At 33.4% G+C, this 72089-nt stretch overlaps 2 protein-coding genes and 3 non-coding genes across 14 annotated transcripts in view; 2 read left to right on the forward strand and 3 right to left on the reverse strand.

Annotated features, from left to right (window-relative positions):
* Positions 1 to 3664, forward strand: part of LOC132744870 (melatonin receptor type 1B-B-like) — a 5281-nt gene extending 1617 nt beyond the window's left edge. Inside the window, exon 2 of the mRNA XM_060733659.1 lies at positions 2015 to 3664. Coding sequence (XP_060589642.1) covers positions 2015 to 2868 — 854 coding nt within the window. The 3' untranslated portion in view covers positions 2869 to 3664. The remainder of the gene's footprint in view (positions 1 to 2014) is intronic.
* A 3235-nt stretch (positions 3665 to 6899) lies between these two features.
* LOC132744871 (uncharacterized) lies at positions 6900 to 51462 on the reverse strand. 10 transcript variants are annotated; one of them, XM_060733662.1, is made up of 3 exons: positions 51339 to 51462; positions 48328 to 48446; positions 6900 to 13172 (listed from the first exon to the last, which is right to left on the reverse strand). In XM_060733662.1, the coding sequence occupies exon 3, from the start codon at positions 10091 to 10093 to the stop codon at positions 8534 to 8536; it is 1560 nt and encodes a 519-aa protein (XP_060589645.1). In that variant the 5' UTR covers positions 10094 to 13172; positions 48328 to 48446; positions 51339 to 51462; the 3' UTR covers positions 6900 to 8533. The 10 variants fall into 10 exon arrangements, with proteins under 10 accessions (XP_060589645.1, XP_060589643.1, XP_060589652.1 ...); XM_060733660.1 differs by lacking the exon at positions 51339 to 51462 and adding an exon at positions 51144 to 51279; XM_060733669.1 differs by lacking the exons at positions 48328 to 48446; positions 51339 to 51462 and adding an exon at positions 41026 to 41045.
* A 5757-nt stretch (positions 51463 to 57219) lies between these two features.
* On the reverse strand, positions 57220 to 57291 carry Trnaa-ugc (transfer RNA alanine (anticodon UGC)). The gene has a single exon. It is a non-coding gene; the product is annotated as a tRNA-Ala (tRNA).
* A 3982-nt stretch (positions 57292 to 61273) lies between these two features.
* On the reverse strand, positions 61274 to 61345 carry Trnaa-ugc (transfer RNA alanine (anticodon UGC)). Its single transcript has one exon. It is a non-coding gene; the product is annotated as a tRNA-Ala (tRNA).
* Positions 61346 to 64507: 3162 nt separating this feature from the next.
* Trnaa-ugc (transfer RNA alanine (anticodon UGC)) lies at positions 64508 to 64579 on the forward strand. Its single transcript has one exon. It is a non-coding gene; the product is annotated as a tRNA-Ala (tRNA).
* The last annotated feature ends 7510 nt before the right edge of the window (positions 64580 to 72089 follow it).

A 72089-nucleotide genomic window follows, 5' to 3' on the forward strand; every position in this document is an offset into this window, starting at 1 on the left:
TTAATTTGATTGGCCCCTTTAGGGGCCGCTAAAGCTAAAAATAAAAATACCTTTAAACATCTACTCGTAACTTATTGATGGATGATCACCAAACTTTGTCTGTAGCATTCTTAGGTACTCTCTTATCAAGTTTGCTCATATTAATTTGATTGGCCCCTTTTAGGGGCCACTTAAGCTAAAAATAGAAAAACATTTGAACATCATTTCCTACTGAAATAATTGATAGATGATCACCAAACTTCGTAGCATTCTTATGTAGTCTTTTATCAAGTTTGCTCATATTAATTTGATTGGCCCCGTTTAAGCTAAAGCTTAAATGTCCCAGGTCATGGCATGTCTTCAAATTATTGTTTAAACATATTCTCTGCTCAAATTTAATATTAGAAAATATTGACAATGGATTATTTCCATCACTGAAAAACAGTTGTTTCTGGTGAATGACTCTGGGCCATCGTGGCCCTTTTGTTTTGCTCGTGGCCAAGTGGTCAACTTTGCCGGCATCAAATAACCAGCCATTCAGCGCTGCCGGATGGATTCTTGAAACTGTTATGAAGCTATCCAATAATCTTGCGAAAGAAAGGTCGGTGGGTCTTCTTGAGTGCTTGATCGTGCCCGCAATAATACAAGGCGAGGCAACCCAAGTTCACAAGTACATCTTTGGTGTGACTGATTGTGCCCGCAATAATACAAGGCGAGGCAACCGAAGTTCACAATTCTATCTTTGGTGTGACTAAAGTCCCAACTTAAAGTCCTCCAAAGTTATAACAGCTCTGAAAAATAAAAAAAGTTTAAATCTCTATACATGTATATCCTTTACAATTAACATCGACCATTTAAACAACTGACATAATGTATTATTATTGAGATATTACCGTGTGGTACATAGGGAATGACATTTTACTAAGTTAGTGTCAGGTGGTACAGGTAGTACCATATTGTCATATAGTATAACATTGTATTAAGGCATTGTGGTACGTAGGGAAGTACTGTCATGTGGAAAAGTGGGAGCTCAGGAACTATCGTGTGGTTCATAGGGAATGGCAATGTAGTAAGGTATTGTCATGTGGTACACTGGGAATGGCATACTATTGGTCAGGAATTATCATGTGATACGTACATGACATTGTATTGAAATATTGTAACGTGATACTATTTACCGATTTATTAATTTGCTTGCATGTGGTAATGTGAAATGACATTGTATTGAACTATTGAATATGTGCCAATGTAATGATAAAAAGAGAGAATAATAGAAATTTAACACTAAGTTCTTTTACTTCTATACATTGTATTTTAAACTAAAAGCAATATCGTGACTTTATCATGGTCGGATACCCACGGCCGAATCATTAACATTTATCATTTATTGATAACCTGTTATGATATGTTTGTATCATAGTTTGGGGACCTTCTGTTGAAAATGTGTCGGAGTTAAATCATATACATATACATGCACAGTGCTTTAACTGGAGTGCAGGTATTAGTTACCCGCACTCGAGAGTATGCCCATTGATTGGCTCATTTTTGCTGGGGTTTACTTATTGTGACGGCAGAGAAAGGTAAGGCGACAGAAATATCATATTCAGATGCTCGTTCATTGGTTCCTTTTTTCTGGGGTTTCATATTATGAAACAGGGAACGTGTTTTTATGTTTGACTATAATACAAAAGAGAAAGAACACCAAAACACTCGGCAATCTGATTAATACTCGGGGGGCTACGCCCCCTCGTACAAATCAGATAGCCTCGTGTTTCGATGCTCTTTCTATTACATGTTACATGTTAATCAACCGTGGGTATCATACGATGGACTTTATGAAGTACATGTAGTTCTAAATCTTCGTCGCATGTATTTTCTTCGGGATCACAAGAAAATTGCATACTGCATAGAAAGCATGAGAGATGTTGCAATTTCCAGAAGTAAACATATAAAGGGAGGAACCTAGTAGTGAATATACGTTAGCACAATTTGATCTTTTATATCAATAATTAGTTTTGTTCTCTTTTATTTTCAGCCAAAGTTGAAGGCGAGGAGTTTTTCGAAAGCGTTCCGAAACTATGTCAAGCCATTGCAAGCATGTGTACCATTTCCTGTGTGACGTCACTGATGACGATAGGCCTGATGAGCCTTAATCGTTACATCTACATATGTGTAAATAAACATTACGAACACATATTCACGAAAAAGAAATGCATATTAATGTGTATGTCTGTCTATTTTGTTGGCATCCTTTTGGTTTCGCTGAATGGCGCTGAAATAGGTGATCATGGCTACGACCGTAAGAGCATTGAGTGTATTTGGGACCGTATGGCGACATATCCTTACACAATCGTGTTTTCAATAGCACTTGTGTGGATCCCATCGTTTATCATCGGATGCTGCTATTTTAAGATATTTCTTTACGTCACATCTCATAACAAGCGCATGCGCGAGCAGCAGATTTTAGGTGAAAGAAAGAATAATTTGAAAAGCTTCCGATTAGCCAAGACCCTCTTCATTATTTACGCTGTTTTCTTCACCTGTTGGGCACCGTATGCTCTTCTTATCGTCTTAGACTCAAACGACGACTTCCCTTACGAATCTCATCTGATAATTACTCTTTTTGCACATCTCCATCCATCAATTAACTGGATAATTTACTATTTCACAAACAAAAGGTTTGCAACTTCATATATGGAGGTGTTACTTCGAGTCAAACTATGTATTCTCTGCAAAGGCAAATACGTTACCGACGGTCAATATAGAAGTAAAGAGATTATAACTGATGGTTCTTCCGATAGGATCAAAAATGTAATTAAATCACAAAACAACACCGACACCAAAGATTCTGGTTTTGCTACGAGCAGCGTTAACACAGTTATCACGTGACTCATTTAGAAGTAAAATAGAATAGATACATGATTACATTTTGAAACTACATAATAGTAGTAAAAACAAAGTTTGTTCCCTGGTTTGAGTTTCAGTGATTCAACTACAACAAAAGTGCTAGTGAGAAAATGACCGTGACACCAATCCTGATAATGTGTAATGATTATTCTTAGTTACTCCCCTTTGATAAATGATCGTCATTAATATCGTCATTAATACATCTAAATAGTTTATTGCTACTTGCTACCAGCTTCCTTTGAAATTATTTCATTCGAAATGGAATAGCAGTTAGTCAAACATCCTCGGTAACCCAGGCTATTTACCGTATGTAGTGTATACGGACTGTTTACCGTGGGTAGAAATATATATTGTTTACTGACGGATCAGATATAGAATATTATAGTTTAGTTTTTATAAAGCTAGGTATTTGTAATGTTAATTTTAAATATACATGTATATCTAATTCATAGTTCATTTTTTACCAATCATAGTGGCAAGTATCTGATATTTCGCAAGGCATTAAACATATAAAAAGTAGAAGACTTTGTGGTACATTGACTATAATTCTGATATAATTTTTAAGTCACAAAATAAATTTCGTTTAAACTTGTTTGAACGATTCATACATTTAAATGAGATCATAATTACACAATAATCAGGATTTAACGTATTTCGAATTATAAAGAAAAATATCTTCTATGATAAGGGGAGTTAACAAATCAGCAATATAGCCTGCTTGTATATAGTTGTATTGGATTAGTCTCCCTTAGTTTCCTTACAAAGTCTAATGTGCATTTTTGGTAGTTGTGTCGATCTATATTGCGGACACTAACTGTTCCGGCTATGTCCTATTGTGTGTTTTTTCTATTTGATCACATGATTTTAATTTCAGTCATCTTATAGATCATATCAATTAATGTGCATATTATCTTTGCAGTAATTTGACATACAGCAAAATCTTGATATGTCTATTAAATGTTTCATAATTAAATATACGTGTATCTATAACGTAAGACCGTAACGCATTAGCTTAACTCGTCTACTTCCTGTGCTCCCAAGAAATGATACAATGATCAGAATTTAAGTTCATGCTACACGACAGTTTTCTATGTTTAAAAAAAGTAAGCATTTGATATACAGGTGTTTTTTATTGCAGTATAATAAAAGCAGTTTGATCTGCACTTTATAATGTAAAATGTACTTCTTACATGCACCACATTTCTGTGGTTGTAGTACGGCCGTCTCATCGTTCCTAGGCAGGCTGTCAAACAGTTAACCAGTACTGGTTGTCTTCTCTTTTGCAAGGAACTAATAACTTGTACATGCGAATAACCTTAGCAAGGATTTCATGATCAATCACAACGACAGTGACCTGCACCAGAATCGAACCCGGATCGTCTGATTAACAGTCAGACGTTCTACATGTTGAGCTAACTGGACGGTTCGTCAACATTTCTGTCAGTACAAGTTTTTAATTATAGTGTTTTTGTATTTAAAAAAATGAGTTTTTATGAACTGTAAATGTTTGAGGTAAAGTTTTTGTATTTCAGATCAGTTCTGTTGCGTTATATATCCATGGACTCGTTTAAAACAGGTCTGTTTCACGGATAAGACATTTTTTCATGGTAATACTTATTAAATATTGATGTTCCATTAATATCGTGCCATGTTCTGTACGGTATAATACGGATACAGTGACAGCCTCTAGATCCGATATAATGATACCATGTTAAAATGATTAATACTAAAATGTTAGAGTGTGCTAATTATTTTTTTTTTCTTCAGTACCATGCATTGCCCCATCTTAATATGATTAATATGTTATACCAAGGCCCTGGAGATTTAACATAAATTGTCGCAGAGTTGTTCTGTCTGCCAATCATCTGACATCTTGTTTATTGCTGTGAGCAAACGAAAGAAGAAAAACTTATACAAACAGATTTAGGATTTAGTTGTTGTTTTATTTATATATTTTATACATTGTTATTTAACATTTAATGGTTCCAAGGCCGAGTGGTTAAGGTGGCCAACATAAAATCACTTGCCTCTCATCGCGGTTCGATTTCAGTCAAGGACCTCGGATTCTTTCATGTTAGGAAGCAATCGAGCTAGCTTACGGAATGCCGGTGTCTAATAGTCACGAATCATCGAATGGGCACCTGAGGTCTTTCTCCGCCAGTAAAACACTTGTAAGTTGCCATATGTTGACTTATTATATGCAGACATTGACAATATTAACTGCTCATCAGTGGGCATTTTAAACTGATTGTAATTGTCAAACAAATATAAAAAAAATAATTTTACCGAAATAGTGTATTTTCCTTTGGATGTCAATACATGTACTGTATATACATTCGTTACACATTACCTCTGTAGTTGACCACGCGGTAGAACTACTTCCAATAGATCATTATTTATAATTGCCGAGGAGTTCCGATTATTAAATTCGATGCTGATTTATTGATAGAATTACGGACATGTGACGAAAATGTAAATTACCCCCAGAAACTCTCCTTTTATCTGTTATAAGATGATAAAACTGTCTGGATTGCAAATGTCACCTCCATGAGAACTTTCATAATCAAATAATCTGTTTAAAGCTTGGTCTGCTCTCTTAATTTAATAAAATCATCTATCCATTAAGTTTCTCCGACTGCACTGTGGTGTTGAGATTACATCATATTAAAACGGAAAGTTGGAGATAATTAACTTTCCGTGTTTTTGCAATCCGCTTTATTAAGTGCACTTTCAAATTGTCAATATATTCTTCCTGTCTTTAAACATTCTTTTCGAAGACTGTATCCAGTAAGGTCGGTTGTTGTATTTGTGTGGTTAGTTTATTTTTCAAATGTTACAAATTTCATCATCCAGTTTTTTTTATTTATTATTCTTTAATGCCTCCCCCCTCTTCATTTTCCCCAAATTTCAATCACCATGTCACAGAGGAATTATTTTGGCATATGACGCTTTCCGTAGAAATTATCTTTGTTATACAATTTACAAAGTGACTTTAAGTATGAAGTGATCATTGATTTTACATAGTATTTCATCTGATATAAATGCATTGACGTAAATTAACTCCCATTTTCAAAGTCTCAAAAATTACATATCTTTTCCAACAACTAAAAACTGTGTTCGTATGTAGGAAATCTAATAAAAAAACTTTTAAAACTTCTTCCGTCTAGATTTTTGGCTAAAACAGTTTCATACATGTACATGACTAGAGTGTCTGACTTACATCAACGTACATGTATATATATATATATATTTTATTTGTATCACAACCATACTTTTTCTTTGTATATCTTGGCTAATTCTTTTAGAAAAAAAGTGTTAAAATCACTGAAAATAGGACACTTAAAAATCGGTTGACTTAACAGGGATTTGAACCTGCTAAGAGAGTTATAAAGTCATAAGGAAAACGTCAGAAGTAAACCAAATTATTCTACATTTGAATTTCCATTAGGGTTTGTAATCATTGTCTTCCGCACATGGTTTAGTAGTTTAGTCACTTTGATCAAGTATTTTAATATTTAGGTTCATATCACTCGCCCCTTGCTGCATGGGGGTTTGAGTCCTATCACTGGCGATGAGGAAACTATTCAGTTAGCTGATGGAAGACCGCTGCACGGAGGGGCATAGGAGTACATATTTTCCATTAAGGCTGAAAAATCACTATGCGATTTTTACAATATCAGTGCGATATATTGATGTGCCTTATAGGCAATGCTCTTTAACTTTTGTAAGTAATCCTAAAAAACATCTCAGTCGTTAACCTCTTCACACTTGAACCTACTTTCGATTTCTTCCCAAACTTTCCAATCGTATTGAAAATATTGTTATACAATCAAATGAAAGTAACTTTAGTAACTTTCGCTAAGTTTTTTTAGTGTGGGACAAATTTGAATTATTTAAATCACTCGAGTGTTTAAGTAAGATAAATACAGCTGAAGTTTGGTAAAATTTATGTTTTGCGGAAAAAATGTGGAGGGGTTAGGGTCATTCATATAGAACACAAAATTTTGAACAAATTTAGAATTGCACATTTAATTGAACGATCTTATTAAAATACAACATTTTCATAACAAAACTATGGTAGAAAAACATTTTTGAAGAAATTCGTATTCACACACGAAGAAATCAAAGTACACAAAGGAGTTGGTGTTTAAAATATCAAAGGACTCGAAGGACTCTATAAAAAAAATCATACATTGAGATAAATGCAGTTCAAATGCGCTAAATTTCTAACATATATAAATGCATTTATTGTACATGAATATCAAGATGGGCTTAGAATTAGATATAAAATTATTAAACTTAAACATTGAAAAAATACGCATACAATAAAAAAACGCTTGAAATATTTTTAATTTTAAGCATATCTCATTTTGTTTCTCAAATTGAAACTACAAGCTCTCAAAAATGTATCTCTGAAATGACGTCTTTGATGACATCATATTAAGATGAAAAATAATATTTGTGTCAAACAGTTTTTATCAATCAGAATTAAAACATACAGCTCCTACAAGTGTCTGCTTGCTTACAATCTTTGAAAATGTTTTACATTTCCATAAACGAAATGATATACAAGTATTTTTATCGCCAACAGTTTAAAAGAAATGAATGTTTCGCCAGGCATACACTTTTGTTTAAAACAATAGCACATCTATATAACAAACACGATACTTGAAATATGTACAAACAATAAATATCAATATTTCACATGAACTTTCAACATTTAAATTACAGGAAAAAATCAAAACCATTACATTAATGCATTTCCTATTCATTTATAACTTAACATTAACACTTTGTCAAAATATTCATACCCTCGAAAAAGAGTTTACTGTCCGCACCAAATTACTCAGCGTTTCCTTTTCTTACATCGCAGAAAAAAAGTTTTGCACCATTTCATAGGTTATATCTTAATGTCTCCTTGGAAAATTAGGAATATACATGACATTCTAAACAAACAATATACATGTATTTCTAATGGACCCAAAAATTCTACCAAGAGACACAATTTACATTTTATCATTACTTAACTTAAATTACAATCAATATTAACAAATAAATTGCATGAAAATGTTCATGCTACATGCATAACGAAATAACTTCTTGGTAGAACAGAACTATTGTGAAAAAAGGTGCGAGTAAAACAGTGAACCGAAAAAGTACAAACGAAACACAAAGTAGTTACGAAAAAGTCAAAATTGAATTCAATGTAAAAATTTGCTCATATCCATACGATTAGTACTTGAATGTTGAACATGTTGAATAATATAGCGAAAAAATAACAAAACAATTATGCATAACCATTAGTTGCACGACTTTCACGACTTTTATCTAAAGAGAAAATATGAAAATAATAATTTCCTAATAGGATTTCAGCCATTCATATATTGTAAGCGACCATTTTTAAAACAATTGTCGAAATAGCAGGTATGTTAAAAAAGTAGAGTAAATAAGTGAAATGCTATTTTCATAGCTTAATGGTTTTGTTATAGTGATTAGTGAACATGGAAATTCAACATATATTTAAATGATAAACAAACGTAACAACAAACATTCATTTTAAATGAACACTCTCATTAAATATTAAATGCATTAATAACTTGCATTCCTTTCAGTCAGTCAGATCTGATCATGGTCACTAAGGCGCTCATTACGCCGTTGTTTCAAACTGTTGTATTCTATATGCATGATTTAACAGTTTCGCATGATTTGTGTTGTGGAGCGGATATCGTCCCATTGTTCCATGGTTAGCTCCACTATTTTGAATTGGTCCGCCATTTTGTAACGGAATGGCATCGTCATTTGTTTGTGTCCTCGGTAAAGTGTTAGCACTATGAGAATTTAGTCCTCCGGCTGATGTCGTAATTCCGCCATTTTGTTTTTCTTGCGCACCTGCACTAGTACCAGAAGAGGAATGAAAGTTTCCAGCTGAAGAATGATTTGGACCTTGTAGTGAGTTTCCACTGGTCATAAGTCCATTAGAACTACTCTGTAATGGCATTCGAGTGGTAGTTGCCATTGTTACGGGTCCACTAATTGAGCCGTTTCCGGAACTTATTGGAAGTAAGCGCGTTGTCAGCGGAATGTGTTGTTGAAGACCGGGTGCGTAAGGACTGGAGTTTCCTAGCAGAGGATGGCCTGATCCTGACCCTTGAGATTGATGTCCAGAAGAGTTTGATAGCTGATGCGCATGCGCATGGTGGTGATGACCTTGACCCTGTAAATTTGGTGGCTGGTAAGGTGGGGGTGGTATGTCTTCAAATATGTAAGATGGTATTCTAGCTCTATGTTCTCGAGGAATCGAAGCAAGATTTAAAGTACGGCCCCCATGCCCGTGGAGGGCTAATTGTGTGTTAATACTTTCGTAACTTCTCCTGTCCGGGATGACCTCATAATAGTTTTCCGAGCTTGATCGACTGTACTGGGAATCAGAATGCTCCCTATCGGACAGTGATGGGTTTACGTAGAAAATATCTTGCGTCATTGTCGCTTGTGATGACGTCACAGATCCGCTGGTTTTCGGTTTTTGTTTCATTTGCTGTCTGCTGAAGATGTATAACACAATGAATACGACAGCCACAATAACAGCTATTCCTGCTATTACACCTAAAGCAATCGCTATATGCAAGTTTGAATTGACTTCTTCTACCTCTTTAGGGGGAATGTATGTATTCGCTAAAGGATCGTCTTCACAGTTGCCGTAATATCCGGTTATATTAAACTGATAGTTCAGAGTTATTTGATTAGTTGACCCGCACCTACTCAAAGCAACAAACCAAGTTCTCGGAGCACTAGATTTTAAAGTTCTTTCCCCGATGCAGACGACCATAGGTTCTTTTCCGGTTTCGCGCCAAACTGAGCAGCCGAGAGTTCCGTTATCGGCATTAAGGGGGATAACTTGATTACTAACGTTTGGAAGAATTCTCTCCCTTTGTTGGCACGTCATATCCTGAGACAGATCTCTCATCTGGTCGTCATAATATATAAGCATTTTGGCACAACAATCTGCCAAGGGATACGAAATTGTGTACTGTATTCTAGAAATATTATGCTGAAAAGTTTTTCGAAGCAGGTACCCATACCATTCTAGTCCGGTATAAATTCTTCCTTTAAGAACGCAGTTTCCATTAAGTGATTCTACTGGCATAGTCAATAGAATCATAAAAAACACCGCGAGCAAAACTTTCTGTCTTTTAAATCCGTTTTCCATGTTTGAACAATTTTTTATATATATATTTGCTTTTCTCTACGAAATTTTGATCCTCTTGAAACGCAGCAATAATATGTTTAATGTTCTCTTTTAGAATATTTTCTCAATACTGAAAAAAAGTGTGATCAATTAATCTAATCTCGTCTGCCTTTTCTGCATCAATATTTAACGCCTTTTTTCTCGTCTGCTATATCGTTCTATATATCCAATATTCAAACTTGTCCGCGTATTAACAATTCGCAACCACTTTAAACGGAATTCCAGTATCGACAAACTGTCCAAGTATAAAATAATACAAATTTTTTAATACAACTCAATTCCTTTTTTCCTCTTTACTTCACACTATTTTGTTTTAAATTTCTAGAGTCATAAATGTCTGTTGCTTGAGACGTTGCAATAATCCGTGTCACGGAAAATCGATTCTGCGTTTTAAAACGTTAAAATCCACACAGTAAAAGTCACTCAGTTGCGTAAATTTTAGTCTTCTACAACCCAGTTACGAAAGGGAACCACAAAAATGAACAAACATTAGAAATCTGTAAATAACTTGGCTGGCTTGCATAAAAATTCACTGGTTAGTCCATTACCCGGTTCATCGGCGGTTGTACCTCCGCGAAGAAAGTAGTTCCCGAGTATAACCTAGGATTAAGGTGTCACATGAGGATGATCTCTTGTCCAAATAAATTAGGATTTAAGCGAATCTTCCTTTGATAATTCCGTATGTTTATTTTACTAAATGTAAAAACAGGCTTTTTCTGATATAGCTAAACTACCCGTAATGACGCTCCGTGGCGACTAATGGCATTTGATATTGGATACAAAGATATGTCCGAGTATTAACTATGTTTAAAAATTCCTTTAACGACTATAATATATCATAAAAATCCTTTTTCCTCTTGTCAATAGATATCCCTTTATATATATCGAGTTTTATTTAAATGGTGAACTAGCTGTTTCAAAAGTCCTACATTTACTGTTAATTCCTCGTTATTTCGTTAAAACAGGAGTCAATGAATCAGATAAATCTTCACCAAAAAAGATACGGATTTATCGTTTCATCAAAAAAGCTCCCTACATTCCGTATTCCAAATAAAACAAAAGAATCACGTTAAATACCAGATGACTTCACACAAATGTCCATTAGAATTTAACGTGATCTTTTCACATCCAAAACGTGTAACACCGTTCACAAAAAGTATCTTTTTAACTCCGCTTTAACCGCAGTCACTATACTATCAAACGATCTAAAGTTTTTCGCATAATATCAGCGAAGTAATCCAATATTGCGGCCGTAAATATTTTTTGTATCAAGTTATACAAGAGATAGACCCAATGTCATTAAGGTGCATCCACCGTGAACAAGATGCTATACAGATCTTTCTATACACAAAACCTCTCTCCACTGTCGTCTGATTAAACAACTGACAAATTTTGTTTTTGATTTCGAGAAATATCCGTTCCCACTTTATATACAGTATGTTCCAGAGTCACTAGCTGATTTCCCATCAAATCAAACTTGCCACTTGTTTTTAACAGTTTATTTTAATGCCAACTTGTCTTAATTAGAATTCCCGCACGTCGCTTTAAAATCCGGGTAGATGGTTTATCAATAAAATGTAAAGAGCGTTCCACGACACTGATTCTGTCATATATTTTTTATTATTTTATCATCACACTGTTTTTTACGATTTGTTAATATTCCATCACTGTCAGTAAGTCACTGCGGTTTGATTGAAAGTCAATATATTATATATTACTGTCACCGGGTAATTTTTCTGTTTTCATTCTAAAAAAATAAAAAATGAGCGTGTCCTAGTTTAAAGTTATTGCAAGTTGGTATTCATTCCAAAGAAGTTTAATATATTTATTCGTCAAATTTTTAATTCCAATCTTAGTTTAGAATTTCATATTTACGCACTTTGCCAATCCGATCTTAATATATAAAGATAAATAAGCTACCGGTCACTAAGCTTGTTCACTTTTATTAGAAATCGAAAGTAGATAATCCGATTTTGTTTTTAAGCCGATTTTTTGTCCAAATGATTAACTGTTTCACTCCTACATGTATGAAAATGTTTCGCCGTCTCCTACCTATTTTTATATGTTTATCTCGACGCCCTTTGATCTGAACGTACTAATTATCCTTGATTAATCTTCCCGCTCCTTTGATGTCGCCGCTAATTAGTTAGGTACTAATCTTTCACACTGTGCGGATAATGTATCAATTTCTGCAAGAAAGTAAACTAAATTTTGATATTGTTTGATTAACACCAGACTTGCGCCCGTTCTGGATTAAATCAAATGCAGCAGCCGAACAGCAAAAAGACAGGCCTTTACCTCAGGAAAGGTTACACAAATTCAGACTCCGTGAAATTAGAAACAGCCTAACCAGCGTCCGAGCTTTAACTTTTCTTTCACCAAAAAGTGCACAGATGTGAAGCCCGAAATTAACGCCAACAAAAGAGAGTCAATTTAAACACCTTTTAAGCTCATTTAAACATCGAGCGTCTCGCGTACACAGAGCGCTCAATTGAAATTGTAAATTAAAATTCACAATGTCGGCAAATGGGCGGAGTGAAGGTGAACAAAAGAATATCTTCGCCCGTTTTCAAATCTGGTTCTGGGATCGAGAAAATGTTATTCTTAAATGATACAATTTAGATCAGTTATAGTGATTTTCTCTGCGGTTTTTGAACAACTTTTCAGGACAGTTTTTGTGTCAATTTTAACCCCTTAAGATAAAAATCTTGTCCTTCTTGGGTGATGGCTAGATACAACGATGTTCTTTCGCTTTGTAGCTATTCACACCATTTTTTTTCACACGCCAGCGGTTTTCTTAACCAAATCTGTTGACACTTAAGAGTATTTATTTGTAACACATTACACTTTGTTTTTCACGAAGCTGTAAAGTTATTGGCCGTCTTTATTCTGCAAAAGGTGTAAAGTCTGTTTTTCCCCTCGATTTTCTCCAAATATTAAGTTAAGTTGTACTGTTGATGTATGTTTTTTTTCTTCTCCTTATTCACTGTCGGAACAAGTTCTTCGTCCGAAACTCGCTTACATCATGAATAAATTTGTCCTGAAAAGGGAAAAATAAAAAATGGTAAAAATAAATGATATAATGTAATGTAACTTTTTTTATTACATGTAATACGAAACGTTAACCACTAGGCTCCCTGTTTCGTTGACGGCTATAAATTGTGTATTAAATAGGCATGTTTCAAAATGTAACAAACAGTGCAGCATGTTTCATGCAGGGCTAACATGATACCTGATCACAAAACATATAAATATCTTCACAGACATGCTGGCTGATTTCAAGCGAAATAAATGGGAGATGATTAAATGAAAGAAAAACGTTTAAACAAATGTTAAAGTTTTGGAGGGAGGGAAATTATTATATTATTAAAATAAGATATGCAGTCTTTTGAAAACACGTGTTTTATCGGTCATTTATTGTCAACTGAACATATTTTGGTTAAAAAATACCTTCCAAATTATGTACTAGCGAACTATTATTTTCAATTTTTGACAATAAAGCAGTAAGAGTTTCTTTTATTGATTTAAATACGTAACAGAGATTTTTTACCTGTATTTACTAAATATATAGAGGATATTTGTTTAGTTCAGTGTAAGATCGGAATATATTTCACCGAGTGAGCACCAAAAGGTATATTGCGCCACTCGTGAAAATATGAACTTTTGGTGTTCACAAGGTGAAATATATTTCGATCTTACATTAAACTAAACAAATTTTCTTTTTGTTATATGCAAAGAAACGTTTTAAAAAGACATTAAACCTAATACAGAATGAAAAGCGCGCCAAATAATAATACAACGTGACGTCATTTATGACGTCACGTCATAAAGTTGGTTCCCAGTACTGTGTACGCTGGTATTTCACTGAAACAACGTAAGGGGCTTAAATTCAAAACAGTGAAATCATCAAATTGATAATTTCACTGTTTAAAAAAATGTAACTACCATTTTTATTTCACTGATATATTTCTATAAACCACCGAAAAGCATGTAATAAATGTACTGAATGCTGTATTTGAGTAAAATACATTGGAAGTGTACTTGTACCAAAAGAGTCGGAATTTCAATGTTATACAAAAAACACTTCTATACACGCACATAATTAGTTTCTCCTACGAACAACTGGCTAATATAAACGTCCAATTCTATAGTGCCTTGTTGTTTTTCCATTTGAAAGTCCTCAAAAACATAATTTAATCAGTATATATGCTACAGCATTCAATTATTTCTATAGGTAATGCGGGTTTTTTTTTCTTTGAATCAAAGTGAAAAGTGATGAAACTTTACATGTAATATTACAATGTATATACTTGATTTACGGAAAGAAACTAAAGTTTGTAGTTTTCATATAAAAATCTAATTGTTTTTAAGAAATGGAATTTACAAAGAAGAAAGTTTTATAGCTCCGGGGAGTTCTTCGAAGCTTAATAATTTATACACTACCAGGAGAATGAATCGATTTCTGCATAAACTTGCAAATTACGTTGTAAAAGCAATGAATTTTTGTAATAGAAATTTAATAGCTTGAATAATTGAAAGATTTTCTCTACACAATTAAAACGCAAAACACCAAGATCAATCTTCTGGAAATTTATATTGCTGGAAATTCCCAGAACGAGGCTGGAGTAAAGTTCAACATCTTTATAGAACTACCGAGACATTTAGTCAAGAGGTATTTCCCAAAACCCGCCCTTTGCCGAGATCGTAGATTTTTAAGTAAGCCAACCTTGTGAATTCGAATCCCGTCACATAATAGGAGTGAGACTAAAAAAAGGATTGGAGCACCACACTAAATACCGTATTCCGGTATATACCGGACAAGGCGCTTGAATGATAAAATGCTAAAATCTTGCCTTTTTACCCAACGGAATGAACTTTAACAGGTCTAATTCATCTTTTCACACCGAATTAAGTACACTAATTAATGAAAAATGTAAAAATCGGCGAAAAAAACGATATTTGTCTATTTTGTGATCATGATTTCTGCAAGCGTCTAGAGGTACTGCTCCAATCCTGTATTGAGTTAAATCCACACAATAGACTGCACTTTTTCATGTGAGTAATCCCCCCTGACTTTTCAAATCTGAAATGAAAGCATTTTTAGTGTCCAGTTCAGCAACACTGAGACTTCATTATTTACATATCTATGAAGATCATGGTTACCGTATTTCAACTCCTGCAACATTAAACATATTTTAAAACGTCTATCACGTCTGTTTGTTTATATGTATATACTTTCAAATTTGTGCGTTAGTCAACCCAAATGAAGGCCACTTGACGTTTAATACTGCCACAATAGACAGAGTTTTGACAGTTTATAGAAGCGATTTCCCGGACATTAAAAAAAATATTCAACTGTTAATACAGTTAGACATAATGACGTCACAAGCGGAGAATTGCTGAAATGCAATGGAGAAACATTCTAAATTGATAGTTGAGAGAAGTCGCCAAGACAGGCAATAATTTCTAAGCAGACAGGTGACGTCCAACTATTTGCATAAATGTTAAAAACAATGCTTATTGCAGACGACAAAATTTAATGACGCCATACGAAGTTGTAAAGCTGGCAAAAATCACTTTTTTTAAAGAAATTCCGCTTAATTATATTCTGGTATCGTTATTTCTCATAAATATTCCACATTATTTCATAAAAAGAGCAATAAAACACAACTTCAAAGTGTCTTACATCATTCATGAATTTATTCTCATTTGTTCATAATTGAAGGTGCCCTTCAATCAAATCTTGATTATTCCACAGAGAGGTTAAATCCAAGAGTTGCTTGAACTGACACTAAAAGGTTTAGTTAAGTTAAATATAGAAAACGCGCATTTTAAAACTCAGTATACTACTGTAAGATTAACATAAAAACGTGAGCGCATGATATTTTATAAATTTCTTAAGTATACAATTTAACCTCCAGAAGAACCCTGTAAAATTTATGCACCTGCATTTAAAACATTGATAATAGATGCAGACGATACTTTGCCCGCCATCAAAGCTGATGTCAAGTAAGGTTTAGGAAAATATATTCACTTATCGTATTACAGACTGAATACACTTGCTACCCAGTCAACAATTTACCATATAAATTATGCTATAAAATTTCAATAAGATACAAATTTTACAATATGCTATAAAAGTTTCTTATTACATGTATTTAGTTTCGAATTATAATTTTGCCCATGAACCTCTGCGTTTTCTAGCGTCTATGAGAGCAGGGAATCAGACTCGTTATCTATTTTACCAAACAGCGCTGAAATCAGGGAACCAAACTAAAATTAGCATCATAGAAGTCCTCTTTAACATTTTAAATGATTACAAATTGACATGGCGGTGACAGAAAGTTTAATTGACGAGTTTTATATCTAAAAAACACTTCATGAACTAAAAAGAATCCTTCAGCGGGTCCACTTGAACAAAATTTATTGCCTCTCAACCTCCGTCTAATAAGAGGGTATCAATTTTACTTTGTATAAACAGAGACTAAGCGTTTCTGGGTTTTATGCTAATAAGACACGGTGAGAAAAAGAACATGATATTGTTCTGGTGATTCTTTTATTTGTATTCATATTTTGGGGATGTTTCGGAAATCTTGTATACACTAACTTAGGGTTATCCCTGTGTTACTTAGTCTCTATGTGTATCATATAAATCCAACTCATCCATTCACGTTTAAGTTTCCATGTCTCGGTTTACTAATAACAGATTTAATGGTTTTCAATAAAGATTATTAAACCATAACGCATCCTCTATAACAAATAGATGACACAGTTTACAGGATATAGTTCTTCAAGTCTTATATCCACTACAAATCTGAAACTATTCACAAATTTGAAACCATTAAGATAACCGGTTCAATCAAATCCCGGCGATTTTCTTGGCAGATCGCAGCTTCTGTCTAATGTAAATGATTTAGAAAAATATTATTATCGCAATATTTTATCTAAAATGTTCATTATGAACGGGTATTCAACCCGCGCGTTTCTTTATTATATCACCATTATACCATCGAGATGTGATATGACGATAAGATATGACGATAAGATGTGATCTCATTATGTCAGTGATGAACAGTACTGATATGTTAGATATTTTATAAGTTCATCCCACTCGTGTAAATCATTTTCAAAAAAGTTATAGTAAAACATGCTTTGTTTTAATGTTATAAATTACTGAGTCATGAGCAATTTACTGATCGTATACAGGTATTCAAAATAGCTACGTCATTTGTCAAAACAGCACATGAATTTAATATGTCATGTAACATACATGTTACATCAATGTTTGTCTATTGTAATCTTTTTATATAACATCTTACATTATTATTTTAGAAATGTAACTATATAAATGATTGTTTTTGACGCAGATTATATTGTTTTTCATGACGATTCCATTGAACTGCAAATTAATGCACATGCTTCGCAAGTAGGCATAATTGTTCTGTAAATGATCACAATTGTGCACATATCTAGCAATCAATTGACTAACTGAAAATAACATAATGTATCTACAACCTAAGTTTTTTTGTAATAGAGGAAGACATATCATTATCATTCTAAATTCTCTATGTAATTTACCAGCATATTCCTAATCAAAAATATACAACAACGTAATAATTTGTATATGCACTCAAGAATATTTGTTGTATTTAAATCTGCAGTTACAAGGCCTTACAAAAATATGACAAAGGAAACCGCTACTTTTTACAAAAAATGTTTATAACATAGAAACAAAGAAATATGTAACATTCGCTCTTATAACTAATTTTCTGTGCCATTTAACAACAGATACAAAATCGAAAGCTAATTACACTTACTTGGAAAACTAGCATCAAGATCACCACACAATAATGTAAGAAAACTAATTCCATTAACTATTTTGTACATGCTCAATACTTTACTAATAGATGAAAAATAACGATGTATTTTTTTCCTGATATTCAATTAGTTTAACGTCGGTACAATATAAAAAATATCCTTTACAAAATGTCGTATTTATTCGAGTAGAAAATCACTTATAATATTCGTTACCATGGGAACGGTTGCTGGAGAGAAATTAAGCTTATAGTCTGTAAAATTGTAATTACCTACTAAATCAATTATAGTTGTATCCGTATTTCTCTAGACAGGTGCAATCTTAAACAATCTCTCCAAAATATTGATCCAAAATTTAAGCCGCAAATCAAATCAAAAGAGCAAAGGCAGATTAATGATGTCAATTCTATTCATTTTCAAGTATTCATTTTTGCTTATTTGAACTGTTTCTTACCATTGTCACACAAAATAATAATTAAGCACAAAGGGATTTTGTTTTCTTTTGTTTTATAGTTAATCTGTATACTTTCAAACGAGATTTTATATACAAACTTTTTTTTCGAATAAGCTATTGTTTGAAAAAGTAAAAAAAAATGTTTGAAAACAAAATCTATCTTTAGCTTTGTTAACTACTGGAATATTCTTTGATTCAAATTTGGAAGAATAAAAGAATCTATGACTGTTTAAACACGTTTGATAAGTTCAAAATATATAATAATAACATCATACACGGAGTGAAACAAACCATTTCCATATACAAATGATGGGACAATGATATACGAGACAGACATTAGGTTAGAATAAGAAAGAAGGGGGGGGGGGGGGCATGAAGCGTAAAAATACGAGGAGAAAATAGACTGAGATTTGATGCCCGTGTAATTTGTGTGCGGAAGAAAATGATTACAATGCACGGATCATTTACCGTCAAGAAATTGACGGGTTTTTCTTTTTGATCACTGATTAAAATCAATAAAACGCCTTAAATACATGTCGTAAAAATGAAAGTTTATAGAGGGGAAGAGAGTATTGTTATAATGAAATTCACATTAATTTTGAAGCTCACTAAAAAAACGACAACAAAAATGAACAAGTTTTCATACAATCTTACATTTAAAATTTCTAATTTTCCGTTTCTTCTGAGCGGCTTCTATAGATGAAGTATTTTAAATGTCATCTGGTGTTTTGGTGGTCCAAATACTGTATATATACATGAAAGTAACTAAGGTGTATACATGTATATTTAAAAGAACCATGCAATGCAAGCATTTTGACATTACAAGATTAAATCAATCAACACGAGAAATCTATACTAAATATGGCTTATACAAGTAAAAGGTCAGTTATTACACGTTTTTCATTTAAGCTAATGTATGATGAAAGTCGAGAACTTATTTAAACTACACTTGAGTCTGAATATTGACCGGTGCAATATAAGTAAAAACAACAAGGCCGTGGGCACAGGAGGGCTACACCTAAGTTTTTAGAAATAGAAACCCACGAACATACATAATTTTAGTGACATACACTACATCCCCAAAAAAGAAGAAAAAAAAACTACATTTATGACCAACGCATTTTATAATGTTATCATGTTCACACGTTCTAATTATAGACAAATAAATATACACTTTATGTGCATTAACTTAGTCAATATAACACCATTATAACTTAAAACAAAGCAATAATCGATAATGATGGGAGTTGTTTTATTTCTTATTTCCTAGTTGCTTGAAGGTCGTCCTCTTTTATAGCTTGATCAATAAATTCCACATGAGCTCTCGTCATTATTTAATCTTATTGACTTGAGATATCAAAAAGAAACACATTTTCGTTTACAATAAAGTATCATTGTAGCGTAATTATCGCACTAACGATTTGTTATTCTAATGGTAACTTTTTACTTTCTCAAAGTTTAACATATACAAATATGTTTTGTGGATTCAATACATTTTATTTCTTTTTCGTATATGACATTCTTCAACATTTTTCAATGCTAAAGAAGCGGTGTCTTGCCTATCTCATTTAATTTTCAACTCTACATACCAACATAACTTCTTTATTAAACGGGATTTCTACATTATTACATGTACTTGTTCTTTATCATATGACATTCTTGCGACGCTTTGATTTCATGTTAAAGAAATGCATTTTTTCCATTTAACAAAATTTCAAGAACAACATGCTTCATTTTAACACCAGACGATTTTTTTGTACAAATCTAATGTAAGAAACATATTTCTACATTTTCATAAAAGCATTTGAACGCAGAAAAGCACTCTTTTAAATAATTACAAAGAATTTTGTATCGTATCTTGCCAAGACATAGTTATTGACTTCAAAATAATGACAACTACACACCCATTTTCCGACGAGTGTCAAATCTTGACATCACTGTATTAGGAATATAGAAAGAAAAATTCTGGGCATAAATCATGTCTGTCAATAATCACTGCACTGATATTAGCGTTCATAAATCATTTATATTTCACAGAGCGAACGCTCATAATTCCAGGAAAGTATAATTTGTCTATGTATGACATTTCATCTTGTTTTTCCGACCTCTCCCGACATTTACCGACATAATTGACGGTCATTTATTATAGAACTGAATGCAAAATACCGGAAACGATGAATAGATAAGCAGATTTTATGGATTTTTTTCATAAAATAATAACATTCTTTGTATGTGTTTTTAACCATTAATAAATATGCACATGTAGTTATAATTAAGAAAATTAACATCATACATTGCATTACATATAATAGTTAGTAATGACATTAGCTAAACGTTACTAACTATAGGTTACATTATTATGTATCAACATGAAACAAAATAACCTTTTAAAGGGTATCATTTAGTTCACTTTCGTAGAATTCCTATAGGTAGTAATTTATGCTCGATCATTAAGAATTAAACTAAACTGGAAGTTCCCATTTATAATAACCTCCCTTTATAAATGTGATTAATACCTCGCTTCAAATATCTGATTTTTTTTTCTGAGAAATTTGAAGCACATATGTAGTGTCAAAAGTGGATACAGTTTAATTCCCCTTTTAACTTTTACAAACCAATTAAAATGAATGAGTTATGCCGAGTTTTGAACTAAATAAAATAACAAAAATGTAACTATCATGCTATTACTAACTGCTCTTTTTTCGTGGTGGGAATTGAGTCACAACTGTCGGCGTGCATAAGTATGCTTAGCAAGTAACCTGAGTAACTCATTGTAAGTTATCTGAACCAAAAGTATCCTACAAAAACATGATTACCTTCTTGTGCCATTTGTCAAAGTATTATTTCAAACCCGTCCGGATTGGTTTGATCAGGTAGGTCAAGTCAATATTTGATCAGTTCTAAATAAACATATTCAAATGGGTAAAATAATGGAAGCTTGAAAACGTTCTAGAATGGTTTAATTAAACTATATCATAGAAATGTTTCCTGATTCAAAAATGGTAAAGAAAGCAGACGACATTGCCCCAAAGTACAAGTTACAATTCAAGATTTTTACCAACAGTAAAGAAAACGCGGGTACATATGATCTCAAACGGACAGACGACAAATGATGTCTGAAAGAAGCATAACATATTATACTTGTATGTAACATAGTCTAGGAATTTCAGCAGACGACATTTCTTTTACGTTTATTGTCATGATAGAACACGCTGCAACGCATATGATACAAGTGTAAATATACAGTCATGTAATTGTTTTAACGTATAACGTAGGTTTAGATGTAAACAAACGTAGCGCAGACGACACATTATTATAAATGCTGGCCACAAATTTCAGCATAGACTTTTGAAAACATGTATGATTTGCACAAGAACAAAACAAAAAAAAATGTAGAACGTCTAAAAGAGCAAACGAATATAAAACAAACATGCTGTTAATACTTAAGATAAATCACAATCACTAGAATATACGTCATAACCACCGTGAGCAACACTAACCCAAAACAACAACAACAGACACAATGACAACAACAAAGTATTACCACACGTCAAATATAATATCCAGTTTTCTAACAAAGTATATAAACAACTTTGGAATAAACGTTCCTAAATGTTCGATACATTCATTTGTTCAGATTTATTAGAAATGAAAAACATACACGATCCATTACTATCGCTGGCGCTTTTCCGCGCCAGTGCGACCTGCTAGTTTCGCAGACGATAATCGATTGTAGTACAGTGGAAAAGTCGAGGTTCTCCAAGCCAGATAGCATCATAGAGTAAAACAGTCATTTCCAATAATCACAGCCCGTTGTCATAGCAAAGTCAGGAGAAATTCAGACGTTTTTTCCCGCTTATATTCGCAGTAAAATTGACAATTTAGAATTTGTAAACAAGCAATATTATTTTCCGTATAGTACATTGGCACGTGTATGTCAAAAGTAGAACTATACTATCATTTTTTTTCTTCTCCTGTACCAAACATAACATTAGTTTAGCGTTACAAAGGTAACATAACATAGTAGAAAACTAGTAGGGTCCTTAGAGACAACCAATCTTCTTCAGTGATCCCTACCATGTAACGTGTGCCAGAATTATATATCAGAGATGACTGCAAGTGACAAATTCTCCACATATTAAAGTTAACTGACCTTACATGTTAACGTTTTTTACGGTTACTTTAAAAAATCAATGCAAAATCCAAAGACTTTTAACATTTTTGAAATGAACTAACGTAAGTTAAATTCAGGTCGTCAAGTAACATACCATCATTTTGCATTAAAATAACATGCTTTAAAACATTTCCTTCTAAATGAAGTCAATTTTCCTTTTAAAAATAATTTATTATTATTAATTTATTTATGTACCTCGTACACACGATGTTCCATTCAGTAATATTTATGATTACTTTTCGCACTAACTGTACCTTTTGCGCAAATACATTCCCAAACATATCTACAACTGCAAAAAAGTAAAACAAAAATATATATGACATGCTTTTAAGAGACTGAAGTTTACGACATCAAGTGACAGTCCGATATAAAAAGAAGGTTTTTAGACAAGCTAAAAGGACTTCTTGTTACAACACCGGCGAAACGGAAATTTTGTCATAAAAATTAACGATAAAAATTAAGTGAAAAAAGTGAGTATAAATGTAGAACAATAAAAAAATTGTGTTCTTTAGCACGGTTTTTATTACGTATTCAAATTGTGTACTAGTTACTGCAAATATTTTTACACTGAATTTAGTACATGAATTCCATATAACCCATTGTATTTTCTTTCTTTTAAATTTATACACTGTAGAACCGTTGTGTTCTTTGTTAAACTATTGTTAAAGATAACGATGCAGTTCGAGTAGTCTGGTACTTGACACAATATGAGCTTTCGTTTAGCATATATGTGTTTATATTTCATTATTACATGTATTATACTTGTATATTTTTTTGACGCCAGCGTGATATTTCCAAACCTATTATTATACAATCTATGTTGAAAAAAATGTATTTAATACAATTTATTCGTATCCGAGGGGAAAATAACGGCGGATATTAACGCTGGAATATGCCTTGTAAACGAAACGAGTTCTTCTTTGGCGTCCAAGGTATTTCGAAAGATAGGCGTCCGAAGTATTCCGAAAGTAGCGTTCCCTGTGCAAAAATAGTGGTAATATGCATAATTATGTTATCTGGAACGTACATCAATAATAAAATGGAGGAAGAATAAACGTTTATCATGTGTTTTATTGTTCAGCTGAGTATCTTAATACTTCTATATGTTTAGATGAGGAGAATTCCGCAATGAAATTTTATCGTCTGCTTTGAATCATTACCGCCATAAACATTCAGCGCCTGTCAACAACATAATAGATAATTTAGAGACTGAAACAGTAATCTCTGGAAAATAAAGATTACCATCAATATATTTGTTACATAATTTTGAAAATATATGTATCATGTTGTTGTTGTTTTACATTAATGTCTTCATTTGCATATTGACTAATTTCATAACACGCACGCTACAAGTAGATCTTAATTTGATTTAATCTAAAAAAGGGTTCAGAGATTTAAAAAGATACAAAACGAAACAAGTTCTGACAATTAAGAAAAGGAACTACACCCCACCTTCCCCACCACAATCACACATACTCAAAAACAAGAACACCCAATTTAACAAACATGTTAAATTTGCAGCCATAACCATCAACATTGGTCGACTGGCACTAATCACTTGATCGACTGCATATTCAAATCACGTGATAGAATGCTTAACTACATTGTAAGTGTACTCCTGGTGCAGATATGTGTTTTTCTTAGTAAAGACAATATCTTCGCCAATGAAAACAAACAAACAAACAAAAAATCCCGCAGAATATGCTCAAAACGTAAAACTACTCGCTTCTTTGACTGTAAGACGGTTGGGTTTTAGTACTCATTTAAAAAAAGCAAACCTACATGTAATATTTAATGAGTTTAGCAGAAAAAGGTTTACCTTTAAACAAAATCATCCTTATCCAGCTTTTCTGTTTATTATTCCAGCAAGGAACTCCCATATACACGAGCTTTCATCAGTCACAACACATACACACTATCAGACTCCAGTAATATAGACCTTTATTACTGAGTAGCAGAACTACACAAAGCACAAAATGCACTTACAAACTAAGAAAATATAGAAAGGGAACGAGAATTATGCATCAACTATGCGGTATCTCCGCGAAAACTACAGGCATTCCGCTGAAAAGAAAGATCATATTTCTAAACACTTGTCAGAATAAATAAATCTTGATAAATACAGATGGCGAATTTCAAGAAAGAGAAGTATGAGGAGTATTTTTAGGAGCGATGTTGAGTAGATTATCTTGATAAAAATGCCTATAAAGATTAAGATGTCGGCTAACAAAGATCCAGACATACAAGATGCAGAAACAATGTAAAATAGCCCAGCGACTCAACGAATGCTTACAGTACTTACAGTTATAACTTATAAGTTTTGTAAAATGTTGTAATTATATAAATGATAGATTTCGTTTAAATTGTAATTTAAATGATTATAGCCCTCTTGTGAACACAGAAAACACGTTTTGATCATTTCTATTATAAAAGACAAATGCAAGGGATTGAAGTATTGTCAGTAAAAAGACAAATTGAGGATATGTGATGCACGTACCAATAATATTGTTAATCATATTTTTTTCTTGTCATTTATTTTTGTAAAGCGGAGATACTGTATTTTTCAGTCTTATTTTATAGCATATCAAAACAGGAATGCACGCAAGTTCGAGCAACGAAGATTGGTTGGTTTGTTTGGTTTTACGGTGCATCAACAAAGTATAGGTCTCAGGAAAGGTGATTTTGGCTAACCTTGGGTGTAATAAACTGTAAAGCAACACCAGGAACTGGAGCAAAGAGATGCATAGACTCCAGTTATTCGAACCTATTTATGCACGTACTTCTACACTTACAATAGATAATCTTGTCATAAAGTTATACGATATCTTTAGCAACAATGAACAATCTGGTGAATAAATTCCATTAAATCAATGCCGACCATTACAAATGAAAAAAGACCATCGGCCCCAGATATTTTAAATATTCCCTTACTACTTGCAGCTCAGAAATATATAAATGAATTCCCTGATCATTTTGCAATCACATTAATTATCTTTTGATGTGCAATCAGCTTGAAATATAATTCAATATGTCTTTCGGTTTTCGGGCAAAGTGTCTTTGAAACACGAGACACGAAAATGCATTTTAGATGTGAGCTTTTAGCAAAATTGCATTCACAACTAGTATTCCTTTAAGCAAGAGCATTCGCGTTTCCCTCCCGAACCAATAAGATAAAAGTTTGAATAATTTACAAGCTAGAGACCAATCTGTAAGTGGTTTTCAACACTTCACATTTCCAAACCACATCCAGACCAGCGGTATAGTTTCACAAATTTTCACCATCTACATTTCTTTGATATTTCAAAAGATGAATAGCCCACACTATCGCCTTCCATCAATGAATATTTAATATGCTGCTTCCTTACCCTGTCTTGTATAATGCCAGGTATTTCATTATCTGTACAAACATAATTAGCATATGAATTTTATGTCCGCATACAAGGTATGTTAAAGAAAAGCGATGCGATTTATTTGTAGCCGTCACACGAAGTAAGTATATATCTCAGCTGCAAAATACAAAGTTAAAGTGTTCTGCTTGTTTTATTATTACTTCAATGTGTAACTCTGGTTTGGATTCAACATCAATATTTTTGTTTTGGGAAATACTGTATATTATTCAGGTTACTTCACACGGGTAAAGAACGCGTTGTCAGCCATATATTAATCTAGAAACAGCGATTCAAATTTTTAAATGTTTGGCCAAATAACGCTAACACCCTGAATTTGAATAACTTGAATAACATTAAATTGTGCTAGTTTTCAATTTATCAAGACAAAAGTTACATTGTGTTTACAGCAGTAACCTTTGACCAAATTTCAACATTACGTAATTTATAACTTATTACCGGAGACTTTAATACCAGTGTATATCTATGCCCATCGGATAAAATTAGAAGGCAGGAGTTCCCCAAGGCGATATTTTATTACCTTGTTTATTTTAATTTATTTGGCGGGTGCATTGTTACTTCAATGATATGCCGGATTTTAAGGCTGTAAATATTACATAAGTGATCGGTACTTTAGTGAAACTGTCGGTCAGGCTATATAGATAAGGTCATTCACAAAAGGTGACAATATTTACATTTATAACCCCTGTTAACCGATGGCCTTTATTCTGACACTATGTTATAAAGAGTGCACAAAAAATAAACGTTTATAACCATTATTTCTATCTGCTATCAAAGAATTACATGCTGCATATTAGAGACGGGCGACTTTCTCCTAAAATTTAAAGTATCTTATGGTACTGTAAATCTCATAGAAATTAACACGTTGCGGGCAAGCAAACCATGTCAAACAGATGAATCACAGATCCGAAGTAAGAAAAAACCCGGACAATTCCTTAGACAATCCTCTTACACATTCTGACACTTAATCGTCCAACAACCGTATAAAATATTTTGCTTATTTGTATCATAATTGCCGTCCACCAACCGTATGAAATAAATGCATGAGCTACAGATTTTTGTTTGATAAAGTGTTTTAACATGTATAATGTCATTAAACAATTAACTTGTAAATTAAAATTACATAATCATTCCCTGAACATAGTTACACAAACAATGTTCGTGTTGATTGAAAAACATCAAAACAAATGTAAAACGAATATGTATTTCACATGCACGTACAGGAATGATACTGCTGTGTAAATGATTATGAATCAGCAGAAGATTTCAAATAATTTACAAATGAATAATAAAATGAACAAAACTAGTATAACGTTTCTGATGCATTGGTCGGACGCAATGTAAGTTAAAATACGTTTAATCGGCGATCTAAAACTGCAGCACGCCAGATCCTCAATTAAATAGCGGTGAATGCACAGCAAGATGCACATACTCTTTACTTATTAAACAATAGCTGGTGCAGGAATCTGTCCAGCAACACATTTAAACATTCTAATACGATTTTCTCCAGCAACTTTGTTAAAGGCTGCAACGATGCGGAAGGCGATTTATATAGTTTAATTTATATTCATAGATATTTTATGAAATGTATAGTGAAAATAATGAATTTATCTCTTTATTCGTTATGTCAATTTTATTTTACTTAATAATGATTAGATGAACAATGCTACAAGCAAAACAAAACTGCGATGAAATGAGTACCACTTATTAAAATGTATCAATAGGAAAAAATTAAAAAAATGAGGCTACCTTTATATAAAGGCATGTGTTCAATTAAAATGAGTTATCGAACAAATGAATTACATCATGTAAAACAAATCGATTAAATCCAAGAATGGAAGTTCGCCCTATAGTATTGCCAGATGATACCCCATTGTAGACAAGACAGATCAGCGTGTGCGACCTGTAGTTCCGTCATTAAATGACACCCCATCCATAAGGCTAAACATTCTCTCTAGAAAATCTCCCTAATTTCTTATAACAAAGACCCGCATATCATGTCACATTCCAAACAATTCATTATCTCTCACATGTCATGAGATCTCGCGAGAATTGAATTTCTCGTGCATAATGTGACACCGCCATACACGAGAAAGCAACGTTATAATAACCTCTGATGAATGAGGAAGCTTTTTTTGTCCGGAAAAATCACGATTTTGACAGAAGTGGCACAGAGTTTATACAATCTCATCCTTTCTTAGCATACACGTGTCAAACACGAGACTAGTTGGAGAATGAATTAAGACGGTGCATCTATTGAGATCTGGATTATGTACGAAATGAACATAAATCTCCCGTTGTTTGAACAGAATACAAGCATATTGTATTGTAACAAATATTAAAAAGGAATTGACATACATAACTTTATAAACAAGAGCTGTCCGTAAGACAGCGCGCTCGACTTTTTTAGTGCTTGCCTATAATACAAAACATTGACAGTTAAGGGCCATAATTCAAATAAAATCTTTGACAGAATTACCTTCTCCTGGACATGTTTGGGAATCATGATTGTAAACAAGTATTCCAACTTTCAAATTAATATCTCAAACAGTTCAGTCAAAAAGTGGACTGGTACTAAAAACTTAACCAAGATTCTAAGTCGATAAAAGGCCTTAATTTTTAAAACAAATCCTTGACAGAGTTACCTTCTCTTGCGTACAGATGGGGGTAATGATGTGAAATAGCATTAAAAGTTTCAAAGCAATATCTCAAAGGGTTAAGGCAATAAGTGGATTTTACCCATATTCAATGTATTTTCTAAGTCAAAAAGGGGCATAATTCTGTCAAAAACCTTGACAGAGTTATGTCCTCTTGTCTGTTGATGAAGGTCGTGATGGTAAACAAGTATGGTCAGTTTCAAAGCAATACCTCCAATGGTTTTGAAATAAAGTGAGGTGGTACAAAAAACTTAACCAAGATTCTAAGTCGATAAAAGGCCTTAATTTTTAAAACAAATCCTTGACAGAGTTACCTTCTCTTGCGTACAGATGGGGGTAATGATGTGAAATAGCATTAAAAGTTTCAAAGCAATATCTCAAAGGGTTAAGGCAATAAGTGGATTTTACCCATATTCAATGTATTTTCTAAGTCAAAAAGGGGCATAATTCTGTCAAAAACCTTGACAGAGTTATGTCCTCTTGTCTGTTGATGAAGGTCGTGATGGTAAACAAGTATGGTCAGTTTCAAAGCAATACCTCCAATGGTTTTGAAATAAAGTGAGGTGGTACAAAAAACTTAACCAAGCTCAATACACTTTCTAAGTCAAAAAAGGGCCATAATTCTGTCAAAAACCTTGACAGAGTTATGTACTCTTGTCTGTAGATGGAGGTTATGATGGTGAACAAGTATGGTAAGTTTCAAAGCCATACTTGTAATACTTCTGAAATAAAGTGGGGTGGTACGAAAAACTTAACCAAGGTGTGACGCCAACGCTAACGCTAACGCTAACGCCGACGCCGACGCCGACGCCGGGGCGAGTAGGATAGCTCCCCTTTTCATAGAAAAGTCGAGCTAAAAACCATAAAACTAACAACTAACTGCCGTCAATACCAATTTCGTATTCTATAGGCGATACGTCGTTTTTTTATCCAAAATTAGACTTAATTTAATTTTCTTCTTATCCTTTTGTCTCATACGCTTTTCTTTTACCAGTTTTATTTTATTTTGAGTACCGCCAATTTCTGTGAATTGACGAGACACATAGAACAATAAGCTTTAATAATACTAAAATGAGATGTTATTCTTTCGTCAGGCGGATAAACCACAATGGAATTTTCTTAGAAATAATATTCTTAGAAAATATACGGCATGTTGTCCTCAAAGGAAATTAGAACTTTAAATCATAAATCCGCTAATCTCTACACACAGAGAATAAATAGCCACCAATCTAGTGCGGAATTAGTAGACAATTTTCTTTTTGTGCAAATTGTCTGAAGATTGTAGCGTTCGGATTTTCTCGGATATTGTCGTCTACATCAGAAGCTCAGCAAAAAGCTCTCTCCAAGATTCTAAATTAACTTTTACCATAAGCGGCGACGTAATTGATAATCCCCCTTTAAAGGTCTCCTGTCCTTATAAGATTCTCTCTTAAAGAAAATGTCAGGATCTTCCATTAAATGAACTCCTATACAAAAAAAGTCCGACAGTTCAATGGAATCCAATTCTTTCCCATTAAATCATTTGCATAATTCAAGATCTCGGGAAATCCCACGAGAGAACGCGACAGTTTCGAGAGAAAGATTTATATATGAAGTTCTATTTTGCAGAAGAAGTTCGTGTGATGGTATGAGCATATATGCAGTAAAATATTCTATTACTATGAACAAATAATCGTTCAGTTTGGAAAACATGTACTAGTTACGTGTCTCCACTTCCTATTGCCCGACTTAAAGCATTAATGTACGTGTTTCCAAAAATGTTTCCTATACTTACTGAAATTGGATGCAAGTTTTATACATTTATAATATTCTCAATAAGAAATATATATCAAATTCTTACAACCTGCGAGTACTGAAGACATTACTGGTAGTAAAATACTATAGTATAGTCATTGGTCACGACAATGATATCACTTGAAAGGAATCGGATTTTTTTAAGATTCTTAAGACAATTTCTATTTACGAATATCAGTGTAAAATTATCTATTCTGTCAGAAAACAATCATTTAAATCATTACACACCCTCCCACCAAAGAACAAACAAACACAGTATCAAATTTATGACTTTAAAACGTATCATGAAAAATAACGTTTCATTGCTCGAAGAAGACACCCATGCCATATATATCGATGATTTTCAAAAAAATAAGGCAAAAAAAAGGATAAAAAAATAAATATCCTCGGCTATCTTATGAAATGGACTTATAAGCATACGAAATACATTAATGACCACTATTTAATGAAAATAGATAACTATTGACTGCTCTGTAAACATTCTCATTCAAGTTAACATTCATTATAATGACAAACAGTATAGATACATGAAGCCGATTGTTGCTTAAAAATGAACATATACATTCCTTTATCACAAATCAATTTTCTGATTTTACTGCGCTCATTTGCATAATGTGAATCCCCGGATGAACTCGGTGGTTGGTACAGAACCATAGATTTTAAAAACTTATAACGGTTAACGACACAAAATAACGCCAGCAAGTCCCTAGACGCGCTTTAATGGCAATATAAGTTAACTTTTATTAAATGATAACAATCTAAATGCTTTTTGAATTTAATATTTCGTACGCATTTGTGGTTTTATTTCTTGTTTGTGAGGAAATTGAAAATAAACTAAATAAAAGAAAAATCAGAAGAAAAAAAAAACTCAAATATTTGACAAAAAATATTCATTTGATATTAAAATAAATCATTTAATGCGGTGTGGATACGCATTATTAACTTGATATAAGCGATATATTGTCAGATATCTTGACGACCATTATGCCATTTTTAAGATGTGGATTCCTTATACACTTCCGGTTGAAGTTGGATTTGGGACTTCCGGTGAAAGTATGAACTGACTTCCGGTTATGCTATGATTAACTCCATTACCCCCATACCCTGACAATAAGCAACAATTTACTTGATTATGTTTACAAATTAACTCAATCTGCAACAAAAGAACGTTTGTCAACGCGCGCCAAATCACGTGAAGATTTTCTGCGGGTCACCTCGAGCGGCGTGCATATGTTGCAGACGACAAATTAAAACTTAATTAAATCTTTACAACCAGTCTTACAAAATCTAATTACTACAATCAGTCGATACAAATAACATCCATGCGATTCACATAGACAGTCTGCCATGGAGAATGAAACAAAATACAATCATTTTTCAAAAAAAAAAAAAAAAAAGATCGAACCCAAGGAGATTAACTACCAACAGGAATAGTAAATCACGGAGCCAATCACGCCAGACTTGGCTTGTAGCTGTTATCGCACATCAATTATTGTAGTCTGTCACGAAACATAGGAAATATAAGAACAGTTAACATATACACATTCATCAATGATTCAAACACATCATATCAGCTGCAGACAACATTATTAAAGAAACGTTATCTATGGGGAAAAGTAGTTCTATTAGGCGACATACTTATCTTGTCTTGTTAAATCGATGTTTATTATCAGTTGCGTATATGGAAAGGTAAATAAAAACGAGGTTTGTTTAGTCATTATAAAGAGAAAATACTGACATGTTTTTTTATTATTATTGCCTTCACCTTTAAGTGGACAGATAACAATTAGATTCTACATAAAATAATACTCATGTCATGTCTACGTTTCCTTATATTATGCTGGCTGATTTGGCGCGTTGTCGGACTTTCGTCTTGTTGTCCTGTTTCTAGCGCGGCACGCCAAACGGCGTATTGTCGTGCGGCGCGTTGTCGCGATGTCGCTTGGCTTATAAGCAAATTATTCAATTTGAACCGAGCGACAATGTGACATCGCGACAACACGCCGCACGACAACGCGCCGTTTGGCGAGCTGCGCTAGAGACAGGACGACAGCTCGACAATGCGCCGTTTGGCGCTTTGTCGTGTTGTCGTTAGCGCCAACGCGACGCACAAAAGCGTACCAAATCAGCCACCATATTATATGACATCAGTACTCTTTTGTTCCAAGAAGCAGAATCAAAAGTGCTCAATACAAGTTGCCAGAACACTAACTACGCCACAAAGAAACGGACCTTTACATAGATATTTTCTGTGTATGTCAAAACGCATTTTTGTACTTGCACTCTAAATAAAAAAGATTCTAGTATTTAAAAGCCTCTTTTTAACTACCCCAAAAGTCGATGACTAAACACATTGGAATCATGCATAATTTAATTAAAAAGCTGTTTCAGGCATCAAAAAAGTAAAACAAATATCTGTGATTTAAAATTACATTATACCATAGCTGAAGTAAACGAATAACTGCAATCATGAGGCACGGTGCATTTGGGAATTTATTATCTCGCTTTAGAAAAGAAATATCAGATTGTAAAAAATCGTCACTAATTTTACAGCCATAATCTCATTTTCCGACTGTTTCCAGATTCAATTAAATACATTTGTGTGGGGAACAACAAAAAACGTCAGATGGAATTGCGGACAATATTTCAACTATAATCATCTTTTCGTATTTATTCATCTAATTCAATTAGGCGAATGTATCAATATTAAATTTCCAAGCGTCTCACTAGCTGGATCAAATGGTAAGTTTAATATATGATTGTGCATGCTATAATGTTGGGGCAATATCTGTCACTTTGACATTGTTTGACGTTCAAATACTCCGCGAGAGATATAGATAGATACCATTTCACAATAATTGCGGGCACACAGACATTGCCTACTGTTATGTCCATTTTTGGTAAAGAAATTATCTAAGAACAAAAGTAAAACTACCGAAACGTATGGAGAAAAGAACAGATCCCCATTTCCTAACTCTCAAATTTCGGAAGTTTCAAATGCACGTGCTAAAAATCAACGTGTTTTAAAATGGTAACCTTATTACAAATCACATCAACATTTATTATGTATATACGGAAATTTAGAAAAAGATTTTCTCCTGCAGACGAAAATAAAAGTTTATTGAAGGAAGATTAAATTTGCATGTAATTATTCAAATGAAGGAAGGCAATGAAACACTTCAAGAAGACAAAACAGGAAAACCTTTCTATTTTCGGATAACATAGTACCCGGATAATAAGCATAATGTAATATGCACACATTTCTACCCTTAATTGACGCTGATTGATGAGAAGAGAAAATCTATCAGTTGTAATGAATCAAGCATAAGTTAATTAAACAGTGAGTCTGTGGGATGATCGTCTCAAAAATCCATCATGCAATTTTCTGCAGCATATATAGATGTAAAATCGCGAAAAGCAAAAAATGTTTAAATGCAGAATGCGTGAAATAGTAAGATGCGGGATGCATTTGAAAGTGCAAAAAAAGAAGAAAGAAATGCATATCTATATCACAAACCGATAATAGTTTCAATTACAAATAACTGTAAAGACCACGAACATGTAACCATTTCAAATTATAACCTGGCTTGTAATTATCTATTATATTACAGGCCTTCTGTTATCTATTCTGTTCATTATTTGATAATTCACTTTAAGAAAATGCACCATCGTAGAATTAAGAAAAAACAACATCGCAGAATTAAGAAAATACAACATCGCAGAATTAAGAAAATACACCATCGCAGAATTAGGAAAATACATCATCGCAGAATTAAGAAGATGCAACATCGTAGAATAAAGAAAATACACCATCGCAGATTTAAGAAAATACAACATCGCAGAATTAAGAAAATACAACATCGTAAAATTAAGAAAATACAACATCGCAGAATAAGAAAATACAACAGCGCAGAATTAAGAAAATAGTTCAAAATACACCATCGCAGAATTAAGAAAATACATCATCGCAGAATAAAGAAAATACCACATCGCAGAATTGAAATAATGTTCTGTGTTTTATTTAAAAATCAAACTGATAGCATAAAGCATTGAAACTGGCGCCTGTATCAGACAGCTAGGGGAAAAATAATACACGAGTTCATAGTCATAACCTCGATGCAATGGAGACAACGGTATAATTACGGTAATAAGGAATTCCTCCGCAAAAAAGTAAGTTGCAATATTGAAGGAAAATTAGCTCTCCTTCCTGGGAACTGTAACTTTACACCAATAAAGACCGTCGTATATAATTAAACCCACTGAATCATCCGTAATCAGAAACTTTGGAGCTAAGGAAAAAAATCTCTACCATACCGTTTTCACGGAAATGTAATAATAACATCGATATCGCTGCTTGGAATTAAAGTAGTATACTAGAATATATTGATTATGAGATCATTCGAGACAACAATAGTTACATAAAATCTGTTATTAATGAAGAACAATTCATTATTTTTGTTTCGATTATAAGTCATACTATAACGTCATTGTTCTGTTTTACTTGAACATGAAGACCTCAGGGTTTTCTCTAAGCATTATTTCAGGCACAAGCTGGTATCTGAGTACACATAGTTAGCTTGACAGATTCTCCCTGAAATTTGACGTCCATGCTGGGTTGTATACGAACCAGAAGCGACCAAATCGATGGAAATTCAACGTTCTTAACAACCCAGTAAAAACCCCTGGCCATCAGACATGATTTAGTCAGTAATCTTTGAATTTAGTAGAAAAAACTCACTTCATTGAATGGTAAACGTATACATACGCAAAGAAACAGGGTAATTTAGGGATGTCTACAAATCATTCTATATCGTATATAACATCAAAAGCTAAAGGTAAAAATATCAACAAAATATCAATTGATCTAAGTTAAAATGTACGGTTCAAACACAAGAATTTAAGGTATTACCTTGCGTGAATTTTAATAAAACTGCATCTATCCACAAATTACTTTCACACAAATAGCCCGCTTTGAAAGTAAAAGAAAAAATCCATTTCCGCGGCGGCTAAGGTATGTAAGTTTCTTGTAATAAACTTATGTTAATTCAACAAAAACATATTAAATTCATTCTCCCTGAACCTTTTTAGCTTAACATGTGACATGAATTAGGTTAATGTTTACCGAAGTGGAACCAACTTGTCATTTACTTTAATTAATCATTTCATCACAAAAGTATCCGGTAATCACCGGGATTTTTCGGGACTTGACGTAACTGAAGCTTAAATATTAATGAAAAAATTTATCAACCTGCAGAAAATCTTAATTTCATATAAAATCTTTCCAACACAATGTCGTTTTAATGTTTCATATCGTTGAATAACATGAATTTATGCACTGTTAGTTATAATAAAACCAAAATAAACAATACATCTATATGTTCGACAATTTACGGCACATCACGGTCATTTCCGTGACATTTCTTTTGTCTTACTAATTGTACATCAAAGTGTCTAATTAACTGTTCATAGCTGTCGTTCAGCGCGTAATTTATTCATTAACTAAACATCGACTGTCAGTTTTTGTCCCACAATTGTTATTAGTAAGGCCAGAGGCGACGTGAAAATCAAATTTACATGTCATGCTGAAAACCTTCCGCGCTTTTGACCTCACATTGGTTGAAGTGAAAAAATAATTCCGTGCCAAATCTTTTTTTGTCTTCTTTTTTTCTTTATCCATATTTGTTTTGTTTTTTTGTAAACCTTTAATGCGATAAGAAGAAATGTTAAACTTAAAATTTGCCAAACAATTAAAAAAAGGTCAATTAAGACATACATTATAATTAACAAAATCAGGCATTGAAGAGAGTTTTGTTGTACTTGGAATACAAATACAAGCAACATACAATGCAACTTACTACGTGCAGTGTAAATGAAAAAATAATGAAGAAACAAAAGAAAAAAACAAGCATTTTGTATTAGGACAAATGCAAAAATAATTATTATTTTGACCTTGATTCTAGGTGTTATATGGAATTGAATTATGACATACTTTGTGTTTGATTTAATTACCCTCGTCACCGTAATGACGCATATAGATGAAAGTAAATGTTCATACAATGTTCCTATAATATGTATATAGTTTATAGCAAACAATTAAACACGATTATAGTAGAATAGTATATAACGCTTGTTTTTTATAATAATAAAATATTGAAATATGAAAAACGCTCACATTACTGTTAAACTAAATGAAATTATTATTAATTATTACACTTGAATCGCAATTATTATAACATGTATGGAATAAAAGAACACACATTCGGAATCAATTGTAAGACCAGCTGAACATCATTTTTTTTCGCTCGATATCGTTATCATCCCTAACAGATCAAATAACCCCTTAAGAACTAAAATCATTTATTTCCATACAAATTACTTATATTTTCTATAAACAGCTCACGAAGCGGATAATTTATTCATTAAACTTTGTCATATATAAGGGTGTCTAAAGTGACAGTTGAAAAAACTAGCGCGTTTGATATTGTCGTATCTTCTTCAAAGGCTGGTATCATATTTCCCTCGACATTACAGACCAACCTAGACAAATATTTCAACTAAATATAAACACAAAGAAAATATACATTAAATAAACAATACAAAATTAAAGTTGAATATTGTATTCAAAGTCGTTGCAACGTATTCTATAACCGTTTTCTTGAATAACTGTGGCAAAAGGTATTCGGTCTGCTCTAATATCTATTATAAATGGGAAAACAGAAAACTGGTTTATCGCGGATGGTCTTTAAATGGTTGATAATCTCTTGGGGATCAAATTCTCGATTTAAATGTAAATCATCTTAAGTAAAGATGAGCAACCCATTAGCTACTATGAGTACTGGAGAGAAGTAATTTAAGCCTTCTTTGCTGATGAAAAAAAATCCATTAAAATCTATTATGTGAGAAGACGATATTTAGCAGTATGTAATGTACTTTAGCAGAACTGTAACATGGCGTTCTAAAATATTGATACTACACTAGTGAACATGTGTAGAAGTAAACTCAAACTTTCTTTGGAATGAATAATTAATAGATACTCTCAGCGATATATTTTCTTCCTTCTTACTTTTTTATGCGTCAAAATATTTGAGCTGACACTTCTGTCGATGTAATGAGACTGTAATTTCTTCAGGTTTTTGATTTATGTTCACTGGCTGTGAAAGAAACGAATAAATTTGGCATGTAAATGACGAAGAGAGGAATTCCCCTGGCACCGTCTATTCTTCTATTCTGCGCAGGAGGAAGTTAAAAACCGTGAATACCTTTAATTTGTTTCTTTAATTATACCATCAATGCACTTCTTTTAAATGAACACTTCCAGCACCTTCGGTCTAGGTAAGCATGCAAGTAAATGCAACCAGGCCAGCTTGTTCAAATTTGACCATTTTGATAATATCCCTTAACGTCCGCTCTTACTAATGGGATGTTCCATTAAAGTACTTATGGACTATTCCAATTAAAGCCCTAATGGGCTGTTCCATGAATATATACTAATGATCTGCTAAATTAACGTACTAATAGGCTGTTCCATTAACGTACTGATGTTATGTTCAATTACATCGCTAATGGGCTGTTCCATTAAAGTACTAATGATCTGTTCAATTAAAGTACTAGTGGGCTGTTCCATTAAAGTACCAATGGGCTGGTCCATTAAAGTACTAATGATCTGTCCAATTAAAGTACTAATGGGCTGTTCCATTATGATGATATAAAATATCGTATCTCAGAACTCTGACAATGTTTGATCTGTCATGCATGATTTATTAAAAAACGCAACAATATGAAAACAGTCTAAAGAACAACACAGACAATATATTTCACACATGACTTTCATTTATTGTAATGTTTATACACTGTACTCATATCTCGTAATGATAATTAAGATTAATTTAAAAGATCCGAAAAATAGGGGGGAATAAGAATGTTAAAAGTTAATTTTCAAGAAAGTGATAAAAGAGGTTTTTTTAAATGGTTTAACTCAATATTGAACTTACATCATTCGTAATCAAAACGGACTTTAACAATAAATTCTGGATTAAGAGGAGACTTCTAATCAAAACACGGAGAAACGGAAGAAACCCAAAGGAGAAAATGAGCCATAATGGTCGATAAAAAGCACAAAAGCTCCGTAATGATCCAAAATGGACAATACAAATGAACCCATACAATCGATCAAACCTCAAGTGAAAAGAAATACTGTGAAAACTGATTAGAAATTTTGCGTAATGGCAATAAATTGCAGTTGACTTTCAATAAGTACCAATTGTGCAAATTATTGATTGAATTTCCGTTTATAGAGAGGTCACGGAAAGTTTAGTTACAGACGCGGAAAGGTCAGAGCAGTGCTCTGGCGTGACCATTAAGAAAACTAATTACAGACTGGACAATGGACCAGTAATAACACAAAACATAGTCCGTGATTACAGGAACGCTCAATCTCATTTTATAAATTAATACACAGGTGCAAAACAATTCACGTGTAATAAAACGTAGCGTAAAAATGACGGTCCTTGCTATTTATGGGGGAAAAATAATTAAAAAGATAACTTTGTTCAGCGTCTGCGCTTTCCAAGAGTATCATTTAATATAAAAGAAAACGTTCTCTGTCGCCTGTGTACCAGTATAAAATAGAACACCTGAGTTAGTTATTTTTGCGAATCCATGACTTAAAATCCTTATGTTTTCCTTTATGACATATGATGAAATATACAGTTTTAAATAAACAGGCAGTTAGAGAATCGATTTTTTTTGTTTACCAATACAATACATATTTTTATCTCGATACATTTACAAATTTGAACATTTTAAAGAAAGTGAAAACTTTTTTATCATTTGAACGAAACTGGTTTCAGTTTATTTTAATGTTTCATTAATTTACAAGAGATATAAATGACAAAATTTATAGTAAACTTTATTGTTTTATATCAGAAGCAACACATGTACACTCATTTTTAAAGCAATGTTTTACAGGAATTTGAGTTTAAACAATGCATTTTAAGTTTATCAATATTTTATTTTATTGTACACTTGTACATGATAAATGAACACAATTTATATTTTACTATCCAAAAATAATCAATAATCCACGTGACACACGCACAATATCGTTCGGAATGTGTCGGTAACGTTCAATTTATATATATACATGTATAAAGAGTGGGGCAGCCTTTTTTATAATATAGTTTTTATATTTTATCCTAAATATTTATAATTATCAATTATATGTCTATTACCATTACCATTATAGTAGTCATGAATTATAACTAATTCAGCTCAATTTGACAGCGAAAATATCAGCATAATAACTCTGAGCATAAAAACAATATTCATACAAAAGAATTGGATCAAAAGTTATACCAACATTATCTAGGGCCCTTCATTTTTTAAGCAATATTTTAAAGGATTTTAGTTTAATCAAAACAATAACAGAGTAATGTAAAACTTAGCGATTTGGCTTAGTTATGTACAAAAAATTTATACTGTTATTCGAAACTATTTTTTTTCTTATTTTTCACATTTTGTATATATATATATATTATATATATATAAATTTTAAATAAAATAAATGTTGCTATAAAAATATAGATTTACCTATTCTTTCCAACAAAAATATCCACTATAACTTTTCTTCTTATATATTTTACGTTATTGTCACATTTACGATATTATAAATAAATCTCGTTAATATATACTTCTTCCCTCCAAAACAATTATCATACACTGGATTATTTTTTCGTCTAGCAAAAAGATCAAGTTTAAAAATACTGTAGACTGATAAAAAATTAAATAGAAAGTATCTTCATTTTTTCTTGTGTACACACATTTATGCTCCAAGTAAACATTCTTCATATATAAATCACAGGAAAAAATCATACAAAGCAAACACCGGTGCGTCGTTTGAGTGGATTCAATTCAACTAAACAAATATCTGTTAAGTCGGACCGACATTCAATTTAAAAAGAATCAATTTCAATCTTAAATTCATAAACTTATACCGTGGTCTTATCTCAGTGAGTGATGAATATGTCATTTAGACAGAGGTTACGAACGGGGGATGTGGGGTAAAGGTAATAATGAGATAGAAAAAAAGAAGATTTTTTGTCAGGTAGACATTATCATAGGAATTAGGTCTTTGTTCGTTCGTCTGTTAAAAAGTTAAAATATGGTACTAAACGTTCACACGATCAGATCCGATCATTGGATAGTGAACTAGTAAAATTTATATTTATGTAAGGAAAGTTACTAAAAGTCAAAACATCGTTTCTCTTAAGATATGTTTATGCCACATGACATACATATTTTCCTTAGCATACTTAAAACTTGTCTTAAACATAGAACGAATTTATAAATTTTGAAGGATATCTATTTGATATGAAAATAATTCAACAGAATCAGCAGTAACAATGTAAAAATTAAGGTCAGACAAAAGCAATGTACACTTCTATATCAGTATTCATAGGCATATGTTCAATCTTAAATTTATTGGGCAAGAGTTTGCAATACAAGTAAAATATAACAAAAGAAAGAAAGATAGAAAGAAAGAAAGAAAGAAAGAAGAAAGAAAGAAAGAAAGAAAGAAAGAAAGAATAACTTACATCATATTTACTTAAATATTTCCTCGTAGATATTGAACATGTCAAATTTAATCACAACAATATCGTCTGCTTTATCCAATTAACGTTTTGTAACGCTCACATAAACTGACTATTTATTACACTCTGTGGGTAATAAAAGAAACAATAGAGTGTCCAGTTACTGAAAATAAAACTGACCAATCTTTATATTGCTTATTCGTCATCTATTTGATAACTTTATACCCCTCTTGAATTCGTCCTGCTATTGAAAAATAGCGAATTCTTTTGACAGGTCGCTTATGTAAATAATATATTGCTTGTTTCAATAGAAAATCGCTTATATCAATAACAATACAATAAGATTAGTGGTCGAAAAGGGACGAACCATGTTTGTACTTAGGATTTAATAATATTTCAACATTACATGTGAAAATAACTTGTACCAAACACTTGCATGTTCGTGAACAGAATGACAAGGCGGCGAAAAAATGTTTTAAATAACTTGAATACTTACTTCATTGGATTGATATACATTGTTATTTGACCTATGTATTAGTATTACATTTTTCAAGAGAAGAACAATTTCTTGAGCAGATACATCTAGTTAAAAATGACTAACTTGACAGTTTGTATAGATTTACATCATTGATTGGTTATTTTTAGAATAAACATGATTGTCTGGCATGGCTCGAATTCCTATTATTTGTAATAAATAAGTCAAAAACCGGCATAGATTCTACGAAAACTGTTCATTATGTTAGTTCTATCATATTTTATTAGAAATAAATCAATTCTTCTATGTACCATACGAGCGTACTTTTTAGACTCCAATTTTAACATTGTAGAAGATAATTATCATGACATTCTAAGTTGTATTATAACAATGACATAAATTCCGATCATTATATGATAGGTTTCAAATGATTACGCTTCCAGATTCCTGGTATATATACGTTTTCTAAATTGAACATGATATTTAACAGTCATAATGTTACCAAATGCAAGAATATTCGTGCAGCTTTTTATTTAGAGTCCACAGAACTTACGTTGCAAAATATGTAGAGTAGGCCCTCACTATGTTAGAAACAGGGTATAAAGATGGTCCTAGAATTAAGAATTCTTTAGATTTGTTTTAAATATTTTAAGATTTATCTTCATTTAAAATCATATCTTCTTTTTACTTTTAGCTCAACTAGAGGATAGCAAATGTAAGTTCAAACACTGACTAATAGATGACCTGCTTGTTTCAGCTTATATCCTCTCCCCTCATCCCCATCCAGCTGCTACGAGATAGTTAGTAGTTACAGTTATCTGGGGCACTTAAAAGAAACCGTACCATATCTACCGGTTTTATTAAATTCTTAATTATCTTCAGTTCTCCCACCGTTATTATATCTGATATAAGTTTAACTTGGTTTTTTCAACGCACAAGTGTAGAACCTCGATGGTAAGATATTTTAAAAGCCTGGTCGTGTTAACATGACATGTCTCTGTTTGATTAAGTTGTTAATACATTTTGCTAGCTAATTTTCTTAAGACCGTATATACGAGTATGATATATCCGACAACGTATACCGCCGGAATGTTATTCCTACGCCAGATGACAGGTAGGTCCACTATACGTTCTTAAGGTAATCCGAGATTTAAACGTGAAATTTGGACAGGTAGTCAAAGGACACCATTATCTACCATTAAATGACTAATGTCAATAAATAATCTATTTGAAACAGGCGCTTTTCAAGCACCTAAGTGTATTAAATAAATATAAATAATCCTCTTTAATATTAAGCCGTTTATTGGTCAATTTTCTAAAAGGTTTAAGCAGATAGGTAAAGAGATAAAAATTGACACATAATTACCAATATAATATAGTTATCTCTTTTTTAGTTGTATTTTCGATTGAATTTATATACCATTATACCATTATTGAAACACTCTCGAATCCGTTCCTAGATGGAACAACCAGTACTAAGCAATGAGTGTAAAGTTTCTTGCTCAAGGAAAGAACGGTTTACCCCTAACTGGGTTTGAACCCACGCGGCCAGTAATCTTTAGATCACTAGTCCGACGCGTTAACCACTCGAGCACGCCGGCACGAATACAACTTTTGCATAACCACAAGATACGTTGCAAAAAAATGGAGAAGTTCAATGAACAAAATACAATTGTTTATCATTGAAGCTTTAGGAACAAATCACTTAAAATCAGTTGTTATTACAAAAACATGTTTAACTTACAAACACATTTGAGAAAGGAAAGAGACATTTAGTAAAAGAACACAATCATACAGTTTTTTCCTTTAGTCAACATGTAAAACAATACGAAGAATATTTTCTAATCTAGCAAATGATTGTTGTGTTTGTGTGAAAGTTTCTTATACAACTGTTTCCTGGCGGATGCATACATGTAAATTCAAAAAAGGCGCGGGTCAATAAAAGATTCCTGTAAGTCTGGTAGAAAACGCTCCATAGTTACTGACAAAAACATTCATAACGATAAAGTCAACTTGTAAGTTTAAGTTTAGTTCTAAAAATAAAAAGAAAAAAAAATGAATCATATAACTATTTTCATATTGATGGTTTTCTTTTCCTTTTAGAAAATGTGTGTGGAAATATCAGGGTTTTGTTTTTACCAAATACTAAATTAAGATAAAGGAGGGGGTAAATGAGTACCGGTTCCTCGCACGTGCCAATGAAAGAAAATCGCATGATTATTACATGCATGCACGCGCTAGACTAGTGTTACTTTAAGAGAAAGATATCTCCAGATCAAATGCGGGTGTAAATTTGTTTTATGTTACTTTTAGCTGTTTTAGCAACATGTTTGAATGAGCGAAAGGCTATGCCGTTCGTAGATTGATCCGTATTTCTTTTATAAAAAAGGGCCCTTTAAGTAAAACAATAAGCTGGGATTAAGTTTTATTGATGGTCCATTTTCATTGTTTTGTTGTCCTTTTTATCACTTCCTCTTTTTATTGCTTTTCATTAATTTTTCTTTTTTTTTATTATATTTTATTTTTCAGAATAAACACTTGCTTGTAAACATTTATTTCTGTTACAAAAAGGTACCTTTTAGAAGGAAAGCATTGTTTGCGATAAAATTCAAAGCTGACCTGCTTAATACTTTGTGAATATAACAGAACATTACATAACTTTTATTAAGTTACCTATACATTACAGTATAAGGTCATACTTTCGCATTGTATCATGGCCAGCGACTGGGTGAAAAAAGTGCAGGGAAAACCGTATGATTCAATTGAACATGAGGTGATTGGATGAAAATGGGGTATTTTCGAGTATGAAAACTAATTTAAAAAGTAAAGTGGTTGGCTACCCCTATATTAAAGGAACATTTTTATGTGTCAGGCATTTCATTCTGCTAGAAAAATCACCTCTTTAGCATGAAAACTCAATTTTAAGGTAGGATTAGGGACCATTTCTTATAATGTAAGTCTATGGGAAAATCAATATGAGTGTCTGACCATAAATTAACAAACAACAACATTACTTGATGGCGGCGTAATGACTAGCGATATAACAGAAGTTAAGGGTGCAGGAAACCTAGTCATTTTAAAGTTCAGAGTGGCCTAACAAACACATCACAAAACACAATTACAAATATTCCAAAATATTTTACAGACAGATAACTAGTTGTACAGCATTATTCAAGGATACATGACATACATTGAAGGAAATTACAGTTTGCCTACATTGCTTCAAAAATAGAGACTGAAAGCAATTTATATTCACCCCTCCCCTCAAATACATTACACCAGAAATGACAGAGAAATATCAAAAGTTTTCAGTTCCTTCAAAACACCATGTCTGTGTTATTAATAAATTTGACGGGCCATAGTTCGAATATGTCCCTGCCCCCTTATTTACAGCTGGGAGATAAGACAGAACAGCAATAATACTTAATATATATGTATATAACTGCAATAATTTGGGTTTGTATAAGGTATAAATAATCACGAACAAATCGGCTTATTAACTCAGTGACCGGATAATGTGTTCTAAATCCGTGGTATAACTCCGTACAATATGACCACTTATTGCACATTTCTTGAATAACACATAAGCTGCTTTATTTATGACAAACGAAATAATAATGTACACAAAATTGATGATATAAGTCTTTTATGACACATTTTATAGCAATTTGTAAGTTGAAAAAGGATAACAAAGTGTATTTTAACGCCTTTGTATATTTTACGATGACACCGGTTTAGATTAAAATGGTAAATTGTAATCCAAAAATACTTAATGTAGTCACAACTTTATCATCATAATCTTCTCTATCTTATTTACATTTATAACACAAAAGTCACGACCGCCCTTATATTGAGATAATGAAGTGTACACATAATCAAATTAAATCACATTCTAAAATTAACTCGATTATTTTAAAATAGTATCACACATATAATTAACACAGTATAAAATGTTGGTTCTAATACTGAAAGTCTAACTTTCAATTATAGTCACTGCATTACAGCAAAACAGTAACAAAAAGTGAAGTATCACTGAATATAAGTATAGGCCCCGGAAGATGTTAGCCTCAAAAATGATTTTTGAACGCAAACCTTTTTTACTTTTGGTATCTTGTTACAGCTTCGACAACTTCTTCTACATGTTGGTTACGTCACTAACGTGTATTGTTATAGTGATGTTGTTTGGGTTTTGTTTACATTTTAACTACTTTAATGGCTTATTAGTTCACAGTTACTACTTTCTGTAGGTGATAAGCTTCAAACATGCTCTAAATTTATAAGTTAACGCATGGTTTCCCATTTTTAGGGAAAAAAGTCTATACTTTTCTGAGTCAAAATGTGCTTTTTATTATTCCATATCCTTATTAATATAAAAATGCGGAAACATATAAGAAAAAATCAGAAACAAAACATTAATTCCAATCCATGAACAAGTTTGTCAAATATCGACATAGTTCGCCACTTTCCGTCGATACGAACAGGAGCTTTAAATCGCTTTATAGTACTTACGGAAATTGACGAAATCTACCAATTTGTTTCTAAATTATTAATTGATAAAATGACTACTTTTAGAAAGTGCGAACGTTCTTCGTTTTATTTTTTATTTGTATTATACTTTTGTTAAACTAGTGATGAAATACATTATTAAACATTAGTGTGATGCCAAAATATCTTACTATATGATGGGAGAATATTGTAGGTAAAAGTACCTGAAATTGTCAAGTATTATAACTATTTATATGCAAATACGAATAGTTTGCTTTTATTCGAAACTTACACTGACTCCGGCACTTTGTTCCTTTATTGAAGCTTCAAAAATAGAATCAAACTGCACAGACATACATAAAATCCGATGATAATAACTTAAAATCCATACACCAGTCCATACGCCATGATTTAATAAAAGTTAATAAAACATCTAGAAATGACATCTTAACCAAAGGGATATTTGAATCGGCGTCCAGACAAAATCTTTAAAGCTTCAAGATGTGGACTGGCGCCGTTTTCGTCTTCTTGAACATCTAATAAAGCAGTAAAACACGATAATTTACTACAGTGACCAGTCTGTATGTATTATAAACCACTTGAAGAACTACTTCATATCAATTCATAAAATTGAGTTATCTAGTCATAAATTCACGGCAAGTCGCTATAAAAATAATAGCTTGATTTAGATGTAAACACTACTGTTTGGAGGTCCAACCTCTTCATACATTTTTGTCTAGTTTCCCTTGACTTGCTTACCTTGCAACTTTATCTTATCAAACATTTGTTTTTGCATCTAATTATTTTTCATTAATTTATTTTTATTAGCATATATCAATTTAGGCATGACTGTCAATTTCGGAATAAACAATTTGCATGACCGTCAATTTCGAGATAATAAACTTATATGACTTCCAATTTCAGGATTAATAACTTGCATAAATCATTGTCAATCTCGCCTTTTTAATAACATGCGCTGTAGTTATTCTAAGAAAATCTTTAACAAGGGAATCTTGCTATGTCAGGATCACAAGAGGCTCCCGATGCAATCTGGCTTAGCTACAAGAACTGACTGTAAGAAGTTCCAGATTAACTATTCTAACATATTGTCATTACATGGCTCCACGTATTAACATATCATTCAATGTTAAATAATAAAAGGAAAAGGAAACAGCAATAGTATACCGAGTTCATGCGGACTTTCTTTTTGTCTAGGAAAAACTGGACAAAAAATAAAGTGGTTTAATAATATACAGTCTGATATACTTAACAATATTATCATACTAAGTGTATTTTGCGTTGCCTTTGCAGTACCTTCGCACGTTCTCAAGCACTTCAAGATGTCGTCAGGATATTGCAAACATTTAATGTTCAACCAAATAGTACAAATTTCTATTCACAAAGTATTAAAGTATTAAATATACAATTGTTTGGAAAAGGGTTGTCACGCAAGCTTCTTGTTCGTTTCTATAGCCAGTTTTCCTTAGATTTGTTGCCATTTTTTTCATTTCCTATTCTGAAACTTTGTGCAATTTTTTTTTTAAACAGCTTTGGATTTTCTTGATTTGAATAAAATCTTACACTAAAATTTCCGATCAATGTCGTGCGACGCTCTTAATTCAAGAGCCGCTTAGCTCACTGATAAAACCTCTTCAGAAGCCGCCAAGGACATTGACAAATACTTAATCCCACTGTGAAGTTGATAACTTTAAGCGAAAAGATGATTTTCAACGCTAAGGTCTTACATTACATGGTGGGAACTGTACTGGCTCTTAAAGATCTGTGGAGAACTGAGGTGATAAGGTATAATCCGATTTAGTGTTTGGTGTTAAAGGTCACAGAGTAATAATTCTAAACCGGAAGTAAATGAGATGCCACGCATAGTCAGTCTTTAAACAGTTATTTCAGTTAGTGTCGGTTTAGACCTTATATTAATTGTACGTTATTATTAATAGAGAATGGAAAAAAAATACGCAAAAATTTAGTTCTCGAACAGCCCATCGTCACCTTCATCATAACATTCCTTCGTTTGTACGTTCATCAGGCTCGTTTATGGTGTGGTACTATATTATATTAAATATATCGGAATAGTAACTTTTAATTTGATATTCAAAGTATATACCTATCTTTAGTTAGGGTTAGGATTAGGTTAGGGTTAGGGAAATAGTGGCAGTGCAACAAACAGCGAGTTAAAATCCAGGTTACGTTTGATGGGAAATACCAGTATAGCCTTGGATAGTGATTGTTAATGAGAATAAATATACTATTTAAAATGTGCATACAATGACTTTTACGTAAAAATAACATTTTATCAGCTTTAAAGATATTATATTAGGTTTACTTACAGTTAGTGAAATATTATCCAGATTTTCTTTTATTTCCTTTTATCTTCTGTATATTCATGAGAATCTTTATAATTACACTGTATTTACAACGATATCTGTCTGTCTGGGAAATCGTCGTCCTTGAAATGAAAACAAGAAAATATTTATAAAGAGTAAACGCTTCAAATTTAGATTGATCAAGAAAATATATATTATATTATATATAATTGTGTCTGATATTTCAAACTTCAGCTGCTACCAGAATAATATCTTGAATTCATGCTAAAGTATAAATAATCCTGTAACGTATTTTATATGTGTAGGTTAAAATAGAATTTACGATAACAAAATATTTGAAGTTGTTAACATATCTGTGTTACTGTCGATGTCAGTAAAGTTTTCTTTTTTACAATCTTATCATACGATATTGCACAGGTCATATCGGGTGTTTCGTTCATGTCATTTTAAATGATAAATATGTCGGAAAGAGTTTTAAGAATTTTGAATATTTACAATTGCAATTTCTCTTCATATGTTTATGCAAATTGATAATGCACGATTATTGATAACTCAAGTAGCTACCCTCTTAGTGTTAAGGGGATTACAAGTAGGTATATTTATCTTCCGGCTGCACCAGCACTGTACAATCGATGTGACTTTATTGTTTCATAATGTGCCAGTAATATCATACAAACTTGATTGCAGGGAAATCGTTGGAGAATATTAGAATTATAATGTCAGTGTCACCTGTAGCACGGAGACTTTTGCCAGGACATTGCACACACTAGTCCTCGCTTACTCGTATAAAGCTTCGTACCTGCCTATTTCTATTTTTTTTAACGAAAACTGTTTTAATAATGGACATCGTATTTCTAGATTTTTACAATCTGTTCAAGTCTTAGGTTGCTTGCGGGAACTTGGAAATACTCGTACCCATAAAATCAGTGCATTTTTACAAATCTGATCTTATTTTTAAAATTTTCCCTAAATAAATGAATCTTGGCAAAGAGAGAAAGATGGACTTACATTATTAAGCGTGGTAAGGACTAAAACTTTATTAAATTTAACCGATTTTGAAATATTTATGTCATTTTCATTTACATTCTTTGTATGTAAGGGACTAAAATGGCCTCTTTTTCAAATGAGAAAACGCGACAACGTGCCGTTTGGTGTGTTGTCGCTAGCACCAACTAGACGCATAAAAGCGTGCCAAATCAGCCACCATAGTTAAATTATTTACTTTTATTGTTTTCCGTCAATATAACCTTATGATAATTTACTGCTATTTGAGTCTCATTTTACAGTTATTCATGTTTGTCACCTCATTGTGTCCTGTTTGTACATGGAATGAGAGAAATAAACGTTTTTTTTTACTTGACTTGACTTGGCTAGATTCTTTTCCGCGGAATAGAACGGAGTACATTATTTTTGTGTTTGTGTGTTGTTGTGTTGTTTTTTTTCTCGTTTTTTTCCCTCTTCAAACAATCCCACCTTTGTACGGCTTGTAAAGTTTTAGAATAGAAAGAGATCTTTGATCTTGAAAAAAAACCAATAATAATATATTCGTTGCAACGTTTTTCATTTTTGGGTCATTTTTCACAATAAAATTTATTATTCTGGGGAAAACATCGGAGTGAGGTGATGATCAATATGCACATCCAGACTTACACCAACTGGATACAAATTTTCAGTCCATCAAAAAACATCAGTGGAGTGCCTTTAACAGTTGTCGTTACATTTATACACATTAACGGTGACAGATGACGATCTGTAATGCATGGATAGAAATAAACATATTGTTAATGTTTATCTCAACATCAAACATATTTAATTAGATGACAACATATGGTTGAAGGTCAAACAGCCACTTTATATGAAGGTATATGAAGGTATATGAAGGTATTCAATTCAACCAAGGGAACATCATTTGTTTGGCAATATTTGCCATACGAGTTTGGCGTCAAGTCCTGCAAGTTCAAAACTACGGTGTTCCGTTCGGGCCAGCGCGTTTCTCGGAAAACGAAAAGCGCGAAGTACAAACAGTAAAATTGCCATTTAAAAAGTAAAGGGAATGGAAAAAGGGGCAAAAATTTACGAAAAGGGGGACAATCCGACAGTGATGGCGAAGAAACGCAGTACGAGGTTGCAGTCAATCTTTCCCACCCCGTTTGTCCCAAGATTTAGGGGTCATCTGTACCCATCGTACGGGGTCACTTTTCGTTTTGGGTCCCCGGAAATTCATACTGTCGCGCTTCAGAATCGTATTTGTGGGTTTCTCACCACCCCAGTGTCGAAACTGTAACCATTTTTACTGTAAACCCCTTCCCCACTACTGTCGGGGCTGTCACCAATCGTACGGGACTTGTTTCGGGGGTTTTTCTTTTTTTAAAGAGAAAAAGGGCGTTGGCCCAAAAAGGAACATAAATACAAAAAACCTATGAACAGTGAATGACACACGTTTAGAAAAAAATAGTTGAATGCACTGCAATACAATTGAATTGGCCTCTATCGAAGTAACTGTTAAAATTATAAAAAATGTAAATTTTGGGTTTGGCAAAACCCCATTTTATTGATCTCCCCCGCAAAACACCGTATGTTTTTGAATTGACAACTATTCTTATAAATAATTAAAAAAATTTTTCTGGATAAATTTTTAAAATTTTATAAATTCCGATTACTATGGGCAAATTTACAGAATGCTAGTGTTACAAAATTAAGAGTAAAAACATGTATCCTATCTAATCATGAATTATTACTACGGGCATATTTAGAGATATATTAGTAAACAATAAAATCCGCTATATTTACACATTATTATTATAACAGTAAACGCTTACCTCATTTAAATACATGTAATCATAAAATCTCGCGTACCTTAACACAAAGCGGGAAGTATAAAACAAAAATTCCTACATTCTTAAAATCCATCTCACGACAAACAAGTTACTAGTAAATGTCATATTTCACAATCCTGAAATGTTTACAATTTTATTTAACAATCCATTAAAACTCCAAAAATTCAATCTACACACCTAAGGGTAAACCATTTATCATGTCAATTCACAAAGAACTACATAATTTTACAACCTTAAACATGTTTATCTTCTTTTACCATCTTTTAAAGCGAATGATCATTCATCATTGATTTTAAAGGTGTGTGCCCCGTGTTTAGACTATTCTTGTATCAGCTCTGTTTGTAGAAGTATTCAAATTACAGGGAGGCAACCTAAAATTGTTATATTGTTATAAATTAAGCCAAATGGAAAGCTGGTAGATTAAAAATAAAATCAAAATTATGCCATTTTCTAATATGTGTTCTTTTATATAAAATAGCAGTATTAATTTTTTCTTCATGACAGCACATATAATGATAACCACGCACACACTAAAGAGTTTTTAAATATTTTGATAAAATCGAGCATACACCTTGAATATTTCAAACAAGGCTTCAATACCAGTCTATTACATTGTATATTTAACGCCCATTAAAAGATGGTCAAAAAGTGACATATAAAATAAGGTGCATTATCATTTAATCCAAGTGGGTTGACATATATCTATTATAGGCTAATAGACAGTTTCGATGTTATTGTAAGTTTGTATTATTAATCAGATTGGTTGAATGATGTTAAATTTAAAACATGATTTTATGATGTCTAATCGTGAATTCGTGAAGTTTGTAAATGTGAACTGCGTGGAATTGAAATCGTGAATTCACGAAGCTGAAATCTTGAAGATCAAAACTTAAAATCATTAAGTTGAATTTCTGAAGTTGAAATCCTGAATTTATGAAGCTGAAATCGTGAATTCAAAAAGTTGAAATATTGAATTCGTGAATTCCTTATGTTGAAATCGTGGAGTCACGTAGACGAAATATTTAATTCGTGAAGTTAATTGAATGTCCCCGCCGGCCTTTTATGGTTGCTTTATGGAACACTTTAGTGCATCATGTTGTCGCTAGCGACTGCACGACAAAAGCCCCAACGGCGCCGTTGTCGCCTGTGTCTTTTGTTGCAAACGAAGCAACGCCGAACGACGCGTTGTCGGTCGGCGTGTTGTCGCGATGTCACATTTCCTCGCTGGGCTCAATGAAGGCATTGGCTAATTTGTATATTATATAAGCCAAATCAACAAGGTGACTCGTAACAACGGCGCCGCACGACAATGCCGGCCGTTTGGGCGTGCTTCGCTAGCGACGGAGACAAGACGACCTATCGCGTTTCGCTGGCCCGACAAAGACGAAATGGCGGTAACGATATAGGTTGTGTTGTCGCTATCGACAACGCACCAAATCAGCCACCATAGCCTTTCGTAAATACGTAGACTGAATTTCGAACCGGGGAAGTAATTATATATACTTAAATCATCGAGAGTTATTTTTCTTTGTGAAAGATATTTGACACATGTAGAATCAAAGTACTGACAGTACTGGATGCGACAAATAAGAATACTGGATTGCTTGAATGATAATAAGGGCAAAAAATCAGTCAGAATCCGTGTCAGGGTTTAAAGCTTTAGAAAATAAATGTTGCCAGGAAGACATGCTTTTTTTGAAATTTATGTTGCACCCAAGAAGTTCACAAAGGTTCATGATTCAGTAAAATTCTATGCCAGAGTAAATGGGCATTGGAAAATGACTTAAATTATGATCCCAAAACATGGGTTTCGCGTGAAATACCTCTAGATTTTTTCCCAAAACTGATGAACATGTAGTTCTGAAGATGCATGTTGTTTGCCAGATCTTTAGTTAACTAAGAATTTTTTAAGTTAACAAAGTCAAATTTATATCAGATTCATGGGACTCAAAGAGTGACTTCCAATTATGATCATGTATTTCAAATTAATGCCACCAGTTGTTCTGAATGCTTAAGCCTTGTTAACCAAGAATTTTTCCAAGTTCACATATTTATCAGTCAAAAACCTAAGTCAGATTTTATGGTCCTTGGATAGTATCCTCTAGTTATGGTCAAGAAGACATATTTTAATAGTTAAGCAAATGCCGTTAGTAAGTAAGTTCACAAGGGGGCCATAATTCAGTAAAATCCAATTTAGACTTAAATTATTCTTGTATGAATTTATGATTATCTCGAAGTCATGTTTTAGATCAAGTACAAATAATCATCAAACTTTTAATTATATTACATGGACAACTTTAAGCAAGAATTTAAAAAAATGGCCAATTATTTCTGTTTTATTTTAAAATGGCTTTTTTTTTCAAACATTTAAATTGATTGTATTAATAAGACTTAGCATAAATCAAATTTATAAAAGTAATGAATTTCTGGTCAAAATAGTACAATGCAAGGAAAAATAATATATTAATTTAATCACCAAACTTACAGTTTCAAAATCACCGGAAAGCTAAACATGTTGATGCAGTTTCAATTTTTTGCATCTCCGTTAGACGAAATCCCCCCCCCCCCTGCCCCCCCCCAATGTGATCATTATACATTTTACGCCCTGTACAAATATGTTTACATGTTTTGTTTTTAGTATTTTTAAAGTAAAAGAATATTTTTATTAAGCAATGATAGAACAAGTTATACGAGTATCATTAATCAAAGTAATACTTGAAAAAATCACTTTAAATTTAATTTTACTAATCGACGGTAATCGTATTCGCATTTGCATATCCTTGGTGAATATCGCATGGTCATTGCTGCCAAAGTGGTTACATTTAAAGTGACATTATGCACGTCCATGTGTCAACAGTGAGTCCACAAGTAAAAGTAAAAATAACTGTAGTTTAGCAATGATTGTGTTCAATTTTATATTTAACCATGCAATCAATAATCCACGCGATGGACAGACATTTCTATATGTATTGTTCAGATGTATCGATAATGCTTTGATTTTAAAAGGATGGAGCAGTCTTTTTTATAATTTACGTATTGTTTTTTATATTTTCTAAACACTTTTGTATCAGTCAATCATCACCAATATAAAAAGTAAATTTCATGAAAATATTACTAATTCAACTAAACTTGAACACACACAAAACAAAAGCTGTCGGTAGACATCAACGCTCGACTATTCTTAGTGCTTGATAGTAAAAAACGCCTTGATTAAAAGGTAAATTTTCTCAGTAAAGAAAAAAGGCAAAATTTTTCTTTTAATCCATATTTCAGTTATATGCCTTGGAGAGAGTCCTATTATGCTCTCAAAGAAGAGTATAAATTTCAACATGTTTCAAAGCCTATGTCAATGAATTTTGAAAATATTTGAGGTAGTACAAAAACTTTAACGTAAATTCTAAGTCGAAAAAGGGGCATAATTCTGTCAAAATGCTTGATAGAGTTACCTCCTCCTGTCTACATGTAGGGGTCATGATGGTGAATAAGTGTGCAAAGTTTCAAAGCCATATGTCAATGGACTTTGAAAATATTTGAGGTATTACAAAAACTTTAACGTAAATTCTTAGTCGAAAAAAGGGGCATAATTCTGTCAAAATGCTTGATAGAGTTACCTCCTCCTGTCTACAGGTTGGGGTAATGATGGTGAACAAGTATGCAAAGTTTCAAAGCCATATGTCAATGGACTATGAAAATATTTCAGGTATTACAAAAACTTTAACGTAAATTCAAAGTCGAAAAAGGGGCATAATTCTGTCAAAATGCTTGATAGAGTTACCTCCTCCTGTCTACAGGTTGGGGTAATGATGGTGAACAAGTGTGCAAAGTTTCAAAGCCATATGTCAATGGACTTTGAAAATATTTGAGGTATTACAAAAACTTTAACGTAAATTCTTAGTCGAAAAAGGGGCATAATTCTGTCAAAATGCTTGATAAAGTTACCTCCCCCTGTCTACAGGTTGGGGTTATGATGGTGAACAAGTATGCAAAGTTTCAAAGCCATATGTCAATGGACTTTGAAAATATTTAAACTATTACACAAACTTTAACATAAATGGTTACGCCGACGCCGACGCTCGGGTGACTACAATAGCTCTACTTATTCTTATCGAATAGTCGAGCTAATGATGAGCATAATGTCACTTTAAACGAACATGTCTCCTATGTTAGGTGACAAATTTAATTTCAGTTAGTGTTAGCATGTTCATATTGCATTTATCTTTCATCGATATTCAATTACTTTCAAATATTTATAATCAAATCGTTTAAATGCATCAGATCTAAACTGATGTCTGATTTTGTTAGCCACACGTTCTTGCAGTCATCTGTTTAAAACTTAACGAAAAAGTGTAAAATATCAGTTTAATGGGATATAATGGGTTATACGTATAGGTCTTATAATAAGGACTTCCCATATCTTTAACCAAAGTGTTATATCAACGTGTTAACTGACGTCTAGGAGAGTAAAAGGCATCAACAGAGGTATAGGATTTAGTTGTACAACACTAATTAGAGATATGATGTACACTAACACTTGCATTCAGACCGTAATTCTGCATTGTAGGAATAATCAGGTTTCCCTAAAAAACAGATCCCTCCCAACTGATCCCTTTTACATACTTTACTCTCTAATTGGCTTATTTCTATTGTCATTTACAAAGTTTTACATAACATTTTAAGCCTATTATAGCATTCGGCACGATATGGCCAGTTATGTGTTGACGTGCCGTAAAAATCCAAACAAACATACTGTACTCACTAATTTTTTTTCTCCATGAGTAATGATTGAAACTCCTCTGTATTTTCTATCAAGAAAAGTCAATAATTGTAACAGGGGGGGGGGGGGATTAATGTGCAGTCTGACCGAGACTCAAACCAGGGACCCTCAGAATAACGTACTGCGGCTCTACTGACTGTGTAACAGGGGGAGATTAATGTGCAGCCTGGCCGAAGTTTGAACCTGGGACAGCCTGGCCGAGACTCGAACATGGGGCCCTTGGAATACCGTATTGCGGCTCTACTGACTGTGTAACAGGGGGATATTAATGTGCAGCCTGACCCAGACTCAAACCTGGGACTCTCAGAATAACGTACTGCGGCTCTATTGACTGTGTAGCAGGGGCAGATTAATGTGCAGCCTGACCGAGACTTAAACCTGAGACTCTCAGAATAACATACTGCTGCTCTACTGACTGTGTAGCAGTGGCAGATTAATGTGCAGCCTGACCGAGACTCGAACCTGGGACCCTCGGAATACCGTACTGGGGCTCTACTGATTGTGTAACAGGGGGAGATTAATGTGCAGCCTCACCGAGTCTCGAACCTGGGGCCCTCGGAATACCATACTGGGGCTCTACTGACTATGTAACGGGGGAGATTAATGTGCAGCCTCACCGAGTCTCGAACCTGGGGCCATCGGAATACCATACTGGGGCTCTACTGACTATGTATCAGGGGCAGATTAATGTGCAGCCTGACCGAGACTCGAACCTTGGACCCTTCGAATAACGAACTGCGGCTCTACTGACTGTGTAACAGGGGTAGATTAATGTGCAGCCTGACCGAGACTCGAACCTTGGACCCTCGGAATACCGTACTGGGACTCTACTGACTATGTAACAGGGGGAGATTAGTGTGCAGCCTGACAGAGACTCGAACCTGGAACCCTTGGAATACCATACTGCGGCTCTACTGACGGAGCTATCCGGCCGCTTACAAATTACCCCCCTTCCCCCCATTAGTGAACAGTTCAATACCGTGAAATAATCATTTTCTGAATGATTTGGGATTAGAACATACCACACCTTTGGGTCTCCTGAAGAGTATAAACGTCAGAATAAATAATTGAATATCTAATTCCTAAATATATTTGAATTGCTTTCAATCATTTTTGCATTATTCACGTATTTTTAAACTATATTCTTAGTTGCAACTTTTGGCGTATATTTAGTAAGTATACGAGAAATAACATTAGATTCTCCTGGGCATACTTTTTTTTGGATCCAATAGATACCGTTTAACAAACTAAAAACAAAGAAAAAAATAAAATCTCAACCAAAAGTGGAGATGCCGGGGATCGAACCCGGGGCCTTTCACATGCAAAGCGAACGCTCTACCACTGAGCCACATCCCCAACTGTAGTACTAAATTTTAATAAGATTTGTATAAATATTATGTATTCATTCCACATTCAAGAAGTAGTTTTTCATAAAGTAGAACAATGACAAATTTACGCGGTTTAGCTATACATGTTTGGGCCGCGTAACGACTCTTTCAATTCGAAGTAATTTTCGGCAAGTTGCGACACGGCTGTCAGTCTGACAGATTTTAAAGTGCGTTTTCTCCAGCTTTGTATACCCACAAGAAAAGAATAGAAAGGTGTTCAAATTTCTTTTTTTAATATAAATCTGATCCATACATATTTATACTCGGCGCCAGAATGAACCAGGTATCGACGTCATTGCCAGTGCTACAGATTAAGTATGTAAATGCTCTAGATTTACAATAGTATCATGATGATCACGTTTCAAGAGGTCTATAAATTTCATTACATTTGTTACAATGTCATGTATGTATGTCTTGCCTTTGCCCACTAATGTAAAATCAGCCAAGCCTCTTCACCCGTGCAGCCTAACCAGGCGCTTTGCTGTTGGCTGATTTAAAGGCCCATTATGCCTAAGAAATGCTTTCATATCTATGTCAAAGAACTTTTATTTTTGGTGTTTTGTTATAGTTCCCGAAAAGTTACTCATTCGCAATTTAAATGCAAAATATTTTGCCTCTTTTACTGTTGGCAATAAGTGAATTATTTATTTATTTATTTTATATATATATATTCACTCATTCATTAATTCATTCATTCATTTATTTATATATCTTAGCATATTTCGCCCCATTAAAGCAAAAAGGTACCAAGCGACATTTTGGCCAAAAATGACTTTTTATCATTTTTCATTACGTTTTAATGTTATCTTTAATCTGTAGAAATATCTCTGTAGTATCATGTTTATTTACAGACATATAAGGTTATGTAAAAAGGTACAATGTCAATATTTTCCCATTTAGTAATGCAAAAAGGTACCATATGTATACCAGTTTGAGCAAAAAGGTACCAAGCGTCACATAGTACCTTTTTGCATTGAATGACTATATAAGTTTTGAGCACTTATATTAATGCAAAAAGGAACCATGTGTCACATGGTCCCTTTCTGCACACAAAGAATTTACGACCCTTAAGATTATTTTATATATTAAATTGTTTGCTTGGTACCTTTTAGCTTTTTAATGAATACACAATTTAGATGTTGACATCAAATATAACAATATATCTCAGATTATTGTTTCTGTTTTAAATTGAGGAATGATAACAGTGTGAAGATAATGATAGTGTATAAATGACTTCTTCACAAAAACGTGGACGTTAAAAGAAAAGTAATTGACTATACTCTTGCCAACAAGATACATGGGTTATATGGAAGGAGAAGCATGACAGGGAAGTGTACATCTGCAAATATACTAGATTATGATACAGTTAAATTGGTGAAACAGCATAAAGAGTAATTTCCTAAAATGAAATCACATTATACAAGAAAAAAACTGAAAGAAACAATACGTATCTCATGACTATAACTTAAACATTAAAAAGATGTGGAAATTGTAATCTATTGAATTTGAAAAAAAGGAAATAAAACCTGTTAAGCAACATACGTTTAGGAAGGCAGTAGGCACACTGGATGGCACGATCAAGGAACAATATATTGAACATCAAAAACAGAAAGAAAATTCACAAGAAGTAAAGGTTAAAATAAAGTTGGAGCAAAAGGTGACACATGCGTTTATGTTGCATGTTTTGATATCAAGGCCGTTGTTACAACCCCTTGCTCATTAGTGAGTGAGCTTTACTATTCAAGAAAACTCTTGCTACACAACTTGACAGTATATATTCCTTATGAGACAAAAATGTTGTATGTCATGTATGGGATAAAACCAACTGCAAAGAGAGGCATGTGAAATAGCTTCCTGTTTAATAAAAGCCCCTTTTTACTTGCCAGAGTGATAATGTCAAATAAGTCACATATTTTTCAGATTCATACGGGGGACAAAACAGAAATTGATTCGTAGCTGGGTCTCTTCTTTTATATTATCACAAGTTCCAAGTTTAAGATTGATCATCACAAATTTCTTGTATCGGGTCACTTACAGATGGAGTGAAAACTTGACTCTTGAAGGGGCAAAGAAAATAATTCCTGTATAATTATGTATCATTCAGTTGTGTTCTCTAATATCACTGGCCAGAAAATCACAGCCAAACATTTCTGTGCCAATGAAATATAACCATGTTTTTGATTTCAAATACTTCATTAAAAAACAGTGTCCGAGACTCAAAACATCCATTGACGGACAAAGAGTAAACTGGCTACAGGTGAAATGGATACAGGTACCAAAGGAAAGCCCAAAGTCAGTTTTTGTAAATTACAGCTTCAATGCTGAAGATTTTATGGAAATAGAAGTTAAGAATACAAAATCTAAACAGACAGAAAGTACCAGTGGACAAATGGTGAACAAGATATGAAGTTACCAAAACCTACAGTTTCTATTCAAAAGAAAAATTACTTGGTTACTTTGTGTGCAAAGAAAATTATCCCAAAGGATCTCCATAATTATAATGCCACTTAAAAACATACAGAAAAGAAAAAGATTATGTCACGATGGAATCGGATAAGAATAATTCCAATTTTGACTAACAATGTAAGAGATTTTGACATAGGCTTGGATATTGATCACAGAGGAAGACTTTAAAAACATGCAGTGTGATAGTTGTATCAGACATTTACTGAAAACACAAGAATTTCATATTTTTATTTGCATCATTGTAGAATAAAACTGTAACCAAATGATGCTTTTTGTAAATATTGTTGGGACAAAAAGGTGCCAACTGCCATATGGTACCTTTTTATGATATATTCGACAGCAAATGTTAAAAATCATTCAATGCAAAAAGGGGCCAAGCGATCATATGGTACCTTCTTGCATTTGTCAGTCAAAATATTTATTAGTGCAAAAAGGAACCATTTCCTTTAATTGATTAATTATCACTAATTAGTAATATATAAGCTTTCCAACTTTTTGAGCATGTAAATTCAAATATTATCTAAATATATGTGAAGTTTCTTTGCAATCTTGTAAAAACCTGATTTGATATGGAACTTCAAATCTTTAAACGCGATTTTCTCAAAAACATGAAAATGTCACTTGGTACCTTTTTGCTTTAATGGGGCGATTTATTTCTTTGTTTATTTATTTATTTATTTATCTATTTATTTATTTTAGCAATACTATCATCTTTTTTAGTGTCACGTAAATACGTTCATTCATTCATTCATTCATTCATTCATTCATTCATTCATTCATTCATTCATTCATTCATTCATTCATTCATTTATTTATTTATTTATTTATAGATTCTAGCATATTTATTTGTTTGTTTATTTATTTATTTATTAGTTTGTTTGTTTGTTTGTTTATTTATTTGTTTGTTTGTTTGTTTGTTTTAGCAATACCATCATCTTTTCTAGTGTCAAGTAAATACAATATTTAAGCAAAGATTTTAGCTCTTGATCTCATTTCATATCTTGTTATGAACTTGTTTTTTCTTTTATTTTCTTCCTTTCCTAAGTGTTATTGGGTTCTAGAGGGTTAAGCTTACATTTACCTGGATGAATTGATAATACCTTGTTCCTTGGGCGCGATGAGCACGCCTCGGAATAGATGAAGGTACCAACAAGCCATACCGCTTGCAAACACATTGTTCACTTGAAATATATAATTTTACACATATCAGCATATTGAGCAAAAGGAAATAAAACCGGTGTAGGCAATTTACCACGCAATTTATTCACAGTGGATAAATGCACCTACCTCTAGTGCTCGCAAAACGAGACAAAAGTTGGATTAACTAAGATTGAAAAAAAAATGATACAGTAATTACGTTTCAATATTGTTATTGATATCATGTCTTCTATTAATCAGTAAAATTAAACTGTAAACGAAAATTGAACGACCATTATTGTACATTTTGATAAACAGAATATAGAACAAATAGAATATAAGAAATATGGAGATGCCGGGGATCGAACCCGGGGCCTTTCACATGCAAAGCGAACGCTCTACCACTGAGCCACATCCCCATATATGTCATACTGTTTAGTGTTAGATTACAGTAGCTCAAGCTTATAACAATGGTACCACATAAGATTATCAATATAAAAATATATATTATTTAACCTATATTTTTGTTTATTATTTTATTGTGTTAGAAATTTTGATCGCTTAGTTCTCATACATTTATGAGGATTTATATCAAATAACAATAATAGGTTAAAATATGGAGATGCCGGGGAACGAACCCGGGGGTTTTCACATGCAAAGCGAACGCTCCACCACTCAGCCACATCCTTTTTTGTTAGATTATGTAGGACATCAGTACCATATTGCCATGTACGACACATACAAACTATTGCCATGTATGTCACATACTAACTATTGTCATGTATGCCACATACTAACTATTGCCATGTACGCCACATACTAATTATTGCCATGTACGCCACATACTAACTATTGCCATGTACGCCACATACTAACTATTGCCATGTTCGCCACATACTAACTATTGCCATGTACGCCACATACTAACTATTGCCATGTACGTTACATTACTAATTATTGCCATGTACGCCACATACTAACTATTGCCATGTACGCCAGATACTAACTATTGTCATGTACGCCACATACTAACTATTGCCATGTACGCCACATACTAACTATTGTCATATACGCCATATATGTACACCACATACTAACTATTGCCATGTACGCCACATACTAACAATTGTCATGTAAGACACATACTAACTATTGCCATGTTTGTCACATACTAACTATTGTCATATACGAAACATACTAACTATTGCCATGTACGCCACATACTAATTATTGTCATGTACGCTAGATACTAATTATTGCCATGTACGCCACATATTAACTATTGTCATGGACGCCATATACTAACTATTGTCATGGACGCCACATACTTACTATTGCCATGTACGCCACATACTTACTATTGTCATGTACGCCACATACTAACTATTGCCATGGAGGCCACATACTAACAATTGTCATGTACGACACATACTAATTATTGTCATGTAAGACACATACTAACAATTGTCATGTACGACACATACTAACTATTGCCATGTATGTCACATACTAACTATTGTCATATACGAAACATACTAACTATTGCCATGTACGCCACATACTAGCTATTACCATGTACGCCACATACTAACTATTGTCATATACGACACATACTAACTATTGCCATGTACGCCACATACTAACTATTGTCATGGACGCCACATACTAAACTATTGCCATGTACGCCACATACTAACAATTGCCATGTACGCCACATACTAACTATTGCCATGTACGCCACATACTAACAATTGCCATGTACGCCACATACTAAACTATTGTCATGTACGCCCGATACTAACTATTGGCATGTACGCCCCATACTAACTATTGTCATATACGCCACATACTAAAATATTGACATGTACGCCACATACTTACTATTGTCATATTCGAAACATACTAACTATTGTCATGTACGCCAGATACTAACTGTTGCCATGTACGACACATACTAACTATTGCCATGTACGACACATACTAACTATAGCCATTGTACGACACATACTAACTATTGCCATGTACGCCACATACTAACTATTGTCATGTACGACACATACTAACAATTGCCATGTATGCAACATACTAATTATTGTCATGTACGCCCCATACTAACTATTGCATGTACGCCACATACTAGCTATTGTCATGTACGACACATACTAAACAATTGCCATGTATGCAACATACTAATTATTGTCATGTACGCCCCATACTAACTATTGCCATGTACGCCACATACTAGCTATTGCCATGTACGCCAGATACTAACAATTGTCATGTACGACACATACTAAATATTGCCATTTACGCCCCATACTAACTATTGCCATGTACGCCACATACTAGATATTGCCATGTACGCCAGATACTAACAATTGTCATGTACGACACATACTACTAACTATTGCCAAGTACGCCACATACTAACAATTGTCATGTACGGCACATACTAACTATTGCCATGTACGCCACATACTAACTATTATCATGTACGCCCCATACTAACTATTGCCATGTACGCCACATACTTACTATTTGTTGTCATGTACGCCCAGATACTAACTATTGGCATGTACGCCCAATACTAACTATTGTCATGTACGCCACATACTAACTATTGTCATGTACGCCAGATACTAACTATTGGCATGTACGCCCCATACTTACTATTGTCATATACGCCACATACTAACTATTGCCATGTACGCCACTCACTAACAATTGCCATGTACGTCATATACTTATTATTGTCATGTACGCCAGATACTAACTTTTGCCATGTACGCCACATACTAATTATTGCCATGTACGCCACATACTAACTATTGCCATGTACGCCAGATACTAATTATTGCCATGTACGCCACATACTAACTATTGTCATGGACGCCACATACTAACTATTGTCATGGACGCCACATACTAACTATTGTCATGGACGCCACGACAGAGCTATATTCGCTGTGAGCTATATGCGACATAACAAAGCTATATTCGCTGTGAGCTATATGCGGCATAACAGAGCTATATTCACTGTGAACTATATGCGACATAACAGAGCTATATTCGCTGTGAGCTATATGCGGCATAACAGAGCTATATTCACTTTGAACTATATGCGACATAACAGAGCTATATTCGCTGTGAGCTATATGCGGCATAACAGAGCTATATTCACTGTGAACTATATGCGACGTAACAAAGCTATATTCACTGAGAGCTATATGCGACATAACAGAGCTATATTCGCTGTGAGCTATATGCGTACATGGCAATATGGTACTGATGTCCTACATAATCTAACAAAAAAGGATGAGGCTGAGTGGTGGAGCGTTCGCTTTGCATGTGAAAACCCCCGGGTTCGTTCCCCGGCATCTCCATATTTTAACCTATAATTGTTATTTTATATAAATCCTCATAAATGTATGAGAACTAAGCGATCAAAATTTCTAACACAATAAAATAATAAACAAAAATAAAGGTTAAATAATATATATTAATATATTGATAATCTTATGTGGTACCATTGTTATAAGCTTGAGCTACTGTAATCTAACACTAAACAGTATGACATAGATGGGGATGTGGCTCAGTGGTAGAGCGTTCGCTTTGCATGTGAAAGGCCCCGGGTTCGATCCCCGGCATCTCCATATTTCTTATATTCTATTTGTTCTATATTCTGTTTATCAAAATGTACAATAATGGTCGTTCAATTTTCGTTTACAGTTTAATTTTACTGATTAATAGAAGACATGATATCAATAACAATATTGAAACGTAATTACTGTATCATTTTTTTTTCAATCTTAGTTAATCCAACTTTTGTCTCGTTTTGCGAGCACTAGAGGTAGGTGCATTTATCCACTGTGAATAAATTGCGTGGTAAATTGCCTACACCGGTTTTATTTCCTTTTGCTCAATATGCTGATATGTGTAAAATTATATATTTCAAGTGAACAATGTGTTTGCAAGCGGTATGGCTTGTTGGTACCTTCATCTATTCCGAGGCGTGCTCATCGCGCCCAAGGAACAAGGTATTATCAATTCATCCAGGTAAATGTAAGCTTAACCCTCTAGAACCCAATAACACTTAGGAAAGGAAGAAAATAAAAGAAAAAACAAGTTCATAATAAGATATGAAATGAGATCAAGAGCTAAAATCTTTGCTTAAATATTGTATTTACTTGACACTAGAAAAGATGATGGTATTGCTAAAACAAACAAACAAACAAACAAACAAATAAATAAACAAACAAACTAATAAATAAATAAATAAACAAACAAATAAATATGCTAGAATCTATAAATAAATAAATAAATAAATGAATGAATGAATGAATGAATGAATGAATGAATGAATGAATGAACGTATTTACGTGACACTAAAAAAGATGATAGTATTGCTAAAATAAATAAATAGATAAATAAATAAATAAAGATTATGTAGGACATCAGTACCATATTGCCATGCACGACACATACAAACTATTGCCATGTATGTCACATACTAACTATTGTCATGTATGCCACATACTAACTATTGCCATGTACGCCACATACTAACTATTGCCATGTACGCCACATACTAACTATTGCCATGTTCGCCACATAACTAACTATTGCCATGTACGCCCACATACTAACTATTGCCATGTACGTTACATACTATTATTGCCATGTACGCCAGATACTAACTATTGCCATGTACGCCACATTACTAATTATTGCCATGTACGCCACATACTAACTATTGCCATGTACGTTACATACTAATTATTTGCCATGTTTACGCCAGATACTAACTATTGCCATGTACGCCACATACTAATTATTGCCATGTACGCCACATACTAACTATTGCCATGTACGCCACATACTAACTATTGCCATGTACGCCACTACTAACTATTGCCATGTACGCCACATACTAACTATTGCCATGTACGTTACATACTAATTATTGCCATGTACGCCAGATACTAACTATTGTCATGTACGCCAGATACTAACTATTGCCATGTACGCCACATACTAACAATTGTCATGTACGCCAGATACTAACAATTGCCATGTACGACACATACTAACTATTGTCATGTACGCCAGATACTAACTATTGCCATGTACGCCACATACTAACTATTGTCATATACGCCACATATGTACACCACATACTAACTATTGCCATGTACGCAACATACTAACAATTGTCATGTACGCCATATACTAATTATTGTCATGTACGACACATACTAACAATTGTCATGTACGACACATACTAACTATTGCCATGTTTGTCACATACTAACTATTGTCATATACGAAACATACTAACAATTGCCATGTACGCCACATACTAATTATTGTCATGTACGCCAGATATTAATTATTGCATGTACGCCACATATTAACTATTGTCATGGACGCCACATACTAACTATTGTCATGGACGCCACATACTAACTATTGCCATGTACGCCACATACTAACTATTGTCATATACGCCACATACTAACTATTGTCATGTACGCCAGATACTAACTATTGCCATGTACGCCACATACTAGCTATTACCATGTACGCCACATACTAACTATTGTCATATACGACACATAGTAACTATTGTCATGTACGACACATACTAACTATTGCCATTGATGCCACATACTAACAATTGCCATGTACGCCACATACTAACTATTGCCATGTACGCCACATACTAACTATTGTCATGTACACCCCATACTAACTATTGCCATGTACGCCACATAACTTACTATTGTCATGTACGCCCCATACTAACTATTGTCATGTACGGCCCCATACTAACTATTGCCATGTACGCCACATACTAACTATTGTCATGTACGCCACATACTAACTATTGCCATGTACGCCACATACTAACTATTGTCATGTACGCCAGATACTAACTATTGTCATGTACGCCCGATACTAACTATTGGCATGTACGACCCATACTAACTATTGTCATATACGCCACATACTAACTATTGCCATGTACGCCACATACTTACTATTGTCATATTCGAAAACATACTAACTATTGCCATGTACGCCACATACTAACTGTTGCCATGTACGACACATACTAGCTATTGCCATGTACGCCACATACTAATTATTGTCATGTACGCCAGATACTAACTATTGCATGTACGCCACATACTAACTGTTGCCATGTACGACACATACTAACTATTGCCATGTACGACACATACTAACTATTGCCATGTACGACACATACTAACTATTGCCATGTACGACACATACTAACTATTGTCATGTACGACACATACTAACAATTGCCATGTATGCCAGATACTAATAATTGTCATGTACGCCCCATACTAACTATTGCCATGTACGCCACATACTCGCTATTGCCATGTACGCCAGATACTAACAATTGCCATGTACGACACATACTAACTATTGCCATGTACGCCACATACTAACAATTGTCATGTACGACACATACTAACTATTGCCATGTACGCAACATACTAACTATTGTCATGTACGCCCCATACTAACTATTGCCATGTACGCCACATACTAACTATTGTCATGTACGCCAGATACTAACTATTGGCATGTACGCCCCATACTAACTATTGTCATGTACGCCAGATACTAACTATTGTCATGTACGCCAGATACTAACTATTGGCATGTACGCCCCATACTAACTATTGTCATATACGCCACATACTAACTATTGCCATGTACGCCACATTCTAACAATTGCCATGCACGCCACATACTAATTATTGTCATGTACGCCAGATACTAACTATTGCCATGTACGCTACATACTAATTATTGCCATGTACGCCACATACTAACTATTGCCATGTACGCCAGATACTAATTATTGCCATGTACGCCACATACTAACTATTGTCATGGACGCCACATACTAACTATTGTCATGGACGCCACGACAGAGCTATATTCGCTGTGAGCTATATGCGACATAACAAAGCTATATGCGGCATAACAGAGCTATATTCACTGTGAACTATATGCGACATAACAGAGCTATATTCGCTGTGAGCTATATGCGGCATAACAGAGGTATATTCACTGTGAACTATATGCGACATAACAGAGCTATATTCGCTGTGAGCTATATGCGGCATAACAGAGCTATATTCACTGTGAACTATATGCGACGTAACAAAGCTATATTCACTGAGAGCTATATGCGACATAACAGAGCTATATTCGCTGTGAGCTATATGCGGCATATAACAGAGCTATATTCACTGTGAGCTATATGCGACATAACATAGCTATATTCACTGTGAGCAATATGCGGCATAACATAGCTATATTCACTGTGAGCTATATGCGACATAACATAGCTATACTCACTGTGAGCTATATGCGGCATAACAGAGCTATATTCACTGTGAGCTATATGCAACGTAACAAAGCTATATTCACTGAGAGCTATATGCGACATAACAGAGCTATATTCACTGTGAACTATATGCGACGTAACATAGCTATATTCACTATGAGCAATATGCGACGCAACAGAGCTATATTCACTGAGAGCTATATGCGACATAACAGAGCTATATTCGCTGTGAGCTATATGCGGCATAACAGAGCTATATTCACTGTGAGCTATATGCGACATAACATAGCTATATTCACTGTGAGCAAGATGCGGCATAACATAGCTATATTCACTGTGAGCTATATGCGACATAACATAGCTATACTCACTGTGAGCTATATGCGGCATAACAGAGCTATATTCACTGTGAGCTATATGCAACGTAACAAAGCTATATTCACTGAGAGCTATATGCGACATAACAGAGCTATATTCACTGTGAACTATATGCGACGTAACATAGCTATATTCACTATGAGCAATATGCGACGCAACAGAGCTATATTCACTGTGAGCTATTTGCGGTATAACAGAGCTATATTCGCTGTGAGCTATATGCGGCATAACAAAGCTATACTCACTGTGAGCTATATGCGGCATAACAGACTTATATTCACTGTGAGCTATATGCGATGTAACAGAGCTATATTCGCTGTGAGCTATATGCGGCATAACATCGCTGACAGCTATAGCGACGTACAGATCTTTGTTGTCGAGAATAGCTCTCGACAACAAAGATCTGTTGTAAGATCTGTTGTAAGCGACGTAACAGAGCTATATGTGCTCAGAGCTACATGTGACGTAACAGATTAGTAACAGAGCTATATTCGCCGAGAGCTATATGCGGCGTACCAGAGCTATATTGGCTGAGAACTATATGCACCGTTACATAGCTATACATTCGTCGAGATGTATATTCGACGTAACAGAGCTAAATGTGCTGGGAACTATATGCAACGTAACATAGCTATACATTCGTCGAGAGTCATATTCGACGTAACAGAGCTAAATGTGCTGAGAGCTTTATGCGTCGTAACAGAGCTATGTTTGTCGAGAGCTGTGCTGAGAACTTAACTGGCGTAACAGAGCTATATTCGCTGAGAACTAAATGCAACGTTACTTTTATCATTCGTCAAATATTTTGTTTTCAAGAGACATTATAAATGAACTCATTAAACAGTCTTTCAATTGAACAATATACATTACATTTAAACATAGAAGAAAGTCAGGTGGAATTTGTTAAGCAGGAATATTAAATGTAAACTAAATGGACGAATTGGAAACAATTTGAAGGACATGTCACTTGTAATCATGTTAGTGCTGTAGATTATTTTATAAGTTCAGAAAATTTATTTCCAAACAATTATTGTTGAGAGTTTAAAGGTTTTCGATTTTTGCCTTTGCTGTAAGATGTGCATAATCCATTTTTGTCATTCGATTTAAATGTGTGTACCGCGACATGTTCACATAATATAGTGCTAAACTTTGGAACCCTGAAATTGTCTGATAATATAGATAAGAATATGATAACAGAAAAATACAGTGCTCTTTGTTTACCTGAAAAAAGAAATATTCCAGACAATACTTTCAATGGTATATAGTAAATGAACAGGTGAATTTACATTTTGCTATAATTCCTTTTAATTCTATAATTTACTTCGCATTAACGAAAAATAACTCAGGTGGCCCACGGACATTTCCATTAATACCCTCCGGAATTTACCTGTATCGTTCAATTTATGAAAAGAGTGGGGCAGTGTTTTAATACTTTATACACTTAGCAGTATCAACTGTTGGTCAATCACCATTATAACAGTAAAAATATTTTGAAATATAAAATTGATTTAGCTCAACTTGACAATGAAAATTTGAGTATAATGTCACCTAAGACATTTTCCGGAGTTTTCATTTTCGCCGTTCCTTGACAAGATTTGAACAGTTCTACCTGTACACCGCCTGCCTTTAGCCAATCAGAGCGAATAATTCAGTATCACATGATAACAAAATGGCCGTCAAAAGACTTCAATAAGGGATGCTTAAATGGACTCGCCCAACCGCCATGTTTTGTCGGGTTACTTATTCGCACAAGTAAAAAATACCATTATCAATGTACGAACTCAGTACCAGTCTTTATTCTCTTGCAGGATAAACCCAGCAAATTGCAATATTTTTGCTACATGCCATTTCTGATTAGAGAATGTAGTCTAAAAAAGTATATTTTGTTTACTTTCCAAAACTTGACGGAGTTCCATTAAAAGCATGTTCACAGACATCAATTTTAATGTGCAGCCAGTAACTGTTATGGGAAGGGCCAATTCTCTAATGTTGTTAAAACTTGTGGCCCGACCCTTTTGCTTTTTAATAATAACAATAATATCCATGTAATAACTGTAAATTTATTCGTTACTGTTTTGTAGTTTGTTTACATGTGACAATGTATCTGTTTTTGTATAAAATGTAAAAGCAATAAGATATGATAAAATTTTAGTAACTGTTGTTAATTACGCAAGAAACTGATTCTTTTTGCTGATTGATGCACTTATTAAGTAGCGCATGTAGTCTAACTAACTGTACTACGAGTTAAGTTATTGTGATATTTTTCTCATTGGTAATACTGTGAGTATCTCCTACATTCTGACCCAGCAGCGCGTCAAAATGTTTTGACAAGAACGCAATGGTAGTGTAAATCAAGTATTTTTGATGGCTTTATGTGTTGACCACATACAATAAAGTATTAGACAAGAAAGGAAATATTATTTCTATATTCATGGTTGAACGGCGATTCCAGGCATTTTTGGAAATGCACTTGTATAGACATATAAGCAAAATTAAAACTGTTCAATACATTTTATTTAAACTTGGCATGTTAAATGAATATGAAAACAGAAACATTTTAAATGGGAAGAAAAGTTCTCATTTTCGAGTAATCTGCCCTTGAATTGGACCTTTTTGATAAATTCAAGGGCAGATAATTTATAATGAAGCTAAGCAATACAATTTTTTTCTTCTTAATTTCATGAAGCTTACATTCGTCTTAGTCAATATGCACAATTTTTAAGAACAAATTCAGAGTGGAAAGTTTTTTTCCAACTTCTTTTCTTAACATTTTTTTCTTAAAAATTGGCCTTTTTATGATTTTAAAGTACCTTAATTTTCATTGAATAACAGAAACGATATAATGAATTGCATGTAATTATGTATTGTATTCAATAATAAAAAGAAAAACATTATCCAGGAGTAAAAACAAGAATTCATTTACGTGTGTATAAGATATCTGCCCTTTAAATGACCTCAAATAAGTAGAAAGTTCTGATTCAGGGGCAGATATCTCAAAAAACGATTATGGTGATCCCAATTTTTTTTCGCTTAAAATGTTTCTGATATCATATTCTAACAACATGCCAAGTTTAAAGAAATTCTATAGAACAGTTTTAATTTTGTCTATATGAAAACTCCCGAAAACTGTAAATTAAATCAATAATCTGAGCACAAACATACGTAAGACTTAAAAAAAGGAATCATGGTTTAATGATGTGTAAAAGACAGAAACGATTTTCTGAAATTCATAGGGCTAAATATATATACTAACTTAGAAAAACTAATGCCCATGCAACAAATCTAAAAACTAGCATTTGCTATATTTTATACAATTATATTTCCTGCTCAGTTAGATCTAGTCGAACAAAAAATACAACATAACACAAACCGGCTCTTATCCACACTAAAAT

Source organism: Ruditapes philippinarum, unplaced genomic scaffold (assembly GCF_026571515.1).
Source record: "Ruditapes philippinarum isolate M1 unplaced genomic scaffold, ASM2657151v2 ctg2416_1_1_1_1, whole genome shotgun sequence".
Lineage (NCBI taxonomy): Eukaryota > Metazoa > Mollusca > Bivalvia > Venerida > Veneridae > Ruditapes > Ruditapes philippinarum.

Excerpts from the sequence above, each read along its gene's own strand:
- LOC132744871 (XM_060733662.1), bottom strand. The coding sequence starts at position 10,093 with ATGGAAAACGGATTTAAAAGACAGAAAGTTTTGCTCGCGGTGTTTTTT.